The sequence below is a fragment of the Vicugna pacos genome, chromosome 1, assembly GCF_048564905.1.
Source record: "Vicugna pacos chromosome 1, VicPac4, whole genome shotgun sequence".
In the NCBI taxonomy this organism is placed as follows: Eukaryota; Metazoa; Chordata; class Mammalia; order Artiodactyla; family Camelidae; genus Vicugna; species Vicugna pacos.
Window position 1 is genome coordinate 26253026 of NC_132987.1, and position 72089 is coordinate 26325114.

Consider the following 72089-nt stretch of genomic DNA (forward strand, 5'->3'; position numbering starts at 1 on the left):
GTTGGATACAAGAGAAAGGGGTGTGTCAAAGATGACTCCGCAGCTTGAGACCTGAGCAACTGGAAGAACAAAGTTGTCATTGACTGAATGAGCCAAAGAGCAGGCTGAGCAAGTTTGGGAGGGGAGAGGAGGTGGTCAGTTTCCAACATCCCAAGTTTGGAGACACTTATTAGAAATCCAAGTGGAGATGCCAGTTAGGCTGTTGGACACACAAATACAAAGGGCAGAGAAGAGGTCTGGGATGGAGTGTATGAGAGGTGTCTGTGTATAGATGGTATTGAAAGGCATGAAACATTATGGGAATGAGTGTAGGCAGGAAAGAGGCCCAAGGACAAGGTCCTGGGCAGCCCAGTGGATAGAGTTCAGGAACCTGAGGGGGTGCCAGCAAAGAAGACTGAGAAGTGGCCCATGAGTTAGAAGAAAAACCAGGAGCTTCTCCTGGAAGTTGAGTTTCTAGTTGAGGAAGACGTGATCAACCGAGTGAAAGGCTGCCTATAGGGCAAGTCATATGGGAGGACTGAGAAATGGCTGTCAGATTTAGCACTCTGGAGGTCACAATGACCTTGACACAGGAAGCTTTGGTGATGGGATAGACTCGAGTCCATGGAATGGGTTCATAAGAGAATGAGAAAAGAGGAATTGGAGACAGAGAGAAGAGGTAACCCTTTCGGAGAGTTTAGCTGGACGGAAAGTGGGAGTCAAGGGGAACTTAATTTAATGGGAAAAACTTTATCACATTTATATACTAATGGGAATGTTCTTGTTGAGGGGTGGGAGGAGGGGGGGTGGGAGGAGGGGAAGTGGGACTGGACAATATAAGGGAGAGGGGAGACTTGCTGGAGTAATGCTCTTGAGTAAACGGGAAGTGGTGGGCGCATGTGCACAGATGGAGGATCTGGCCTTTGAATGCGCAGCTCAGTCTGAGTAACAGAAGGAAGACGGAGCCTACGGGATTGGAGGTGTGGGAACTTCTGATTACTTCTGTTTTCTCCGTGAAACAGGAAGCAGGTTATCAGCTGAGAATGAAGATGGGGAGAGGGTGTTACAGGTTTGGAGAGAAAGGAGATGGTAGGGAACAGTTGCCTAGGATGGTGAAAGGTCTAGAGAAATGTGACAGAAGCTGGCAGGCACTAAGAGCCCACTTGATGTCATAAATTTATAGCGAGACTAGGCACAAGTCTAGACTCATTAAGTGCTTTTCCCAGTGCAGGTCTCTTGTAGAGATTTGGGCAGAGGGTGTTAAGAAAGCTGGAATCAACCAGGACTGGGATTTTGTCAAACAAATATCATAACGAAAAAGAGGCAAAGGAATCAAAAACATATAATGATGAACAGTGGACCTTAATCCAAGTAAGGAGGGAAGTAAACATCTGACAGAATGTGAGGGAGAGTTTAAAAAAAAAAAAAAGGAGGGAGGTTGGATTTGTAGCTTGTGTGTCCCAGTGTGGTTGCAGAGGGGAGGGCATAGCTCAGTGGTAGAGCACCTGCCCAGTGTGCACAAGGTCCTGGGTTCAATCCCCAGCACCTCCACAAAACAAATAAACCTAATTACTGTCCCCCCAAAAGAACAGCAAAGACAACGGAAAAACAATGTGGTTGAAGAATTGTTGGTTTGAGGTAGCAGAAAGAGAAAGAGATGGAAAGATGGAAGGTAGGGGATGAGAAGCAGGATGCTGGAATTTGAGATTAAGGTGTCTCAGTAAGTGGTGAAGACAAAGTCTAGAGGTGTGTTCTGGGCTGAATTGTGTTCCCTTGTCATTTCATATGTTGATGTCCTGTAACTTCAGAATGTGACTACATTTGGAGATACAGGCTTAGTTAAAATAATTTTGGTAGAGTGAGCCCTAAAACTGTCTGATTGGTGTCCTTACAAGAAAAAGAAATGTGAACACACAGAGAGGTACCAGGTGTCTCAGAGAAAAGACCATGTGAGGACCCAGCAGGAAGACAGCCACGTGTGAGCCCAGGAGAGAGGTCTCGGGAGGAACCAAGCCTGCCCATGTCTTGATCTTGGACTTCCAGCTTCTATTACTGTGAGAAGATACATTTCTATCGCTTGTCACCTCTTTTGTCATGGCAGCCCTAGCAGACGAATACAAGGTGTGGCCATGGGAGTCAGTGGCCGAAGCAGGGCGGAGGCAGGAGGATTGGAAGAAAGCCACGGGGAGGGTGGGGTACTGGAACGGTCACTTACAGTGAATATTAAAATCAACAGTTATAAAAACGGTAGCTTTGGAGAGAATGACTGCCCTTAGAGAGCCAGGAGCTAAAATCTTCAAGTAACAAAAGGAAGTAACTTGATGGGGATGAACTGAGGGTGGGAGAGGTTCCATCACAAAATCATCCGGCATCAAAATTTACAGTCTCCTGAGGCAATATTCACCCAGCCCCTCTCCCATTAACTTTTAAGCAGAGATGTTTGAAAACTGAAAATGTTTGACTTGGCTTTCAGTTTTTCTCACCTTGAGACTTTTGTCCTAGAGATTCTAGCAGGCACTGAAATGACGTCAAGGAGAAAGGAGAACAGGATAATCTCTGAGGACGGCAATTGGCTTGCAAATTCCCTTTTGCCATGTAAGGTAACATGTGCTTTATGAGACATACTTGCAAGGTTCTAAGAGGGTTTAGTTGAAGTTTTTCTTGCCAATATTTTGTACCTTGGAGAGGAATGACCAAGAATACCTTTCATTAAAATGTAAAGAGAGTAGCTTTGCTGAGCATTTCCCATCTTGTACCAGTGCCATGGCTTCCAAGAATTTTCAGCATTTTAAATGCTGTCATTGCCAATCAGTGCCCCTCCTTAAAATAGTCATGGATAAATTGACATCTGTTAAGTATCTTTGTTCCAGGCACTGTGCTGGAAGCTTTCATATACAGTAAAAATAAACAGAAAATGAATTCTCACTACACTAAGGCGAAGGCATTATTAACTCCGTTTTGCGTGTTAAAAAAAAATGGATCTGAGAAACATATAAAAGCTTGCCCAGGAACTAGAAGTTAAGCCCAAGATTTGACATAGTCTTTGGACTCTTCAACCATGTTCACCCTGGCCTGATACACTTCTATGCGTTAAACTCTCTTCTTCATTGCAAATAGGTTTCACGTTTGGACATTTGGATTCCTCAGTAGTGGCTGCCTATATTGCTGTTTTGAAGACACACTGGTTTTTGTGGGAGAAATATACAGGCCAGATAGGTTAGTTAGACAGAATGCTGATGTCAGCTGGGCAGACGGGGTCAGGGAAGGGCCACATGCCTGGCTAGTATTGCCCAGTCTTAGTCAAGCCCCCAAAAGATGTCTCTAATGATGCTTTCATGTCCCAGTTAGTCATGAAGACTTGGTGGGGAGGGTGGGGGGGGACCAATCATCATGTGGAAGATAGTTCAGTAAGGGTGACAGAAGTGAATGAAGAGGACATGGCTGACTTTTAAAATCTGTTAAGATTCTGGAAAGGAGAGTGAAGCAATTTCCTTGTGTTTGGTTATTGCATTAATGAGAGCGTCTAATGAAGTCTCCCTGGACAATTAAAACAATTACTTAATTTCACTCCTAAGAAAACTCTTTCTGAACCAGCCTCCTAGAAAACATATGTGTACTCATTAAAAAAAAAAATAGGAGGCACTTGTCTCCAGTAAACTCCCCATTTTCTTGCCAAGGAATTCTTACTAAATCAGGATTTTCTGGCTGGTCCTCCGGGAACCGGGAAGAGTCACTGGGCTGCTCTGCTGATTGGCTGCTCTTGGCCTTGGCTTCCTGTTCTCTACAGCAGAGCTGAGGAAATCCGCAGGATGCCTGCCACCAAGGGACAAGGTGACTCAGGAGGAAACACTCCACCTAAAATAGTTTTGGTGTGCAGCCTCTGAGTCACTCTGGAATCAGAATTAGTATATGATCCTGGAATTAACCCCACAGGTGGTGGGAAGTGGAGAAGAAGGAAGTATCTGATAGAAGTTTATCGAGGAGAAAAGTTTGCCACAAAGATACAAGCTTAACTGCAGAAAAGGCTAATATTCAGAGAGAAATTTCATCCTGGGAGTTCAGAGTGATTTTCCCTGCTGACCACGGTCACAAAGTGCTGTGCTGGTCCTGGTCCAATCTAGGGACCCACTGGGAGTGGATAGAGCCTTAAAAACACATCAGGAAAGTAGCAGAACAGCTGTGCAAACAAAAGTGGGCTGTTGGGATGCAGGAGACTTGACGTTTGTGTTTATAATTATTTCTCTAGAATTATCTGGTCCAAAATGTCTACAGTGCTGCTAGATTCTAGGTTGATCTCCAACTAATTAAACACCTAGCATGTTGCCTAGATGGGAAGGCGTGTGCAGTTCATACCCAAAGCTCCCTGAGCAACGTTCTGTATTGAGAATGGCCTCTCAGACCCTTGCCTTACCTGCCCTTTACCCTCTTCCCCCTGGCTCCCAGCCCTCCAGAGTCCATTTATTTATTCTTTACAATGACGGACCTAGAAGTCATATTCTGTCATTTATTCTTTTTTTTTAAATTGAAGTATAGTCAGTTTACCATGTTGTGTCAATTTCTGGTGTACAGCATAACAGTTCAGTCATACATATACCTACATGTATTCGTTTTCATATTCTTTTTCATTATAGGTTACTATAAGATACTGAATATAGTTCCCTGTGCTATACAGTAGAAACTTGTTTATCTGTCATTTATTCTTTAAATGTGTATTGAGCAATGACCGCCTAGCAGGGAGACTACCGAGGCGAGGAACACCCATTCCTTGCCCGCTAGACGCTCTGCTCAGTCTGGAAGGGGAAATAGAAAGTTCAACAAAAGGTCTGTAATACAAAATGTTGAATTTCCAATAGATTTAAGCACAGGCTTCTGGAAAGTGCAGAAAGCTACAGGAACCTTGAACAGAGCTAGGGGTTCACAGGAGAGTCTTTGGAAGGTTAGGGACAGAACTGTGTCATCTGGCTTAACAGAAGAAGGTAGCTGGGCAAACTGAGACTCAGTCATAGACCAATGTGCACTGGTAGATAAATGCAGTGTATAAAGCTTGATTGGATCTTGACAGGGAAAACAAAACTGTGAGAAAAACCTTGGAGACAACTGGAAAAACAGCAATATAAATAGTGGTAGATGATATTAGAAAGTTGTTTTAAATTTATTTTGGGTGTAGTAGTGGTGTTGTTATGAAGGAGATCGTTCTAATTGTTAGGAGAGAGATACACCTGCAACTTGCTGAGCGAATGGTTTAGCAAAAGAAGAAGGAGGACGCGGAAGAGGAAGAGAAGAATGGACATACGATAAATAGACAAATGAAGCAAATGTAACAAAATGTTAACAATTGTTGAACTGACTGAGGATGTTCATTGCACTAGTTTTTCAACTTTCCTGAATTTTTGAAAGTTTTCAAAAAAAATAGTCGAAGAAAAAAAAAGTACCTTGGTAGCCAGTTGCATAATGCCAACACTATCCAAAATTCAGACAGTGCTTGCGTCTTGGGAATACAAAGTAGAAAACAAATGCTCCACAGCATTGGACTGCACGGAAGCCCCGAGTCAGGTCACAGTGGGTGTTGTTAGGAGGGTATCTGATAAAGCTCAGAGCTCGAAGATGTATGTCAGATTGAGGAGTCTGGGCTTTATCCTGAGGAAGTCAGAGCCACTAAGAGTGGAAGGAATTTTAGAGGCTCATTCTGGTTTCAGTTCGAAGGACGGATCAGAGTTAGGAAGGTATGGAACTAAGAGTTCATTCCAGAGACAAAAGCAGTAATTCCATCAGAAATAAAGAAGGCCAAAGGCTGGAGAGGATGCAGAGCAACAGAAAATCTCATTTGTTGCTGTAAAATGGTGCAGCCACTCTAGAAAACAATTTGGCAGTGTCTTACAATATTAAATATACGCATACCATACAACTCAACAACCCCACTTGGGTATTTACTCAAGAAAACTGAAAATGTAAGGGCTCACAAAGACCTGTATAGGCATGTTTAGAGCAGCTTTTTCATAATCACCAGAACTTGGAAGCATCGACTGCTAAATAGATAAATAATCTGGACATTCAGGAATGGAATGCAACAAAAATGGAGTGAACTACTGATAGATACTACAGAAACATGGATGAATCTCAAAAGAGTTAAGTGGAAGAAGCCAGACTACACAGATTACACACTGTATAATTCCATTGATATGACATTCTGAAAAACATAAAGCTGTTGGTATAGAAATAAGATCTGTAGTTACCAGGGGGCCGGGGTCAGGGGAGAAGTTGACTACAAAAGGGCACATAGAACTTTCTGGGGTGATGGAAACACTTTAGATAGCATTTTTATTGAGGTGGAGTTTGCATAGTTATACACATTCATCAAAACCGTATACCTAGAAAGTGTGAATTTCACTATGTAGAAATTGTATTTCAATATACTTCACTTTAAAAAAGGAAAAGAAAATGAATAATAGGACTTGAGGACTGACTGAATAGAGAACAGGGGAAGGAAAAGCAAAATATTGTTCAATGGTCAAGAAAACAGACATACTAATAAACGAAGTGGTACCTGATACAGCCAGTTAACTGCTGCAAGAATGTGAGGCCAAATCCAGTTACGTCGAGGAGTAATTCAGAATGTATGAAAACATTTTCATCCATTTTTATGTTATTGCTTTAGTGGCCATTTTGGCACAATTATGAGGAAAATGTTGTTAACTTTAAAAGCATATAATGGATTCTCAAGAAGAAATGTATGTTCTGGGAACACAGAAAATTTCTGTGTGTGAATATATGCATGCCCATGCGTGTCTCAAAGCATCTGATGCTACTCTGCCTTGGATATGTTTTTTCACTGGTTTTACATGTTCTTTAAACCATCAAAATGTATGCAAAATGCTTTCTTAGTTCTAACTAATAAAAATACTAAATATTAATTTTTTAATGGAGAATGCCTATAATATGGTGGCAGAAGTGGGCATGGAGACAGTTTGTTGAGAATTTAAAAAGACAGTCTTGGGGTGAGGATAGCTCAGTGGTAGAGCACATGCTTAGTTTATACGAGGTCCTAGGTTCAATCCCTAGTACCTCCATTAAAAGAAAAATTTAAATAAAGAAGGTAGAGTCTTTTCCAGGAAGTGATCTTTCAGATAAGATACGCTTGCACATGGGCATATGAACCTATCAAGTAAGAATACTGCTGCACTATTTATAGAGAGAAAAGACTGGAAGTAATCTTACTCCCTATTAATAGGAAACTGGTTAAATAAATTATGGCATAGTTATGTAATGGAATAATATGCAACCGTTAAAAATGAGATAAATCTATACATGCTGATATGCAATGATGGCTGAGTTAGAAAAACACTGGACATAATATTACTATTTACATAACATATAGTATATATACTTATATATGTACACATATTATATAGGCATAGAATATCTCAGGAAGCCTATGACAAAGAGCTGTCAGGAGCCATTCAGGAGGCAGAAATTACACAATAATTTGAATCAGCAAGATTTAATATGGAGAATGATTCATTCTTTACTAAGTGGGAGTAAGAGAATTCTGAAGACTACCCCAGGGCTGCCGACACTGGGTTGACTTGGCTGGTTTGAGAAACAGCAGGGCTGACTGTAGGGCCGTAAGAATCTGAGGCTTCACTCTTGAAAAGTGTGGAGGCAGCAGACTGAAAACTGCCCGGTGCTCTGGCTTGACTTGCCCGTATTGTCCCAGCAATACTTCTGTGGATTTGTCACCTCAGGCAAGGGGATCAAAAGCAAAAATAAACAAATGGGACCTCATTAAATTTAAAAGCTTTTGCACAGTGAAGGAAACCACCAACAAAATGAAAAGACAACCTACTGAATGAGAGAAAATATTAGCAAATGGTATGTCTGTAAGGGGTTAATATCCAAATATATAAACAGCTCATACAACTCAGTATCAAAAAGTCAAATAACTTGATTAAAAAATAGGCAGAAGACCTGACTAGACATTTTTCCAGAGAAGACATACAGACGGACAACAGGCACATGAAAAGGTGTTAAACATCACTAATTATCTGAGAAATGCAAATCAAAACCACAATGAGATATCTGGCATAATGGCTATCATAAAGAAGACCACACACAAATAAATGTTGGTGGGGCTGTGGAGAAAGGGGAACTCAGCTCACTATTGGTGGGAATGTAAATTGGTGTAGCCACCATGGAAAACAGTATAGAAGTTCCTCAAAAAATTAAAAATAGAACCATCATTTGATCCAGTGATTCCATTCCTGGGTATACATCTGAAGAAAACAAAAACACTAATTTGAAAAGATGTATGCACCTCGATGTTCATAGGAGCATTATATACAATAGCCAAGGTAAGAAAGCAACCTAAATGTCCATCAAAAGACAGATGGATAAAGAAGATGTGGTATATACACAATGGAGTATTACTCAACTATTAAAAAAAAAAGAAATTTTATTATTTGCAACAACCTGGATAGACCTGAAGGGTATTATGCTTAGTGAAGTAAGTCAGAGAAAGGCAAATACTGTATGTTTTCACTTATGTGGAATCTAAAAAATAAAGCAAATGAATGAATATAATGAATCAGAAACAGACACAGGTATAGAGAACAAACTAGTGGTTAACAATGGGAGAGGGGCAAGATAGGGGATGGGGATTAAGAAGTACAAATTACTATGTGTAAAATAAACAAGATACAAGGATGTAATGTACAGCACAGGGGATATACCAATATTTTATAATAACTTAAATGGAGTCTAATCTAGCAAAAAGTGAATTTTTGTACACCTGAAACTAACATAACATTGTATATCAACTACAATAAAAAATAATGATAATAATAAAAAAGAATGCACTAGGGCTGAGAAAGGGTATCCAAGAAAGGAATGAACTGAGGAGAGTGAGCTGCTCAAAGCTGGACACAGACGTCCTTGGAGAGGGAAAGCCCCTCTGATGGTGTAGTATTTTGCTGGGTGGCCTCAGATCAGAGCTGGCCCGCAATTGACAACTAGGAGTCGCAAGCCAGCACTAAGAAGCTGGAAATTCCTGTACTGAAGAATCGGTAGACTGAGGCTGGTGGGAAAGAAATCACTTGCTGGGGTGTGCTGATGAATTCAGCAGGAAACTGCCTGGAGCCGAGTACTGCTGAACTTGATGCTGGCTGGGCCATGATTGGACTCACTGGAAAGCTGGCAAGAAGCTGCATCACACAAGTGTCTCTGAGCAGGTCCTGGGAAAACCAGCTGGGGCACCCACGAAACTTGCTGGGGCGAGCTCCGTCACTGGGTCTCCCACACATCAGCCCAGAACAAGAACAGAAAGCCCCCTAGAACAGGAAAGAGAAGCCCATTTCTCCTCCGGAGTCCCTCCAGTGTCCTCTACTGGCAAAGCTTAACATTGATCGTGTCAGCCAGCAAAGGAAAAATGTTTCATTATCATAAGCAGAGAAATGAAGGGAGTGGGGAGATTTGGGGCTGCAAAACATTACATTCATAAATGCCATGGCTGGCAACAATTGTGTCTGGGGAGAAAAATTGATTGATCAGGCTCAGATGTGAAAGAGAAATTGACTTTTCACTGTACATCTTTGTACCCTTTGATTTAAGGGAGAGGCTTTGAAAAAAATTGTAATGCATTATACTGAGTTTCATACTGTGAAATAATAATGCTGTTGATGATAACAGTATGCCAGTCATTATTCCAAGTGCTTTGACTGTATCAAATCACCTAATCTTTCCCCAACCTGTTACTCTTATTAGACCTAACATTTTATATAAGAAGACACTGAGGCACAGAGAGACAGTAATTTGCCCAAGATTAGTTGGTGAATGGTCGAGCCATACCTGATCCTCTGGATGCAGAATCTGTGCTCTTAACCACCAATTCCCACATCTATAGAGGTTTCCTTCGACATAAAACATAATGAACGATGTTGTAGTATTTCTGGTGTTCAGCATGGTGAATTCAGATAAAAACTAAACAAAACCAAATAGACAAACAAACAAACAAAAAACCCGACAATGAACGAGGTGCTAGTCCTTAATGCTGCTCATCAGCTATGTCCCAGTCTCTGACTCCCCTTACGGGTGGGTTGGGTCTTGTGGCTAATGAGCTGTGTGTGTCATTTCCAGTCAAGCTCTGCATTATTTTGTGAGAGACCCTCCTTAACTCTCTTTCTTCTCTTGCACAGACTCTGTGTTGATTGTGATGATTAGAAGGCAAGAGCAAGAAATAAACCTTTGATTTTCTAAGCCCTTGATAATTTGATGCTGCTTCTTACCAAAGCAAAATCTAGCTTACTTTTACTGATATAAATCATATGTTTCTGATTAGAGTTAAATAGCAAAACATGTGTTTTATAAAATACTAGGTAAGATGTATTACTTATTCTAATTTTTTTAAACGGAGGTACTGGGAATTGAACCCAGGACCTCATGCATTCTAAGCAAGCCCTCTACCATTTGAGCTATATCCTCCCTAAACTTTTTTATCTTGGAAATTTTTGAACTTAAAAAAATGGAAAATATTAGAATTATACAATGATCAGTGTTTATCCTTCAACTAGATTCATCAATTACTCATATTTTGCTCCTTTTGTTTTATTTCTCGTAAGTTTTTTTCTCTCAGTCATTTAAAAGAAAGTTGCAGATGTCATGAAACTTACTGGAAAAACTTCCATGAGCATCTTCTAAGACCTTCTGCATGACCACCCTGAAAATCTTAGTTCTTAACAGCATTACAATATTTACTTTTCTGCTTTATTCTACAATATACATAAAATAGCTTCCAAATTACAATTCTAACATTACCACCAATCATAAATCTATGAGGTAGAGTTCAGATTTTTTGCAGTCCTTTTTTCCTGTGGAATAAAAGGACACCAAGGATTGTAATCGGGGTACTGTGTTTAGTACAGAACGGAGTAATTCAAGTAACTCTGAACACAGTTCTCTACATCCTTTGAAGTAATATATTCTAATGGCTAAAGAGGCTGCAAAAAAATCTTGATAATACTTTGTACAGAGATTCATTTGCTTCTGTTTATAGTTGATTTTAGGGTTTGCTTTTTAAAACTTTTTATTACATTTTTAATGGATCACTTCTATTTGGTTCCAAAGTCAGAGCAATATAAAAAGCTGTACTCAGGACTGCCAGTCTCGTCCTTTCCCCTGCTCTCTTCCCACCAGCTCCATAAGCAGATGTTTTCATTAATCTCTGCTTTATTCTTCCTGTGTTCCTTTTTTTTTTTTGCAAAAACAGGCAAATACATATTCTTATGTTCCTTTTTTTTTTTTACTTGGCAGTATACTATGTGCACCTCATTATTTTTTTCACTTAATAATATATCCTGGACATCACTCCGTATCAGTTTGTAGAAATCTTTCAGTTTTTCTTCGTTGTGACTACATGAAACTCCGTCATGTAGCTGTACCACGGTTTGATTTATTAGTGGCTGCTTGGATTTTTCCCAGCATCTTACTGTTATTATAAATGATACTGTAACGAAGAAGATCGCCCAAGTATTCTTTCATGTTTGCGGAGGTACCTTCACGGTAGTTTCCTAGAAGTGCTTTTCCTGGGTGAATACGTAAGTACTGGTGTTAGATATTGCCCAGTTCCCTTCACCAGGGGTTGTATCATTTTGCAATATTACTGGCACTGTCTGACTCTGCTTGTTTCTCCACAGCCTTGCCGACAGAGTGTGTTGCCAAGCTTTTGAATTATTGTCAATCTTGTGAGTGAGAAATGATATCTCTGTATAGTTTTAATTTGCATTTATCTTGTGATGAGTAAATTTCAACATCTTTTTACATACTTAAGAGTCATCTGTGGTACACCTGAAACTAACACAATATTGTAAACCAATTATCTTTCAAAAAAAAAAGAGGCATTTATGTAACTCTTTCTGTGAATTGTCGGTGTATGTTTTAGTTGATTTTTTCTATCAGGTTTTGGATTTTATTCCTTTTGATTTTTAAGCACTCTTTATATATTAAAGAGATTAGTCCTTTGTCTGCAATGTAAGTTGCAAATATTTTCCACTGATTTGTCATTTGCCTTTTTGATTTTGCTTATGATGCAAAAAAAAATCTTTATTTTTTTGTAGTCAAATTTATCCAGATTTTCTATTGCTGCTTTGGGATCTTGTTTGATAGCTTTGAGACATTCTTTCCAAACCATTCTGTTTTCTTTGAGTACTTATGCCTTACCTTTTTTACATTTACATTACTGATCCATTTGGAATTTATTCTGGTCTCTGGTATGAGATAGGGATCTAATTTTATCATTTTCAAAATGACTACCCAGTTGTCCTACACTATTTCTGAAAAAGTTAATATTTTCCCTTATGACTATCTTAATCATTTACTAAATTGCCATATATACTTGGGTTTATTTTGGAAAGTCTAGTCCATTCCATTGGTCTGCATGTATCTATTCACGCTATATATTTTTTGTTGAAGTATAACTGATTTTCAATATGAATGGATAGAAAACAAATGGTTACCAAAGGGGAAGGAGGGAGGGACAAATTAGGGCTATAGGATTAACAAGTAAAAGCTAGTCAAGCTATATTTTTAAAAATCATATTCAAGTGTTATGCTACATTCCTCTTGAAAAATATATATTTTTTAATGCAGTGGCCATGGGACTTGGTGACTAAGTGAATGTGGAAGTTGAAATAGAGGAAAGTGTCCAGCTAACTCCCAGACCTCTTTCCTATTTGCCTTGGGTAGACAGTAAAACTGTTTGCCATTGGATGCCAGGGAGAGGGTACAAAGGAGAGAGTTGCAATCCAGAGAGTTAGAGAAATATGGTGAATTTTATCTGGTCTAAACCCACAACTCTGTATTAAATGGATCAACTTGATGTGAATGTGACAAAACTATATCAATGACCTAATTGGTCTACAAAATTTTGACTCGTTATCATTATTTCAATAAAACTCAGTTTATAGAGCAGTTCTGCTCAGCATTACACTTTGCCAGTATTATCTGATTAACACCTCCCTTGGGGTTGGCATTCTCACCAATTAACAGACAGGGAACTTGGGGCTTAGTGACATGCCCGTGATGACACAGCTGCTAAGGGGTAGAACCCACTTAGCAGAGCAGCACTGCCTCCTATGTGAATGACTGATTTCACTGGCTGGTTCTAGGTTTGGATGTTAGTGTCTGTCTATGCCTCTCAAAACCAGTGGTGGCAGCTGAGACTAGCTCAGAGCTCCCTCCTCTCTGCTCTTACAGAGTCCTGTGATTTTCTCTAGCCAGGCAGGCTCCTGGCAGGAGAGGCTGTGTTCTGTTCTATGCCAGTCAACTGTGCATGCCCAGAGCAATGCCGGACGCGTAGGGTATCACACACTCCCTATCATTTGACTGTATGACACTCTAATCCCCATGTGCTACATCCACTTGTCTAGTTTACACAGTTGAATTCTAATAAATCTATAAATGCTTTAAGAAATCAATCCTGTGGGGTTCAGCTACAAATATAATGAAGTATTTCATCAACTAGATAGAAGTCTATAGTGAGTAGCATGAATAATTTTCCCAGGAGATTCTTAAAATGTTAAACAGTACCATATAAAAGTGTAGACACTTGCACTAAAGTGACCTCAGAGGAAAATGTAATGACCCTGGAGGAGTCCCATTAGAAAGTCAAAAATTGGGTCCTCCCACACTTCCCCCTTCCTTCTTTTCAGAAAACAAGTTGGCACATCGTGCAGTGAAAGGGGAGATGAAGCAAAGCTTGTGCTCAGTGGCCTGGAGTGCAATGCCCAGGGGCTCCAGCAAAACCTTCACAAGTCAAACTGACGTGGTTATAGATTTCCAGAAATGTAAGTAAAGTCAATTTATAACATTTATTTTAGAATGCATGTAATGGAGTATGAATTGCTCCAACAACTCAAAGGTCCAATACTGAAAAAAATCGCTGTAGCCCCAAATGGCGTAGAAATGAGACGGTCCGTGTCTCCCTTTTGAAGTGCATCCTCTCAAATCGTTCAAGTTTGGGTGTAGATTGGCCAGGCATCCTCCACCCCAGGGGAGAGGCAGTGGGTCCAGTGCTGTCTTTACTTCTCTTGGCCACACGGTGTCACTGTTGAAGACCATTTGATTCACTTTAAACTGCTTCCTCTCAGTGAGGAGCCGGCAGGATGCCAGTTCCTGAAGGGGCCACAGGGGGCTCTACATGGAGGACAGTGCCCTCCCTTGGCCCTCAGTTCTGCCAGGGGCCCCAACGTGGCTGCCCTTTCAGCCAAGCTCTGTTTTTGTACACCCAGAGCTGGCTCCTGGCCTGGAATCGGAATGGATCCCACTGTCCATGGAACGCCCTCCCATCCTTCCTCTCCAGTGATGGCCAAGGGGCAAGGTGGTAGCAGACTTCACCATCCAGCCCCCTGCCCCCCAACTTCCCAAACGTAAAGGGTCCCTTTAAATCGCCTTTCCCTAGGCAATCTGGGCTACTCACCCTTTACTTATCTTATGTGGTTTAAACAATATGTATCCTCCTAATGGAACACTGCCCCCAGGAACCCACAGAACTGTTTCCCATCCTGGTCTGTAAGGAAAAGTACCTTGTACTTTTCTCAACTAAAGAAGTGTAAAAATACAAGAGAAGATTATCTCCTTCTCTAGGGCTAAAATAAAATAATACGAAATATATTTCCATTCTATCATTTTTTAATTTGTCAACGAAAATATAGATCTGTAATATAATAGCTTTGTAATAGTAAATGTATCCAACCCCTTGGAGGTGTTTATTCCTTCCATGTCTCCCCACTCCCAGCTCTGTCCCTGTTTTTACCACACTGTGCTTAAATATGGTCTGGTCTAATGCCATGTTTATTGAGAAGGGAGTGAACTTGATCAAGTCAGGGGCAAACCTGGGACTGAGGCCCTGGCCTCTAGTCCAGAGCTCTCTCTGCAACACAACCCTGCCTCTCCATTGCTGGAGAAGTCTCCCAGACTGGGAAGGCCAAGGAATGTCCTAGAGGCTGGACGGCAGATGGAGATGAGTCATGGTGGGTGCTCAAGGCAGACTTCCCCCAGCATCTGCTCTAGTTGCCCGTATCCCTGCACTGAACGCACATGTCTTTTTCCAGGGATCAGTGAGTTCAAACTACAGCTGGTCTTTGGAGCAGCCTGAGTCCGCTCTTTGCCTTCCACATCTCCCTTTCTATCCCAGGCACAAAGCACCCCCAACGTGGGATCCCCATCAAAACTCCTGATAGCAAACAAGTCATTGTCTCAGCCGCCTGGAGTCCCTTTTTTCTTTCCTTGGGGAGCTACCCTCTAGAATTCCATGTGATCTTCATGTAATCCTGGCCTGTCCCAACCACCCCTAGCCGTCCGCTGTGTAAACAAACACACGACCAGTGCCCAGTGTGGAAGCCACAAAGAACAAAGAGCCCTATCTGAAGTCTTAAGATTTTCAATTCAGAAGACCCAGATTCGAGTAAAACTGGAAACGTGTTCTGAGGAAGAGAAAAAGCCAAGGACTTATGAAGACAAAAGCCACTCCAGCTTTCCCAATGCTACTTGCTGAAGAGACTGTAAGGATTAAATTTTATAATAAATTATATAGAGTCGTTCTCTTGCTTACATACCTGTCACAGAGCAGATGCCAAGGCCTAGCTCTTCGCTCTCCTGTCCAGCTGCCCCTTACTAGTTTATACCCATAGGAATTAAGTAATTTCAAGGATCCTGAATAAAACAGAAAGCTGAAATTATGGGGAAAAAAAAGACAAAAGCCACAAGGTGGTTTAAGTTGCCCAGTGAGAATCGTGGCAGACTGACGCAAGTCAGGAAATATTTGTCCTGAAGGAATCACAGCTAACTCTAGGGCAGGATTCGGTGAGGAGATAGGCCGTCACACGTTCGTTTAGAGTAAGGGTCCGATAAAGTATCTGGAGTAGGACGACGGGTGGTCCAAAGGTTAGTTCCCATCCCGGCTGGGCCATGCACAAGGCAGGCTTCCTCAGTGGCCCCCTTGGCTCCGTTTTAGAGAGTTCTCTTAGTAACAGTGACTCCATTTTTATTTTCCTTCCACACCAGGCAGTCAAACTGTCTTAACCCCAGGGCCACAGCTAGTTGGTCCTGTGACCCAAGCAAGGCAGTTATGGCTCTTCCTTGGAGTTTTGTTTGTGGACACTGGGAGAGATGACTCTTTCCCCTGGGGTCACCAAGCTGAAAGGATAAATCATTTAAGTGAGGAATTCATTGACATTGTGTATTCCGCCCACACACTGGCCCCTTGGAGGAAGGTCACCTGCAATAAGAGAAATGAGGCCGACATGCCAGGTGATGCAGAGATAGGAGATGGGAGGGACAAAGACAATAGAATGTGTAGCCAGCACTGGGCAAGGCCCAGTGGCCCTTGAACTTGCTGGTATCTGAGTCAAGTTTCTGTCACATTTAACATATTACCCCTTTCAGATTTTTCCTCTGTGTGGTATAGTAAGAAATATATTTGGCCTTTGTCTCTGAGTTCTGGCACAGAGCTCCCCAAACCCTTGGAATTTCCTGAGTAATAGGAGTGTCTTTTATTATTCATAATGAACCCCTTTGGTCACACCGGAGTTTGTGCTGATGCTGTGACTCGGGGTGGGGCCCCGAGATAGCCTCAGGAGGGGGCTGGTCACCGGAAGGACCAAGAGATTAGAAGGTCAGAAGATTTAGCCCTACCCACTGACCTCCAGGAAGTGGAAGGAAGGCTGGAGGATAAGCTTTATAAAAATTCTTGAACAATACAATTTGATAAGCTCCAGGCTGGTGAGCACATCAAGGTGCTGGGAAGGTGGTCTGCCCGGGGAGGGGGTGGACGCTCTGTGCCCGCCCCCCCCGACCTTGCCTTGTGCACCTGTCCCATCTGGCTGTTCCTGAGTTACGTCTTAATAATGAACTGGCAAGCATGAAATGTTTCCCTGAGTTCTATGAGCCATTCCAGCAAATTATCAAGTCTAAGAAGAGGGTGGTGGTGAGAACCCCCAATTCATGGCCGTTTGGTCAGATGTACAAGTGGCTCAGGACTAGCAACAGGCATCTGAAGTGGGGGCAGTCTTGGGGACCAAACCCTTAAATCGTGGGATCTGACACTAACGCCAGGTGGTTAGTACCAGAACTGCATTTAATTGTTTGACACCCGGTTGGCGTCCAGAGAATTGGAAAACTGATGGTTGATGCTGGAAAACACTCCCTATTTTGTCAAAATACATGTATGCTGGTTTTCACGTGCAGCTCTACTTTTGTGAAGAGAGCTGCACAGCTACTCTGTGCTGGGGCCAGGGCTGTGAGTGTGTCAAACTCCCGGCCATCCTGTGTGCACTGTCTGTCTCCCTGAAGCCCACACCCCTTCAAATGGGCAACACCCGCACCCCAGAAGCCCTCCACGTGCCCTTCCCTGCTCAGCCCATGTCTCCTTCTCGCTTCCCTAAAAGTAACCGTTGTCCTGACTTAGTAGTAATCCTTACTTTTCTTTACAGTTTTACCACCCAAGTGCATCCCCAAACACTGTAATTTAGTTTTGCCTTTTTGGGGTGAGGGAGGAGTGGGGTATTGGGGAAAGAATATGTCTTACACCAAAGAAGAAATCCTTACAGTGGGCAGTGGTTCCCAAGCTTTTCAGGGCAGTGGTTCTTAAGCTTGTATAAGCATCAGAATCTCCTGGTGGGTTCGTTCAAACACAGTGGGCTCGTGGGCTCCAGTCCTCTATGGGCTGGTTCACGAGATCTGGAGTGAGGACTGAGAATCTGCATTTCAAACGTGTCCCCAAGTGATGCTGATGACACTGAGCCAGGACGCAGTTTGAGGACTGCAATCTTAGAGTCCGAGGGGCTATAATCCAGGGCTGCCCTAAACTTATCTTAGAACAACCAGGCTTCTTATTTCCAATAAGACCTTGGAAATCAGGATTTGATGGCTCCAGAATTTTGAAATGCACCTGCTTATTCTTTTTAACATGCTGGCCGATGACAATTTGCTTAGCCAGTCCCCTTGTGCCACCAAAAGAGCCCACTTCTGAAATAACTGTGTGCTCTTTCTGTGTTTAGAGCTCCCATCCGGAGCCAAACCACTGCTGTACAAAGGTCAGAGAACTAGGGTGGCCAAGTTCTCTTGGGTGACTAGCCTCGAGAATTCGGATGCATTTCTTTCAAAAGCAAGGCTAGTGAAATCCTACGACTCTCCATTCTACGCACAGAAGCCGAAGGAAAGAACCTGACCTCCAGCCACACCAAACAGTCAGGCTCAAAGTGTTCTTTTCATTCCATTGGCCACTCCAGCTCCACTGCTGCATAAACTGAAGCTATGAGTTTGATGGTTGTACAAACCTAAGGGCAGACTCAATCTCTTCCAACAAAATTCATAGGAGGTAAAAAGGAAAACTGACATTTCTTCTTACTTTCTGTTGATCACTCAGTGTGCTGGGTATTGTGGCAGCCAGTCTCCAGGATGGCTCTCAGTGATCCCTGCCTCCTACGTTGTCCCCTCCCATCTCATACCAGGGTTGGTCAGTGTGACTAATAGAATATGGCAGAAGAGATGATATGTAACTTCCAAGCTTCCAAGATTAGGTATAAAAGCCTGCAGCTTCCATCTTTCCATCTCTGTCTCTGTCTCTAATCTCTCTCTCTTTGATGAGTCCAGAAGAAGCCAGCTGCCTTGTTGTAAGCAGCTCAGAGAAGAGGGCCACACTGCAAGGGACTGAGATTTCCTGCTGAGAGTCACTGAGTGATCTCAGATTTGGATCTTCCATCCCCCAAGTCAAGCTTCAGATGACAGCAGACCCAGATGACACTTTGCCTCATGAGCAATCCTGAGCTAGAACCTGAGCTAAACCATTACTGGATTCCTGGCCCCCGGAACCATGAAGAAAAAAAAATGTTTATGGCTTTAAGCTGCTAGGTTTAGGGGTAATCTGCTACACAGCAGTTAATAATAAATACAGGTGCTCTACCAATGATACCCCATGTGAGTTTCTAACAACCTGAGGGACTGTTCTTGTCACATTTCACTTGCCATCAATGTCAAGATACCCCGTTTATTCTATGAACCACTAAGAAAGGAAAGAAACACTGTTCAACCATGACAAGTCTTCACCTGTGAGATGTGTTCCAATATCATGTATGTTACAGTGTAACAGAAACACGCAACCTAGAATTGATAAAACACGTTATCTGCCTTTTAAGTCAGGCATTTCTTCTTGTGCACTGGAGGAATGAAAGTCTTCTCTTTCATCCCCATTATTTAGCTTTGTGTGGAGTAGCTACTTAGCACATGCCAGTTGAAAGGTTTTGTTTTGGCTAGGGAGGTCCACATGACTTCTAGGGCAAAGCTGGACTCAGCACAGATCTTGTTTTTAATTCTAGATCTATATGGGAAAATGTGAGAAGACGTAAGTTCTCCTAATTCTCACGTTAGTCAAAGGAAGGCTCCTTTCTGGATTCTTAATCAGCACGGTCCTGTACATTTCCTCTTGGTGATGTGCAAATGTACTGCATATGTGGCCCTTTAAAATCAGCCCAAGGCGGCTCCCAGTTCCTTAGAGGAGCTGACCTGAGTGTCCGTGCCAGCATTCTTGTGTGCGTTATCCAAGCCAGACATTATCACTCCCACTGGGCATATGAGAGAAGAGAAGCTAAGAGACATTAAGAAACTTGCTTAAGGTAACAACACTAGAAAGTGATGAAGGCTGGGGCTGGGATTCTGCTAAGCTGTTCTTACTGCTACCCCTCCCACATCACTGCACCTTCTCCAGAGAACAGTGGTGTGGCCTCTCTCCTGGCCTTAGATGATAGTCACAGTGAAGCAAAAAAGGCAACCAACTCTCAAGAGTATTCAGTGGCCTCTAAATATGCCTTTTACATGAATAGCTGATGTCTTTTATCATGGGAACACAGAATGTTTCATAAACATTAGCTCATTTGTCCTCACAGCACCAGACATTTTCAAACAAATGAGTTAATGTTTGCAGAAAGTCCTTGAGATTTGAAGACTATAGGCACAGTATGAAGGTACAGCATTGTTCCAAAGCTGAAACAGCTGTCACTGGGTCACAGCCTTGGAGAACTCTTCTATGAAAACGTCAGACCTTCCAAGTCGTGGAGATGGAGGCAGAAGCAAGCGTAGGCAGATCCAACAAAGACATCTCTGGTTTGGAGAGGAAGTAAATCTATGAAGCAGAGATGCTAAAGGGGAATCCATTGGCAACTCTGACGAATGACTGATGATTGCCTGATAAGTTGAGTGGAGAAGGCTCATTAGGAAAGAGTTCTGGGAGTGATTACTAATGTCTGCCATGAGCACAAGACTGGAGAGTTTAAAGCACATGTTCCAGGAATTTCCCTTATTGCTACAGATCTGTAATTCTTAATCTGGGCCACATATTGGAATCATCTGAAAGGATTTTAAAAAATACTAGTGCCCAGGCCTCAGCCTACACTGACTGAATCAGATTTCAGGGAGTGAGGCCTGGAAGTCTATATATTTTTTTGAGTGCTAGTGATTCTAATTGGCATCCAGGTCCAAGATCTACTACTGTGAGATTGTCACTTTCTAGGGCAGTGGTTCTTGGCCTTAACTGTATTGGGATTACATGGGTTGTATTAAAAAGTTATTGATGTCTAGGTTGCAACCCTGTGTGTCCTGATTTAACTGATCTGGGGGATAGCCTAGCCATTGGGAATTTCAAAAGCTATCAGGCAATTTTTTTTTTTTTTTACAGACAGAGCAGTTTTAGGTTCAATTTTAGCAAGTTTAAACAGAAAGTACAAAGGGTTCATTTCCCATACCCCTCTGCCCCCAAGCAGACACAGCCTCCCCCAGTATCAACACCCCCCACCGGAGTGTGCGTTTGTTACAGTGAGGAACCGACAATGAGGCGACGAAATCATTCAAAGTCCATTGTTTACACCAGGTTCACCCCTTGGTGTTGTACATTCTGTGGGTTTACATAACTGTATAATGACGGGAATCCACCACTATATAGTGACATACAGAGTAGTTTCACTGCCCTAAAAATCTTCTAATGCCCTCAGTCTATTCATCCCTCTCCCCCCTCAATCTTTTTACTGTCTTCATAGCTTTACTTTCTCTAAAATGTTATATATTTGGACTCACAGTAAATTTAGCCTTTCCAGACTTTCCTTTCCTTTCTTTCACTTAATAATATGCATGTGAGTTTCTTCCATTTCTTTTCATGGCTCGATACCCCATTTCTTTTGAGCACTGAACAATATTCCATTGTTAGGTGTACCACAGTTTATACATATCCACCACCTACCGAAGGATGTCTTAGTTGCTTCCAGGTTTTGGCAGTTACAAATAAATCTACTATAGACATCTGTGTGTAGGTTTTTGTGAAAATGTAAGTTTTCAACTCATTTGGGTATATACGAAGGAGCGTAATTGCTGGATTGTATACTAAGAGCATGTTTAGTTTTCTAAGAAACTACTACACTGTCTTCCAAAGTTGCATTCCCACCGCTATGACTGAGAGCTCCTGTTGCTCCACACCCTCACCACTGTTTGGTGCTGTCACCGTTTTGGATTTCGGCCATTCTAATTGGTTGGTAGTGGTATCCTATGGTTTAACTTGCAGTTCCCTCATGACATCAGATGTTGGGCATCTTTTCCCGTGCTTATTTGTCATCTGTGCATCTTATTTACTGAGGTGGATGGTCAGGTCTTTTGCCCATTTTTAAATCAGACTGTTTTCTTGCTTTGGGATTTGAGAGTTCTTTATATGTTTTGGATAATTGTCCTTTTTCAGATGTGTCTTTTGCAAATGTTTTCTCCCAGTCTGTGACTTGTCTTCTCATACTCTTGACAGTGACTTTCACACAGCAGAAAATTTCAATTTTAATGAAGTCTAGCTCATAAATTATTTCTCTCCTAGGTTATGCCTTTGGTGTTGTACTTAAAAACTCATTGCCATACCCAAGGTCATCTCGATTTTCCCCTATGTTATCTTCTAGGAGTTTTATAGTTTTGCTCTTTACATTTAGGTCTGTGATCCACTTTAAGTTAATTTTTGTGAAGAGTGTTAAGTCTATGTCAGCAGTTCATGACTTGGGTGAGGAAGAGGAAGGTGAGGCAACAATTAATGAGACTGATAATGTAACTCCTCTTCTATCTTTCTATTCATAGATCAAATATTAATATATGGAACACATAACTTTATAGTTTGCAACAAAGTTGCATTCCCACTGCTATGGTTAAATTAGCATATATGATCAAATTTAACCATCCCAATCATGATAGGCAGGTAGAGATAATATTATCATCTCCACTTTATAGGTTAGAAAACTGAGGCTCAGAGAGAAAAAGTGACTTGTCCAAGATCAACAGCCATAACCCAAATCCTGGATTCCTGAGTGAAACTCAGCATCCTTTTTATTGTTCTTCAGCTACGCAAATTTCTATGGTTCTTCACTTACTCAAATGTGCTTATCAAATAAAGATCCACCAGTAATAAATTCCCTATGGCATTAAAGAGGGAATGATTTCTAAAGAGTAAGAGAAGGGATCTTCAAAAAGGCAAGTGGAGAGAACTACTTGCCTGGTCTATGGAAATCGTTGTTTTATCTTCAGAAGCAGAGCTGATGGGAGAGTTTGAGGTGTGGAGCCATGAAAAGTGTGGTGCGCAGGGAGGGTCCAGGGAGCCTCTGCATCCCTGCCCATTCTGTCTCTCTACAGCCTGAGCCCCATTCTCCCATCTGGCATATCTCCACGAACCATCAAGCCCTGGTGTCCTCACCTGCGTAGGGAGCCCTGATGATGTGGACATGAATATTTCTCTCGTTATACAGGATGAGACTCACCATTGCCTCTAGTGTGATGCTCCCCTGGGCCAAGGAAACACCCAGTGGTTCACAGGTTACCTGACTCACAGGGCTCCCTGACCCTCTAGCCATGGACGCTGAAGACTGAGTCACCCAGCTTGCCTTTGCAGAAACTATTTACTAATATGTCACTTCATTTCTGTCCCTTCCCGACCTCAAGCTTTGCCTGCGGCACACCCACAGCATATCTTTACCCACTAAACCTCTACACCCATGCGTGAGAGGAAATATTGGCTGATGCAGATGGAAGTTGCTTCTCAACCTTTGCAGGGGTTTGTAGGTTACGTATACCACTGCCCACACTCACATACAAGCGCACCCTGTGATAAACTCAGAAATGGAGTTGGAGGGATGAAATGTCTCATAATTGGGTTGTTTACATCTCTGAAATTCTGTTGTCTCTCCCACTCAGAGAGGTCTCCGACTTGGAGACCAAAGCAGCTACAATAAAATTTTTTTTCTCCAAAATTATGACATTGGAAATCAGGGCTTCCCCCATAACCTAGGGAGCTGGATTGCTTAAAGGGCCCATGATGTTCTTGTATGGGAGCAAGGTCCGCAAGGGCGGTAGCCCTGCACACCTATCCCAGAGCAGAAGAAATGGACAGAGAACATACCAGCATTCCTGCCCGCTGAACAGGCAGCAGCTAACTATATTGAGAATTTTCTTTTCATCCTAAGCTCCTGGTTTTCATCGAAGGACTCCTCTGACCTCAACCCTCTCTTGTCATTTAACAAGTCGATCATATTTCCAACTCTGTGCTTTTCATCTGCTGTTCACTTTCTTTCCAAAGCTGCAGCTCCAAGATCTGCAATCTGGGAAGTTTTGAGTTAAACAAGTTTTTACAACAAGACTTGGAAACTGTTAATGTGTGTAATGAATTGTCAGGAAAATCTATGTGTGCTGTTTCTCAGACTTCTCCAAGGACGTCTCACAGGACAGCTGTTTCAGTTTAGAAGATGCTGATGAAGTCTCAGACAGGCTGCTGTCTCTTCCTCTAGTTTCTAGGTTGAATTGTGTCGCCTGCAAAAAAGATAAGCTGACGTCTGAATACCTAGCTCCTCAGAATGTGACCCTATTTGGAAATACAGACTTTATAGAGGTAATCAAGTTAAAAAATGGAATCATTAGGGCAGGCCCCAATGCAATACAACTGGTGTCCTTATAAAAAAGGGAAATTTGGACTCAGACGTGCACAGGACGATGTGAAAAGACACAGGGAGAAGAAGGCCTTGCACAAACCCGGAAGTGCCTGAGGCTACCAGAAGCCAGGTGAAAGGCCCAGAGCAGCCCTTCAGAGGGAGCAGGACCCTGCTGACCCCTTGATATCAAACTTCTGGCCTCCAGAACTGTGAGACAGTAGTTTCTGCTGTGGTAAGCTGCCCAGTTCGTGGTGCTTGGTTGCGGCAGCCCTAGTAAACTGATGCACCCCCAATGTCCATTTTTTCAGCTGCGTGGTAGGCAAGTCAGAGTCACTTTTTTCTCTCCGTTTCTTAACAAATTTTTCAAACATTTTCCTAATAAGCTTAAAAATAACAAAAATACCCATTCTTCTCTTTTTCCATTGTAATAGAAGTATCCATTTTTAGCTAGGCAAATGGCCAGCTAAGCTAAAGTTCAGCAAACTCTTTCTTTAAAGGACCAGCTAGTAAATATTTAAGGCTTTGTGGGACAGATATGTTCACTGTCCCAACTGCTCAGTTCTGCCATTGTACCTGAAAAGCACCCATAGACAGTATGTAAGCAAGTGAGTGTGGCTGTGTTCCCATGACTCTAGTCACAAAAACAGACAGCAGAGCAGACTGGCCCATGAGCCATAGCTTGCTGACCCCTGATTACGAGCACCTGCTACATGCCAGGCTCTACTCCAGGAGCTGGGGATGCAGAGTGAGCAGCACAGTCAAGGCTCTGCCTCTTGGAGTTTGGAAAATCTTGTTGTCAGCTGTGTCTTCAGCACCCTGTGCAGTGCAGGGCACACAACGTGCAGTCCAGAAATATTGAACAGTGAGTGATTGACAATCCCCTGGCGGGGTTGCTAGGCCAATGAGATGCTAACTAAAGCACAACAAAAGAATCTCCATTGGTAGTTTGAATCCTTAACAAGGTAAAACCAAACAAACCTACATTAATAGGTTCTTATATGCACCAAAAACCACGTACAAGAATGATCATAGCAACCTGTTTCCTGGAAACAACCTAAATATGCATTCATAGAACTATGGGTAAACACACTGTGGTACATTCAGACAATGGAACACTATACAGCAAATGAAATCAGCAAACTACTGCCATATGAGACAACACACATGACTCTCAAAAACATTGCAAACTGAAACCATCCCCCTCAGCTTGGACACAGAGGACTGAAACCATAAACCACTCCAAGGCTCACTGTCTGTCGTGATGTGATCATTCCACAGTCTTTGCTATCATAGCTTTACTACTCCAGGATGCTGTTGCCCAGGAAAATAACTTTATTGTTCATTATCAGAACTTCTGGAAAGACATCTCTTCAATAGAAACATCAACAGTTTACATCTTGAGAGTCTGTGCACCTCTCACCTCAAAATCCTTGCTTTGCTGTTCCCATCAATCCTAAAAGATATCATAATCCTTATTAATCCTGTTGAAGCCTTCCCATCAAAAGACTCACCTTAAACCAGAATCAAAATCTCAAATTCAACTTTTTCCCTCCCTCTCCGACACGCTACCAAAGCTCCTTCACGGTGGTGTTCTCCCAAAATGGCAGGAAGCAATGCACCCAGCTTTGTCTTACAAACAGATTATTCCGGTAGTATTTCTGGAGCCAGCATTCAATAGCTTAATGTTTAGTGAGAAAAACCAGACACAAAAGAGAACATGCTTTATGAATCAATTTATATTAAGTTCAGGAAAAGGCAAAACTAATGTGTGCGAAGGGAAATCAGAACTGTAGTTACTCTGGGGGAGTGTAGTGGTAGTGGGGTGCCTGTTGCCTGCAAGGGGACCTGAGAGAGGTTTCTGGGTGCTGGACATGTCCTGGCTTTTGATCTCCATGGTGATGACATGTGTATAAACATATGTAAAACTTACTGAGTTATACATTTTTCTGTGCATTTTACTGCCTGTAAGAAAAGTGGTTTTTAAAAGATTTTTAAATGTTCAAAAATGTAATAGGTGTCAGAGATCATGGGGAGAGCTGACTGTAGTTTTAGAACAACTGTATTAGTCAACGGGTTTCCTTAAACAACATGGAGTTGGGTATTCAGAGAGAGCCCAACCTGGTGGCCTTGGTTTTGGTTTCAAACCATCCTAGGCTTTGTCTACATCTGAGACATGACGGGTCATTGCAATTGGCCCTGAACCCTGCACATGAATCAGTGATTATTTGTACACATGTAACAAAGAGGGTTGTGGTGAGAATTAGCAGGTGGAATACTTCACACAGAATCTTCCACTCCCAGGATGCAACTTGTGAATATAAACATCTTGAAGTAGCCCCTCTTGGGGAACTAGAGTGTTTCTCCTTTAAAGACCTGGTGTGTGGAATAGGGCATAGGGGGGTTCACCACCTCTTTCTCTATTTTAAGGATTTAGCTACATCAGTCAAGATTACATCCAGAGTTTTGTGTCTATAAAACTGGGAGAAAGGGCGGTGTAGATGGTTTCCATTCTCATTGTTTGACATTCACCCGTATTGTCTCATTTGCATTAGTCGTTCTTTTAAAATGCTATGTAGTACAGAAGTGTGTGTGTTTGTGTGGTGAGTGTGTGTGTGTGTGTGAGAGAGGGGGGGTGGGGAAAGAGAGGAAGAAAGAGAGATTGATTGATCATTTCCAGAAATTAACATGAAGTCTAGCTCCAGAAAAGCCTAGTAGACTTCTGTCACTGCAGAGTCATCAAAATAAGTATCTAAATTGACAAATATGCACACACAAAAATATTTCACGTGAAAAGGGAAGGAGGAACAGTTTGTACCCGCCGAGGGTGGGTGACTCCATTTCTCTCCTTGTTAAGACACGTTGGACCATTTTCACAAACCAGGCTGGGCCAACCCCTGTAAACCCACTCTGTTGTTAAGCCTTCTCTCCACTCAGAAAAGTAAAATGAGAAAAATTCAGGCTTTGCTACAAAATGCCCTGATAAAGGGCCAGTGCTCAAAGTAAAGATATTTCATTACTATCAGTTTTTAAGTGAAAAAAACAGATACGTATCTGATGTTTATAAAAATACCATTTAGTTGTTAGACTAAGTAGATACTATGTCCCTACATTTCCCAAACACAGAGCGGGAATTACGGCCTCTCCATAGTATTTTTAGCCTGTGGTTCCTGCCTGTCTCACCTGGCCCATCCCTCTGCCTAATTGCAGACACAATTATTCTCCAGTGTTTACCATAGAAGGACTCCTCTGTTCACCCACAAGAACAATGGTTTTCTCATACACTTGGGGAGTTTCCTTTAGACTGCGGGCTGCTCCCTGAATGATTTTAGGACTGAATCTTTCTTTTCTCGTTTTTGTTTTCTCTCCAAAAGTCATCTGTGTTTATTGGAGACACTTCAGTGAGTATAGATAAGCAAAATCTATCAAAACAAAAATCACCCAGAATCTCATCCAAATTACTTTTTAGCATATATATACATATGTTATGAATATAAATACGTGTAATTTTTTATTGCGCTGACTACATTTTATCAAACCAGTTCCTCGTTGTCTGACATTTAGGCTGTTGTCATTTCATTTGGTATAAACAATGTTCCCAAAATTACCCCTGGAAACTGAACATACTTGATGATTCTCTTAAAATATTTTTCTAAAAGTAAAAATACTGGGTCAAAAGGATGGGCAGACTTTATAGATTGTTGCTTTTCTGAAAAATTGCACCAAATCCCAGGCTTGGAAACACAATCCAGGAGACCTCACACACATACAAAAACCAAACTGTAGTGAAGATACCATTCCATCAGTTTCCTTAGATCTCAATTCAAGAGCTTGCTTTACTGTAAGGGGTGATTGCAAAATTTGGTAATTACTGTAAAAATGACACTCAGAGGGAATTATCTAACCTTGAGGCCATGTGTGCTATTCAGGTGATTCAGATTCTACAGGAATTTTTGTTTTTATGTTGCCAGGTGATAATGAGCTGTCTGGGTACAACCCCCGAGGAAATTCCCGGCCAAATTGAAGGGGTTAGAATATTGCAGACCGAGGGTGTGAGCCATGAATAGAAATAAACCAGGACAGAAGGGAATTCGTGTCAGCTATTTCCTCCGGACAGTGGCAATGTCTACTGCTAAGAAATTTACAAACTAGGGGAGACTTAGAGTCCCTCAAATTTGGACTCTGGAAAGGGGACGATTGAGGGTCACAGGGGACTGTCAAATGGGACTCTCACTGTTCGGCGGGTGAAGAGTCTGAGTTCCAGCGCTGGTGGGGACAACACCCCAGCACCGGGGCAGGGGCAGCCGAGGAGTGGAGGGGCCAGGGGAGAAGTGGGTTTTTGTGTTAGACTGACCCGGGTTCAATGATAGCTTTTTTACTTGCTAAAGAGGTAGCCTCGGGCTTAACCTTAACCTCTGTGGGACTACTTCACCTCTCTGATCTTTGACTCTGTTAAGTGGAGACAAGTGCCTCCTTCTAGGTCTATTGAAATTTTTCAGCATAGAAACTTGAGTATGGTAATTGACACAGAGATGAACTCAATAGTTATTACTACTATCATGGATAATAATTATTATCACCTTCTCTTCTGAGGATAACTTTAGGGGAAAAAAGTGCTTATGACCGGTCATTATGCCTCTTCTTTGGATCCTCTGTTGCAAGGGTTCTTAACCTGATGTCCCAGAGCTCCTAAGAGGCCCATGGATAGATATCTGGAGGGTGGGGGGTTAAATTGGATGGGAAAAAAAATTTGCCATTGTTTTTATTAACCTCTAATGAAAATTTAGTGTTTCCTTTTTTTATGACAGCATGCAGCAAATCACAGCAGTGTGAGCAATACCGACCATACTTTGGTCAACAATACAAAATTACTTATCTTTTCATATCACAATAAAATTGTTGCACATACCTCAAAATACTTCAATTGGAATCATATTTCAAAAGCACAGTAGTTCTTAGATCCTCGACTCATCAGCCCACTGCTGGAGCACATGTGATCACTGTTTTCCTGTCTGCAGATGTTGGCGTGGTGGAACTGGCCACCAAGACAACTATATTATAATTAAATATTCAGATATATTGGTTCACTTTGTCATCCTATGCCCTTTGTTTTATGCATTTTAAACAATATTCTTCACTGGAGTTCGTAAGCTTTGATGGAGGCACAAGAAAGATGAGAACTCTTCAATTAGGAGACCTCACTCTCAGGAGGGGCTCTGCTAACTCATAGGTAGGGGAGCTTTTGGGGGGGTGCGGGGGAGTAATTAGGTTTATTTACTTATTTACTTAAATGGCGGTACTAGGGATTGAACCCAAGACCCCATGCATGCTAGGCATGTGCTCTACCTGAGCTATACCTCTCCCTAGGGAACTTCTTTGTGAACTCACTTGTCTATTGTGCTGGCCAAAAGCAGACAATTTCTTAGACAATCCCCGGTCAGGGGATCTAGACAATCTAGGTCAGGGGATCCTGTCACTTGAGAGGGGCTCCCTCTGTACAACAGATGTAAAACATCAAGAGAGAAAATGTCTGTGACCTTCCCCAGGAGCCGGATGTCTGGAGCACCCAGTGGAAAGGAAAGTTGCCCAACTAGAGTGATGGCCCCAAGGGATGGTAGAGCAAAGTCAGTGCATGGCCAGCTGAGGAGGGCAAACAAGGAGAGGATGCAGAAGAGAAAGTGGAATAAAGAAGCCAGAAGAACAAAGCCCTTAGCAATAGGGGCTGTACAACCTGCAGACTGAAAAAAAAAAAAAAAAAAAGCACGGAGAAAAAAGGAGGAACTTGAAACAAAGGACAATGAAACTAAACAACACAATGGTAGTGAATACTTTATTTTGTTGTATTTAAAACAAGCAAATTTGGAGGGAGTATTTCCTCATGGTCCCCCTCCCCTTCGCCCCCATTTTCCCATGATGCTGATCAACTGCTTTATTCCATTTCCCATCTTTCTTCTTGTCCAGTTATCCAGGCCTTTCCCTTTTTAAATACATGATCCTTAGTCTTGTCTTTGAAGGACAAAGAGCTTCCCATGTGTTAGGAAAATGTAGAGTCTGGCAGTCCCTGTAACAACTCGCCGTATTGCATGTTCTGACTCGTTCGTTTGGCTTCGAGCATTCGCAATCCGTCCTCCGACTCTGGGGAAGTATCTGTCTCTTTCAGAACACGAAACAGTTCAAAAGGCCCCTTGCTAGAGATTTGCAGGCATATGACTGGGAAACACCATATAAACAGTGAGAAAATAAATCTTTTCAGGTGGTCAGATTTTTCTCCTCCATGGTCTTACGAAAAGCAACTAGAAATCTTTCATTTAATAAACACATGCACATATAAATATATACAATAGCCATTGGAATGTGGTATTTATCCTTGTAATGTTTCTCAAAAACATTACTTCAGACCAGAGTTTATCTCAGATAGTCTGAGAACTGTCACTCAGTAGACTACCTCCAGACTGTGTTTTATTTTCTAATTCCTAAAAAAGTTTGATTGCTACGTTCGAACACTGACAACACGTGAGGATGCCAGTCTTTATACACACTTATAAAAGTAGAACATGTGGCGTATAATACACTAGTACAAAGTTTTACAAATTAATACAAGTAAAATATATAAATTACAGTGACATCAGGGAAGATTGTGGTTGTGTCTTGGAGTGGTTCTCTCAGCAGTCGTATTGCTGTAATGAAAATGAAATATGCATCAGGTTCTGTGCAGGCTTAACAAACAACAATGACATTTCAGTGCTTTACATTCCTGTTTTTAGCAAGCATAAAGCAGACTGGTCTCAGCTTCAGCAGCGGTTTGGGGAACAACACTGGGAGCTTAGACGATGCTCACAAAATGTTACCTAATCATACCAGACCATTGTCCTTCCCAAGTGAAAGCTGCAGAAAGGGTTCATGGAAACCACAGCTTACAATGCTTGGTTGGCTTTGAATATACTCGGCGTGGGTTTTTAATCTCAGGGTTTTAAGAGCTAATGCCATGGGAGTTTTATAATGGAGCCGGCTCAGCATTTGAATGAAATGCTTCCAAGTTACAGATTTGACTCAGGTACACTGAAAAGCTTGCTCTTTGAAACAGTCTTTTGTCTTACAAACAAATGTAACAGATCTGCCCTGCAGTGTCTGGGAAGAAGCCATCCCTACTGAGACTCACATGGGAAACCCAGTGGGACTACTGGTCCTCACCCCCACCCCCCGCCCCTGAACTCAGAGGAGAGTATCATTCTGCCAAACCACTACAGCAATTTTGGGCATTGACACATTATGCCTGTCCCCAAAATGCACAAGCACTGAAGTCCATCTAATTTAAACTCTGCCTTGTAGGAAATTCAAGGCTAAAAATAGATTATTTTACAGTAATCCCAGGAGCACTCTCCTCTGCCTCTCCCCAGCCATACTGCCTGGAAACAACTCCATATTGAAGGTTTCCCACTCTTGTTTTCTTGGAAATTTGGCAGGCCCCCAAGGCAATTATTAATCTTGCTGTGCTGGCCTGATAAGGAAAACTGGATTTTTATTTTAACTTTCCCTCAAAAATGATAGAAAGTTTCCATTTATTTACAGCTGAGTTTTTCACGGTAGCAATGGGCTTTTAGTTTTCATTAGATTCTGCCTGATTTTCAAAGAAAGTTCAGAAACCTTGAGCCAGTGGAGTAAATGGTCAGGAAAATACAAATTAAATAAGGATTGTTTCCCTAATCCTCTTTTATAGAATAAGACATAAAACAAAGCCCTTGAAATTGGACCCAAACTGGACTTCCATCAGTTCAGTGATATATGTATTTTAGGGGAATATAGGAACAAGAACTTTCCCGGCTGCTAACAAATGCATATTTCTCTTCGAAATCATATCCCCAGGAAACAAGTGCTTCCTGGTTTTCTTTCACAGTGAAAGGCTTTGAACGAACTGCTATTCAAAGGCTGCTAGTGATTCTCTAAGCTTAACTGTTGGGACATTATTGTGACTCCTTATCAGGAAGGAACCGCAGAAAACCCAACAGAACAGCATGTGTTGTTGTGCACAGGTTAAGAGCAGGTGCTGTGGCATTAAATGACCCAGGGTTTGAAGCCTGTTGCTTCCTGATGAAATGATTTTAGAAGCATTGCTTCATCTCTGCGTCACAGGCTCATCTGACACCGAGGCTGAGCGCAATGCCTAGTGCAATGGATGTTGCCTGTTATTTGTGTGTATCATTTAGCGGCACAAGAACAAGCAAAGAGAAGGCACTTCTTTCGCGTCTCTGCAGCCAGAGCAGGGGTAGTAAAAGGGGTACTAGGTTAGGTCCTGAAGGGGCACTTTGTCTCTGGGTGAATGACATTTTCTTATATACAGAGAGCAACTGCAAAGAACCAAGATAACCCAGTGATTGTCACACTCAAGGAAGCTTACTACTGAGAGCAAAACAGAATGCTGTAAATATTTTGCTGCGAAGATGATGTAGGAATAAACGCTGGTAGGTTGGGGGGATTTTGCCCTTTTTCTCTATGATGAGCACAATGATGCCTGGTGGTAACTGAATACCCGAGGGCCAGGCTTTGACATTTCCCACAGCTTCTTACCTGTTGGCGAGAGCAGCAATAGCCACATATGCCTCCAAGCAGTCCATTTATTACTTGAATGAGACACAAGATAAATTCAATTCCACCAAGTGCCAAGAGGATAGAAAACAGAGAGACATTCCATTCCACCACGTGCTTGGGTTCCTTGCACTGGGACCATGTGGAGCTATCCAGAAGGTAGCTGGGGATAAAAAGAGAAACTTTGACACACGGTCACATCCACGGGGGTCTCATAAGCCTACTTTTTGTACAGTGTTTTGTCATTCAGAAAAAATGAAATATATTCACTCAGTGACTTAGATTCTTCTACACCAAGTCATTCCACAAAATGAAGAATTCAGCCCAGCTCTCGTTGCAATGAAAAACATAAAATTCCACAAAGATTATCGAGCACTCAGTGTGAGTTAGACCTGGTGCCAAGGCTGGGGATATAATGGCATGGACTCTGTCCTGGAAGAACAGAGCTTAAGAGAAGAACTAGCAGGCAATGTCAATTTGACAAGTTCACTGATCAGGTAAACCCAGTGTCAAAGGGCCGCGGAGGAAGGACACCTTCCTTAGGCCAGAGAGAACAGCTGCATATGTGTGTCTATTCCACAGGTCTGAACTCCATAAAGGCAGGAACCAGACCTACTCATCATTGTATATCCAACCCCTAGACCAGTATTCGCTAAGTAACACATTTTAAAAGTAATTAAATAACAATCCATTGTCACTTTGTGAAATGTTGGCAAACCATACTGGGTCACTATTTGAATATATTATATGTATTCATTCTTAATGAGATAGGGTTCAATCAGCTGGGAAAATCTAGGCTTGACTTAATTCCACAAAGAGGTCTGCTGTAATTCTTTCCTTATCACTTCTTCCTGCCACAACTGATTAAAGGGACTGGGAATTAGAGGCCTAACTTTGGAATGGTTCACTGAGCCAGTCAGAAATTTAATTCATTGATTTAAAAAAATTAAAAGTCTGTGTTTCTGGTCCTGTATTTCTACATATAAGTGGAACAAAAATCCATAATTTCAAGGAACAGTGGGAAAAATTCAAGGAAAAATTCTTTGGCCCCAGTTGGCTATTGAGGAAAAAAATCACTGGCTTGTTATTCCCATATTGAAATCTCTGGACAAGTGGAAATGAGGAATGACATAGACGCTTCTTGCAGAAGCTGGAGTGGGTCACGGGAGGGAAGGGCTCACAGTCAGCTCTAAAAAGCATTTAGTGATACTCTCACCTCTCCACGGATTTCAGCTGCGTTAATCTTAACTTTTTTAAAGGTGGGTTTATGCAGTAGTTTGCATGTTTGTGCATACATGAATAATCAGTTTCAACTGGTACATTCAGTGTGTTCTGAACAAAGTATGAAAAGTATGTTCTGAAAAATCACGATCAATAGCAATTGTGAACACCAAAATTTCAAACTCCTGTAAGTGTTGATTTTCCTTCAGAGTGACCATTGAGCTGTCCTCATTGTGAACTAGTAGTTAACTCTGACAGTTAACAATGGCAATGCTCACCGTGTGTCAGCTTCTGCGACAAATACTTTACATAGAGTATCTTATTAATCCTCCTGACAACTGCCATTGGTTTTATTTTACAGATGGAATAACAGAGGTGCAGAAAGCTCAGTTCACTTTTTCTTGGTTACTGAGAGAGTAAATGCAGAGCTGGGGTTGAACACGGGTCTAATTCCATGTCCATGATGTCATGACCTCACTATGTGCTAAATAATTCATGGTGGGACAAACATTCTTGAGAATATAAGAGCAATTCAAATTCATTATTCGTATTATCTTCACTCATGAATCTCATGACTAAACTGTCCATAATCCAAAACAGGATGTCATTCGTTTATGATTATGTACATCGGTTTTTATCACTACTTCTGTTCTTTTCTCAGTAATAGGTAAGACATGAGTGCCAACATAAAGCAATGGAGCCACGTAAATTTCCTGATGTTAAAAGTCATAAATAAGATCTATCTTACACAGCCTGGTCATTTTAAATAAAGGGTGTGCTATGCATAGTTATTATGCTATATGTGCATATGTTTGGGGGTTGGGGGTAGTAGGATTTACCTGAGCTTTGGTTAAATTCATATAGTTTTCATCCATATTATACACAGATCCCCTAATACTTTCTTAGAAAGTAGTAAAATCAGCCAATTGTGCTGGCATAGTATACACACCATATAAGCACAACCTTTACAGCCAGGCTGCCTGGGTTCAAATCCTGACTGCCATGTCTTAGCAAGGGGAGTCTTTGAATAAGTTATTTCATCTCTCTGTGCCTCTGTTTCCTCATCTGTAAAATGGGAGCAACAGTGGAAGTCATCTCATAGGATTATCATGAGGACTGAGTGGGTGAATCCACTAAAAAGCTTCTCCAGGTCAGGGACAGAGCCTCCATCCTGCCACACCCAGTGCCTAGATTGTGCCTGAGTCCCTGAGAATAATAAAACTGGTTGAGTGGATAGATGAATGGATGATTGATACTTTTTCGTTTGATGGGTTTAGCACTATACACACGTGGTGGATAAGAATGTGCCGCCGGATGGGGGACCATCACTTACTGCCCCTCCGTGTTGGCAAAGGTGTAGTTCCACTGGCCGGTGTTATCAAGGCACACTGGTCCTTCCGCTAAGCCCAGCGCTGCCACGATGACGCAGTAGCCAGATCCTGTGATTCCAACGAGAGCAGCCAGGATAGAAGACAGCATCTACGGAAAGGAGAAACCCCGGGAGTGAGGCGCGCTGCGTCCACGGCTGCGCCGCGGGAACCCCCTCCCCACCCCGCACCCCCGCGCCCCGGAGCCGGAGGACCTACCGAGCACCTCTTGCCGCAGTTTTCGTGGCCGCTGCAGCCGCAACAGTCATCCTGCTCCAGGCCGATGAAGACGAATGCCGGCAGGAATATCTGGTTAGAAAACAGGCAAGCTGAAGTCACTGTCTTTCCCCAGGCCCAAAAGGGTCAGTCAGGCTAAGCATTTTGGGGTAAAATACTTTTCTTTGTGACACGGCTGAGTGTCTTTGGATTAGGTGGACCAAGAACCTCAAAGAATGTAAAACCCTGAGGAGGAAAAACAACCTCTCAGTGTAATATCCGCTTGTTTTCATGTAATGTTTCACATTACGTAGGGTCAGGGCGCAGTGCGAGAAGTAAAATAATCCCCTGTGAATGTGTTTATCCCGTAAGCGTTCACAACGTAGTTTCAGAAACAAACTCTGGTTCGAAACTATTAAGGCCTGTCTTTAAATCTGTTTGTTTGTTTTTGTTTGTTTTCCCTTGTAAAGCACAGAAGATAACAACAAATCTTTAACAGAATAACTGAAACTTTTTTCATAAGCAGGAGAGATGAAAGCTGTGTATACTCAATGTGATCTGCTTCTTTGAAAATACCACCGCACAGTTGTAGCTTCACAATAAAACTCTTAAGGTAAGTTTGAAATACTTAGAGTTCAAGATCAAAAGAAGTTTAAACCAACACAAAGTTGTATTAAAGATGAATCATTATGTTAGCATGGATAGCAATGCTCAAATTCAAAGTTGAGTTGCCATGCCAGAAGTAGTATATTAAGTTTAAATACCCTTTATCTGACTAAGAAAAATACTCTTTACGGTATTAGCAATTCTTTCAAAATTCTCAATCCCAGCGTTTCTAAGTGGCAAACTCAAGTTTGTCCACATTCTTTCCATGCTGTGGTTAAGGCTAATACCTTCAGCTCCCAGGTTGGCAGGCAAATTCCTCTCACTTCACTTATAAGCAAACTTTGGGGAAAAAACCCCAATACATTCCACTATTAGCTTTAGACACTGATTTGCTGTGAACTGAAGGATTTTTCCTAAATGCCACACCCCAGTCTTACATAAAGGAGAAAATTTATAGTTCTTTCTAAATAGCCATGCACTCACAATTCATTATTTTGCCCTGTCACAGACACTTGAGAATAAACAGCAAAGAATTTAGATCCAAAATTCCATTGATTTAGACAGAGAACCAGCCGACCCCTCCGAGCTCCCCAGAGCCCAGAGCAAATGTTCAATGAGTGCCAGCTCCAGTGCCAGAAACTCTCTGGTTTCTCAAATCTGATTTAAAAGCTATTTTCTGTTTCAAGCTGTAAAGTAAGAGAGTTTAGCAAAAAGGGAGTTCACTTTTCCTTGAAAGGGGATTTTGTAAAACATCTAATCAAATGAATACACTATACGTAAATCTCAACTTGCATATAATCTGCTTTCAAAAGAAGAATGAACAAAAATCCTGGATTTGGAAATATGCTTTAGAGAAACTTTTCTATGAAAACAGCTTGTTTAACAGGAGAGCATTTCTTTTTTAAGGTTGAAATCATTCTGAACGACTTACCAGCACGCCCCCTCCTATGATGCCAGAGAAGAACCACACAAAGCGGCTGAGATGGTCTCCCGATGCGTACTTTGTTTCCCCATTGGGAAAGTAAAGCAGAATATTAGCTACAATGCAGAGGACGGCGAGCCACACCAGGGAGTGTCCGATGCATCGCGCGCATTTCCCGTAGCACATGGTGGTGGAGTTCAGCTTTTCACCCCTTCACTCTGATGGCCCAGATCAGATGAGAGCGTGCCCGTCTGTAAAGAAAGCAAAAGCAATTCTCAGTTCATCCCTGCAGCCTCTTAAATACTCTGAGTTCTTAGTCACCGGGTGGATGAGGTCCTTGGCTTTCATTGGTCCCGACTGCAGGCTCCGGGTGGGGTTGGGGAGAGCTGGGGGAGTGTCCCGCCCGTCACATGAAATCCTTGGGACAAGCGAAACCAGGGGCAGGACGTGAGAAACAGCCTCAGTCATAGGCAAGAAGGAAAATGATTAATCCTCAACAAGGAATTCAGTGTGTAACTCCTTCATGGGATGGAAAAACAAAATCAACAGGAAAGCCTAATACAACTTCCCAGTAAGTGCCAAGCGTCCGCAGGGTGACAGCCCTTGTTGAGGCTTTTGAAAGACAGTAGGCTGTGATTTTACTCCTCGTAGCTGTCTGGACGGCAGCCAGTCTGAGGGCTCTGTGTTCACTTCCACCTCTGCGCTGATTTAATCCGAGACCTGGGGCAAGTCTCCTGAGCTCTGAGCTCGTTTCCTTGTCTATTAAAGGCAAGGTGTCCGAGCCATCTCACACAGATTTAAGGAGGCTGTGGAAAATGACCCAGCTGCCTTGTCTCCCCTGCTTTTAGTATGCTCTGCAGGACGGCACCTACTGTCCAGCCTTCCCGGACATCTGCCTCCGAAACAAATCTGGCACCAAAACAAAGGTGGCATTAGTCAACACAAAGGGCTCGGGCACCTTTTGATTCCTGAGGCTTGCTGTCAGGAGAAGTGATGCCAGGAAGGGCCAGAGGAGACCTAAAGCCTAGGGGAAGGATAAAGAGAAGCAAAAGAAAGAGAAAGAAAGGAACAGATGAGAAAGGAACTTGGCAAACAGAGTAGGGAAACAAGATGGAGAGAGCCCAGAATGACTGGGAGAAACACACGTGGCTGAGGAGGGCATGGGGCGGGAGGCAGTCCACCAGCCAGACCCCAAGATGAGCTGTCGTGGGCTCGAATGGAAAGGCAGAGAAAGGGTGCTAGATTAACTTTCTGACGTGGTTATCTTGCAGAAGGAGGGGTCGGATTCTGAATAAGCTTCGCCCTTGAATAACAGGTGACACAGACCAGCTGGGTCGAGGAAGGACAGGGTGGCCAGATGGGGCCAGGACTGGAGAGGCCCCCTACCCAGGATGGAACGGTGAGCACAGAATAGAGGCAAAAAGCCAAGACACAGAGTCATTAGTTTAGAAGAAGAAGGTGAGCCTGGCTGGTGAATCTAGAAGCTCAACCTGAGGCCAGATTCTAAAGGATTTGGACCAAATGTAGAGGACAGGATACGCAGCAACTTTTAGGGGCCAGCTGGGGTTGGTGACATGGGATCTGGAGTGGGAGGAGGACTCAAGAGGATGCATGGCCTCAGCCTATTAAGAGGGGTGTGTATCCAGAGGGGCTGGAGGAAAGAGATGGATGGAAAACTGAGTGTAGGCAGGGAGGCCTGGAACCACCTACATACTCAAGGGTAGGGAGGCAGGTCTTTACAAGAACATCACACTCCATCACCGCTGTGTGTTCAACAACCGGGCAAGTGTGCCCTCTGTCCTGGCTTCAAGTCTTATGGGAGACAGGATTCCACAGGTGTCAGGGCTTGGGGTGGGCCGTGCAGGTGAATGACAGGGTCCTTTGTTGAGGCGTCATCATTCTAAACCTCCACTCTGCGGATCTATCCCCCCTGAAACCAACAGGCAGGAGAGCGATCCTTTGGTGACTTTGCCTCTAAGTGCTTAAATCCCCTTCCTCCTTCTCTCCCTGACCTTTGCAGGGAGAAGAGAGTGAGGGGCTTGGCAAGAGAAAATCTGGGATAACAGCCCAACTCTGCTGTTATCAAACTTTGAGGATCAGGCAAACCAAGTACCTCCCTGGGACTCTGTCTCCTGCTCTCTGAGACAAGGGGTGGCCTCGATCAGTGGTTCTTAAGTTCCTGAGAGTCTTGTAAAGATATGGACCCTCTCCCAAGAAAGAGAAATATACAAATATGCAATTTGTACGCAGGTTTTCATTCCACTTCTGAGGGTTCATGGACTCTCTGAAGTTTGTTAGTGGATTCTCTTCCACATTTCTCAAGGTAGGGGCTGTCCAGAGATCGCTTAGCATCACAGAGCAGATTCCTGGTCCCTCACTCGACATAATGAGTACGAATTTCTGGGGGTGAGACCGATCATCTGCATTTTTCACAGACATTTCAAGTGAGTCATATGTTCACTTAGGTGTGGGGCTCACTGGCCTGGTCCACGGCTCAGGTAAGTATCATTTGTATCAGATGTTCTCCAAGGCCACTGTCACCGCCAATGGCTCCTCAGCTCTGGCCAGACATATAATGCACGCATGAACTGGGGGGGATGTGTTGCCATTCAGCGTAGGGCACTTTCAGGCTTGAGCTGCCAAAAGTTTCCTGTAATATGGAGTCCCTCCCCCTTGCCCACCCTCCTGTCATTCTATATGGCTCCCTCTGCTTCTCCAGCTCAGCTGATAACTTCAAGCAGGGTCTTCCTGGTTTGGGTTTTTGGTTTAAGACCAGAGATGGTTTTCTGGACAATTTCTTTAACCACTTGGCTCTGGTCCTAGCCAGACTTTTCCCTACAGAGGACCATGGCCTTTCTCATAGCTGTGAACTCAGTTTTCTGTACAGAGCTGCTATCTCCATGGATTTCACTCCACTCTCCAACTCCCACCCCTAGTGCTGCCCCCACCTCTACATTCCTGTCTTCCGTGTTTTGATCCTCATCTTCCTCAGGAGCTTCAAGCTGCAGGATTCTGCTCATCCATCCTCTCAAAGAGGTCCCCTCCGAGGACCCCATCTGACGATGCTGTGCCCGTTCCCCAGCTTCTCTTCATCACACTCCCCTGTTCTACTGTCATCCCAGAATTTATCATCCCTGAAATTATTGTGTATTCACTTGGTTCCTTTTCCATTGTCTGTCTCTGCTCCCCTCCCCTCTGACTATGGGACACTTTCTGCCGTGTCCATTATTTCCTCAGTGCCTGGGACAGTACCCGGTGTGTAACACGTGCTCTATAAATACTTGCTGAAAATTGAACGAATAAATAAATGAATCAATGGATTTTTAAGCCTACTGCTAACAGGCTGGTGGCCCAGTCCCTCCACTGTTAGTTGTCTTTGCCTGTCTGTGAGTTCACCATCTCCCTCCCTCAGAGCCTCTTACCTTTGGAGTCCAGGACACTGCTCCTTGGTCCTGCCAACTGCTGGCTGTTCGCTTTGGGGCAAGTAACTAACCATTCTGTACCTCATTTCCCATCATTCATTCATTCACCAATATATATTGAGCTCCTACTATGTTTTCTAAGTGCCTGGGACGCAGTAGAAAACAAAGAAAGATCTCTGTCCTTAAGGAGAGTCCATTCTATCAGAAGGAGTGAGACAAATAAAAAAGAACGCTAAGTAAGTAAAGCACATTGTGTGTTGGTGATAAGTGCAGGAAAGGGGAATGGGCGAGGAAGAGGGCCTCCTGAGACAGGATAATAAAAGAGAGCCGCATCACAGGGCTGTGATGTGTGAAGTGAGTCAACGTGTGTGAGGCATGAGGCACCTGGCAATTGCATTTAGCAATTGCGATGTAAATGTTACTTATTATGCTCATCAACCCAGTCTCCGAGGTAAGATGTCTCTGCTCCACTTATGATTCATTTTACCCATGTCCCTGGGATTCCATCAGTCCAATATACTCTGGATCCTTTTATTATCTTTTGTGACTAATGTTTAAATACTGGAGTTCCTACAGTTATTAAAAGCTCACTTTTATCTCCCTCATTCCCTCTGGAATCAGTCTCAATCTATGAATACCTTTGAAAAGAGTGTCCTTTTTTTTTCTGCACCACAGAAGTGCAGGTCCCTGAGCCCTGGAACCAGTTCTCAACCCCATGTTTGGGGTTTGCCGTCCCACTGCCCAGAGGGCCCTATTTTTCCTTCCTACCTTGGTCCATCTGCCTGGCTTTGCCCCCTTGGCTGAACTCATCACTTTTTCCATGACAGTTTCCATCATACCCCTGCCTGCCTCCAAGACCTGCTCATCATTCCCATTTTGTCCTTGAACACAACCCATCAGCGCCAATCAAACCACGACTCCCTAATGTGTCTCCATGTCAGCCTCCCCAACTCCACCGAGATCCGAGAGAGCAGCTTCTCTTTTCTCCTTTGAAGGCACAGCAGCGATCACAGTGTCAGGCATTTAATTGGCTCGCAATAAATGTGCGAAAAATTTTGTTCAAATAAATAGGGAAGTTCAATGGGTTTAGTTCTAAGACGATTTGTTTTTAAGCAAAGTCAAAATGTCTTATGAAAAGCTAGGCAAAATTGGCATTTACTATATTTAAATTTGGAGAATTTTGGTTTTAACCATCATTCACTTGAGCAGCTGTTACGTGCCGCTTATAATTAGCTCTCTTAACCATTTGGTGTGTGGAGTGTGACTTCAAGAATAATTCCAAAGAAAATTCCTTTTGATAATATATAGTGCTGTATGAGCCTAGGTTGTCATGTTGGAAGACACCTCAGCTGAGTGAGTGATTCAGTTCAACTCCCACCTCTTCACAGAATCTTTATGGCCATTTTATAGTTAAACCCACAGGGGTTAAAAACTCTTCTCAATGTCATTTAGCTAATGGGTAGTGGAAACGAGTTGCCTTTAAGAACTAATGCCAATAGTCTATGGTTCTATGTGGTTGTGCAATTCTAAGAGGAAGATTTGAACTCAGATCTCCTGCCTTCTTGTTTCTTTCACATGTATTTTGTCTCTCTTGTTGGGAAAGCGCCTGTTTCTCACTCATTTGACACTTGAAGAACATAATAATTCATACGTCGTAACCATCCTCATTAGTCTTTTTGATTGTAAATAACAGAAGCCAGTTCCAGCGGCCTTCACCCGAGGGACATTCATTATAAACTCCAAAGGTAGAGATGCAGATGGGACAACAGGAGCCATGAACAAGGGGAACCAAACTCTGTAGGAAATCCAGGATGTCCTCCTCACTCTCCATCTTAAATCTTTGACTCTTCCATCCATAACTTCACTCTTCTTAATGCAAACTCGTTTTCTCTCTTGCACAAAAGAGCATGGCTACTGGCAATATCCAAATTTATATTTTTCTCTGTTCGAAAGACCCACCCCAAACCCAGTTCTGAAGGAAGGGAGTTGTATTGGGCAAGACTGGGACACGTGCCCATGCCTCTGGGGCCTGAATAACATGGCTGCCGGGGCACCACGTAGCTGGAGGAACAGGCCTTCTCGGGAAAAGGTGAGCGCTGGACCAGGTGGAGAAGCCGGGAGCTATTCTTTATTTGAAACTATAATCAGGGCATCAACCACAGTAAGAGGAAGGCAGAGAGAGGGGGCGGTGGTAAGCCATCCTACCTGCAGCTTCCTGGCTTTCCCCTCACTTTAGATTGTAGCTCAGTTTATTCCTGGGTTAAACATAAGCTTCTCAGCAAACCCACAGTAAGATATCAGTTCATACCTGTCAGAATGGCTATCATCAAAAAGACCGCAAATAATAAATGTTGGTGAGGATGTGGAAAAAAGGAAACCCTTGTACACTGTTGTTGGGAATGTAAATTGGTGCAGCCTCTATGGAAAACAGTATGGAGATTCCTCAGAGAACTAAAAATGGAATTATCATATGATGCAGCAGTTCCACTCCTGGGTTTATATCTGAAGAAAATGAAAACATTAATTAGAAAAGATACATGCACCCTAGTGTTCATAGCAGCATTATTTACAATTGCCAAGACATGGAAGCAACCTAAGTATTCATCAACAGATGAGTGATAAAGATGTGGTGTATATATACAACAGAATATTACTCAGCCATAAAAATAATGAAATTCTGCCATTTGCAACTGTGTGGATGGACCTAGAGAGTATTCTACTTAGCGAAATAAGCAGACAGAAAAAGACAAATACTCTGTGTTATCACTTAAATGTGGAATCTAAAATATAAAACAAACAAATGGATGCACAAATAAAAAAACTAAGCTTCTTGGCCCAAGAGTAAACTAGAGTTCGTCTGTACACTCATCCATTTGCTCCTCAGTTCCCTCATCCCCACCTGATAGTTTTAGTTCAACATCTCACAGCTGTCACCTCCCCCCCTCATTAAGTCAGGGCATCTCCCCTGCCTCATTGCCATTTTTGGACAAGACACCTCCTGGGATGCCTGCTCTGTGTTCTGAAGCTCAGGTTGTGGGTCTGGGTGTCCCTTCTTTGGGGCTGGCTGCTCAGAAGGGCTGGCCTGCCCCTTTGCGGGACGGTTGAGCTGAGGGCGTCCAGAGCAGGCCTGTGACAACCAGCGCACAAACACTTCACGGGAGGAAGACTCTTGTTTTCTGGTTTGAGTATCTCTTCCTTGAGTTTTGTAGCAGAGCTTGGCATGTGAGATGGTAGAAGGCTTCAGAGACCATCTGATTTCAATGGACAGTGGTTTTTAAAACCACACACACCGATTCAGCCCAAGGGAAACAAGGGCTCTCTGAAGGAGGGGCCAGAAATCTGCATTTTAAGAAGGCTCCCCCAAGTGAGTGTAATGCATAACCGGAGATGAAATCCACTGATGCAGGTGGCCCAACTTTCTAGTTATTTTATAAATAAGGCCATTGAGGTTTGGAGGGATGAATTTCAGTTTAGAAGAAAGGCTGCAGATTAAGTTAAAACAAAAACAAACCCTAAAAAAATGAAAACTGATGAATTCATCTGATTGGTCAACCAGGTGGTTTGCTTTGTGGTTCTCCTTTACTTCCCCAGATCCCAGCTGCCTTTGGGGAGGATGACAAAAACTGTTAACCAGTTACTCTGCATCAGAGGAGGAGGGAGGGACAACTATATAGCGTATAGACAATTACATATCCTCCCACGTTGTAATTGGACTTTATAGCTGTCTGGTCATGAGCCATTTCCAGGTGAGAAAACTGAGGCTCATACAGGTCAAGTATGAAGATTAAAGTCACAGGGCTGGTGAGTGACACTCTGGACTCCTAGAGAGGTAGGTACCTCTGCCTCAGACATTGACACTTTTGGCTTTTTTCTACTACTTCACAACACCCTCTCCAGTGAAAAATGACCGGATTTAAAGACTTTTTATTTGGCGTTTGTGAATAACATAATTTCAAGACATTAGCCATTTGGGTTCTACTTTAATTAGAGAAATGATATTAAAGTTAACCTGATGGCAGGGGGTGGGGAGGGATAAGTTAGGAGTATGGGATTAACAGATACACACTACTATATATAAAATAGATAAACAGCAAGGATTTACTGCATAGCACAGGGAACTATATTCAAAATCTTGTAATAACCTATAATGGAAAAGAATTTAAAAAGAATATAGATATATAAATATATTTGTATAACTGAATCACTTTGCTGTACACCTGAAACTAACACAGTATTGTAAATCAATTATACTTCAATAAAAAAATTAATAAAAATTTAAAAATAAAGTTAACCTGGTGTTTTCAAGGGGGAAGACTTTGCACCAGTGTGGGTTGAATATTCGGAACCCTGGTGAACAGCACAAGACTTAGGCTCTGGCCAGTATTCAATAAACTTAGATCCGTTGTAGCAGAACAGAACTATCAACTGTCAGACATGTACAACATTAAAAATTTTAAAAAGAGAGTTACTTAGTAATTTATTTTTTCCTAGATTCAGTATAGGAGAGAAATAAGAAAGCCTATTTTCATTTCCTTTACCCTGGTCTAATGTGTAAAAGAATTTGCCCACCTGGCCTTGGAGCTTATATAAAAAACATGCTTCCCCCTTTTTTTTTCCGGAAAGGTTGGGGTGAACTCTCTTCCCTCCTTCTTTCCTGTCATTTAAAATTCAGCCCAGTGGGGCTTCTGTCAGCTGGCAGTCGATGTTCACACAAGGAAGTGAAGGTGTTTGGTTCAGAGCTGATTTTTAGACCCCTGGAGTCCTGGACGGGGGAGTGTGTGTGTGTGTGTGTGTGTGTGTGGTGTGTATGTGTGGTTGAGTTCTAAATAAAAAATCTTCCTGCTGTACATTTTCTAGTCGTTTCTACGACTTCAGCACTTTCAGAGACTTAGATTGAAGCATAAATAAGAGGCATTGTGAGCATTCACCAAGTAATTATTCCTAGTTGGTGAGTTAATACCGCACCTAGACCTCATGGCCTTGCGGCTCTCAGTTAAACTGGTTTTGTGGCTGTCAGTCAAACTCCGACATGGCACATTTCCCACTGATACTAAATGAGCTGAAAACTTGAGTTACTGTTGATTTTGCCTTAGGGAATTTTACCAAGAACAGCATTTACAGCGGTGGAGCAGTTGTGGGGGTGGTGTATGCATGTGTGTGTGTGTGTGTGTGAGAGAGACAGACAGACAGACAGACAGACAGATACTAAGGAAACATGACAGATCTGGCTTGGCTCCAAGGCTCGGTTCTGGCTGAGGTGGATGGTTGACCTTACCCTCTACCTCCCTGTTCATAGTTGGCACCTGGCACTGACGCAGGAGAACTGAAGGCCTAGCAAGCACTACCCAAGCATCTCGTCCAAACACCATGCCTCCGATTTCCTCCCCAGATAGGGAGTTGAGATTCTAATTAGCTGAATCATCCAGTGACAACTCCCTTCATTGTGTTAGGTTACAAAAACACGATCACGTACTATGGGAACGCTGCTGGGAAATTCATTCCATTTTCAAGTTAAACCGTTAGCCTGGCCTGTTTCAAATGACTAAAAGATTCTAGAGTCATGATTTTTCAACGATGCCTTAACAGTGATTTGGAAATCAGTTTTTCAGCCTTAAAAGGCGAGGAAAACTTGAGCCAGATTTGTAAAGGGACTGAAATACCAATTTGAAACATAAAAATCATCTAGAATATTTCTAATACATTTGTTTCAAGCCCAATAAGAGCCAGATAGGCTTCTTCGGTGAAGACCCTTCAGGAAAGCTGGCCCCACCTGTAGTTAAGTCAGGAATTCAGGGTAGAGATACCAGCTGTCAAGAAGACATCACTAACAGCAGGCTCGGGATGTGGAATCCCTGCCCTGCCGTGCATTTGCTTTGCAGGGGTAGGTCCTGGCTGCCCTCACTCCCTGTCATGAGAAAACAGGCGAGAATGATCACGGGACCTAGTTCTTCTTGACCTTCTCCTCCTCCGATTCCCTGACTGCCTTCTCAATGGTCTCGGTGTCTTCTGCGATGACTTGATGTGTTTAGGGATCAGAGTCTCCCAGACACAGAGTCACATCTAGGTTTGACACCAGGCTTGTGTGATTTCCTTTCTGACCGTTTCTTTCAATGAAGAAGGACGAACATGGACAGAAATGAGTGGAAAGCATTCTTTTTCCCTAGAATCACATGCATGACATTTCATAGGGAGGTCTTCCAGCTTCTCACAATGTATTCAGGATAATTTAAAAGTTACTGCAGGGAATTCTTAAAGAAAAATATTTCCACAAGAGGATGAAGATCCCTGACAAATTCACTTTTTATTTGCTTTTCTACAAAAAAGGTAGATGAAGGTTCCCCCTTGTTTTCAGAGCTTCTGATCAACACGAGGATCATTCATTCAACAATTACTGAGTAATTACTGCACGGCAGGCATGAGTCTGAGAACGTTACATGTACATCTCATTAAATTCTCACAAGAACCTGTTATAAATACCATAGTGTTGATACCATTGTAAGTAAAATACAGATACTGGCTTCTAAATACTACTCTCCAGTGAAAGGAACCAAGACCCTTTTGATGAAATGGCTGATTCTAGGGCTGAAGCAGCAAAACACAAGATGATTCTGGAGTATCTTGTGTCAGTGGTCAGTGTTCTATTATGTAATGGCCAGTCAGGTGTGGCCACAAGAGGAGACTCAGGAGAAGGTGGGGATTGTTATTATACTCACACTCCTAGAAACAGGATGCCACACTGGGCCTCATGGAAAGGACACCAGGGTGGTCAAGAGGCAGAAGGGGCAGGAGTGAGGGAGGGCCTAGGGCACTGTTAGTGGAGTTTCAAGGCCAGGCAAGCAAGGGCAGGGTCAATTTAGGATTGGCTAGTTTGAACAGTTTCAGCAAGCTCTACGTATAGGGATGGTCCCCAGTTGCCTGGCACCTGGCCTTGGGATGGTTAAGGCAGAGGAATATTGCCTCCTGGAGTCATGGGCCAGATATGGCACATCTGGCTCTGGATTAATTAGTTTGCCAGTCAGAGGGATGCTGGCCTTTGCTATCTGTAACAACCGGCTAGCCCCAGCAGGGGTAGCATCTCCCCAGCCAGGAAGGTTATTAAGATGTTGAAACATCTTATGATGGATCCTGTCAAAAGGGCCAGCTTTAAAGGGATGCATTTGTTTCTACTAATGTTCATTGTTTCAAATCAGGGACAATGAATAATAGTAATGGATTATGACTTGAATAAAATAGGAATTCACAAGTTCATGGAGATATTAATTAGTTAATTAATTAGTTAATTAATTAGTTAAAAGTTTGATGAGAATGCAATATTGACATTGTATCAAAAAATCTTCCTTCAAAGGCTTGGTATTTATAAAGGGGAAAAGAGTAACTGGAGAAGTCTGGTGGACACAACCTTAGTCAAGCGACCCAAGTTAACATGATAGATAGTAAGACTAATGGATATTGTGAACCACCTGGTAGGATACAAGGAGGACACAGCATTGCTGTGGTGGACTTGAACATGGCCCCATAATCCCCATCTCCTGGCATTCATGTTCTTGTGTAACTTCCTCATCATGAGTGTAGATGGGACCTGTGACTTCCTTCTAATTAACAGAATACGGCAAAGATGGTGGGGATGTCATCCTGCCACAATCTTATGTAAGCCTCCACCTGGCTCTTCTTGCTGATTTTGAAGGCATGAACTCTGTAACCAAAAAGAAGTAAATCCTACCAACAACCTAGGTGAGTTTGGAAGTAGATCCTTCCCCAGTAGAGCCACGAGGTGAGGACTCAGCCCTTGACTGCACCTTGATGCTAGCCTCACAGAGCACTCAGCTAAACTGAGTCCAAAGTCCTGACCCAGAGAAACTGTGAAGTAGTAAATAGTGTTGTCTTAAACTGCTAAACCTGTGGTAATTTTTTGTGCAGTATAGAAAATCAGTACTGCCACATCTATAATTTAGTTCCTGCCAAAGATGCCTGCAATCTTCAAATGTGTCAAGGTGATGAAAGTAAGGGAAGATTGAGAGAAGAGGCCAGATTGGAGAAGACTAAGGGCACATAGTAACTAAATGCAAGGGATGATCTTGGATTGGATCCCGGACCAGAGGGAAAGCCCTTGCTAGTAAGGACATTATTGGAACAATTGGCGAAATTTGAGTATGGACTGTGGATTGGATAATAGCACCTTATAAATACTGACTTTCTTGATTTTAAGCATTGTATGGTGATTGTGTAAGAAAATGATAAAGTGAGTATAGCAAAATGTTAACAATTGGGGTGAATCTGGATAAAGGCTGTATTTGGCATTATTCTTGGACTTTTCAGTAAACTTGAAATTATTTCAAAATAAAGAGAATTAAAAGTTTAGGGGGGAGGCTCACACAGGCACCTCTTTTCTGTGTGGCCTGCTGTTGTTTCTGGCAGCAGACCCTCATAAACTCCTTTTGTATTCCTATACTTAAAAAATTAAGGGGGAAAAGGAGAGGGAGGGATAAATTGGGAGTTTGGGATTGGCTGGTACAAATGACCATGTACAGAACAGGTAAACAACAAGGTCCTATTGTATAGCACAAAGAATGGCTTGTAGCAACCTGTAATAAAAAAATATGAAAAAGAATATGTATGTATGTATATGTGTACCTGAATCACTATGCTGTACACCAGAAACTAATACAACATTTTAATTGTAAATTAAAAAAAATAACATGCAAAAAATTAAAAAATAAACTTAGTTCATTAGAAATTTTAAAAAATTTTAATGTGAGATTTCACCTTCAAAATTGTACTGGAAATAATTTTTAAAAGCCCTATAGCCACTTTGGGAACTTCAAGGGACTTGGGGAAAAGATAGTCACTACCAGTATCACATACATATAAAGAGTGTGAATAATACAAAACCTTTTATCACTTTATACTGGCTGGGTGTGTTATCAGGAATCTGACGTAAAGACTTGCCCTTTGGGACTCATTCTTACACGTCATTCACTTAGGATCAATGGTCCCTGGGCTGGTGTGTAGTAAAGTTGGTGTGGTGACATGCAGTGGATTGCATGGGGCACTGCCCAGATCCCTTTCATGCCAGAGGCCCTGGTTCCCTCTGCTAAGAGTGTGCTGGGCGTGTGAGCCATACCCAGCCAAGGCCCTCCCAAGGAACTGCTCTCCGCCTAAGGAAAAGTCTCACCTCCTGAGGGCTACCCAGTCCTAATGACTGAGGAGAATAGACCCAGCCTCCTTGCTTCAGCTGGGACAACGCAGAAAGGCCACCTTCGCTCCAGGGCTCCTGTGAGCTCACCCGAGGTCCTGCAGGAACTGCATCTCGGTTCAGCTTCTCTGGGTGCCTCATACTGCTCACTCCACTCCCCTCACAGGTGATAATCCTGAAAGCACTTCCTAGGAAACCTTTCTCAAGGCCTTCGCCACCCCCAGTCTGTTTCCCGGATCAGCTGATCTTCAGCACGTGTGGTCTTCAAGCCCATCAACCTACCTCCTGACTGTGTGGGTGCGCAGCTGCCCCTTCCTACGGGATGCAGACAGGAACATTTCTGATTCATGACAAATGGGAATTTTTAAACGTCAGACACTTTTCTTAAACAATGTGGCAATAAACCTCACAGAAATGAGATATTTCTCGGCCTCCCGTGCCACAATGTCCTCTTTCAGGAAAAAAAAAAAAATTGATCTCTAGTGATTTTGTTTACTTTAAAATTTTTAAACATAAGACACGTAGGCAAAATAATATAAGGCCCCCGCAGATCCCTCTCACCCAGCTCCAACAATTATCCATGGCCAATCTTGCTGCATCAATAATTCAAATACTCCCGCTTTTCCATATTATTTGAATCATATTTCGGACATCACGTTACTTCACCTGTAAGTTTTTTAGTATGTATCTTAAAAGAGAGTGGCTCTTTAAAAAAACATAGCCACCATGGCATTGTGTAAGATATTATGCAATAAGAATTCCTCGACATCATCAAATGTTCAAATTCCAGTTGTCTTGTAAATGTTGTAAAAGTTATTTGCTTTGTTTATACAGTTTGTATGTTTGAATCAAGATCCAAATAAGATCTAACTGTTATGATGGGCTGAGCTGTCTCTGAAGGTTCCCCTCTTCCTCTTTTACTTCCTCTCTTTCAGTGTCTTTGTTGAAGATAACAGTAGAGTTCCTACAGTCTGGAAATCTGTATTGTTTACCATGCTCATCTGCATTTCCTGCAAATTGCTAGTTGGACCTGGAGGCTTCATCGGATGCAGGCTCTTTTTTTTTTCCTATTCTTTTTTTAGCCAGACAACTTTTTATGTGGGACTGTGTTCTTTCATTAGGAAACAACTAAGGTCTGGATGTTTCCTGTTTGGTGATGTCCACCGCTGTTGATATTAATGCCCAGATAAGTAACCACATATTATAAAATGATATATTCTATTGTTACATCTTCATTTATTAGCTGACCTACTTTTTAAAAGGAGAACTTGTCCATTAGTTAGTGACTCAATGACACAGTTTAAATGAGAAAGAATAAGTGATAGATTCTCTCTTGATTTACCAGTGTTCAAAATAATGAGCTGGTTCCTCACCATCCTCGCAGTATGACCAATGACTTTTTATTTTGTCTAATATCTTGATGAACTCCTGGAGCTCACCATGTACTTCAGGCCACTGCGTTACTATCTTTACTGATGCCCAAGACGCTCTCTCTCTGGTCAGTGGGAGCCTCTTCTAGTTGAACCCTGAGTCCTTTTGCCATGGCCTAGTCTCTGGTACCTTCCTTGCTGTCTGGTACAACAAGACATACCAGGCTCATCTTGTACATTTCCTGCCCTAGACCTGGAATCAGTTATTTCTCTAAGAAGCTCCAGTTCTATGCAGCTGGAAAAGGTATTTCAAAACCACAAGATGGGCTCAAGAAGGCATCCAGAGTAATTTTTTTTTAATTCCTATGTTGGGAGGAAGTTGGATAAAGAGATTCTTTTCCTGTTCTTATTATATCCCTCCGAATTATTTGAATTTTCATCATGTGTATTCATTCTTTTAATTTATTTATGGCATAAACATTGCATAAATACACAGTTGAAAAAAAAAGTAAAAATTCCTTCACACCCTTCGGTGCCATTTCCCTGAAGAGATAACTTCGGTTATCAATTTGTTATGAATTCTTTCAGACTTTGTCTTAGACAGCACTGTCACTCAAATAAGACTCCTGCCTTAAGGATTCCAGTTTCTTTTTTACTCTATTCAGATGATTCAAAGAGACAGTGAGCTGAGGTAAAAATACAATAGATAGCAATTTAAATCTTTATTGGGACCAACAACTAGGGCTTCTGTGCAGCCAGCTCCAGGGGCTGCTGTTTACATCAGTCTCCGTGATCAATGCCTCCTGGAATACGCAGCACACAGCAAACCTGCCGACAAACCAACAGGACAATCGGCAAAGGACAGAACATAGAGAAAATGGCTCTTGAATATATGAAAAAATGCTCAAGTTTGCTTTCAATAAGACAAATGCAAAATAAAACTACACCAAGATACTATTTCTCACCTCTCAGGTCGGCAAAGAATAAAATGCTTACTAACACACCCTCATTCAGTGCTGGTGGAATGACTATTTCTGGCTGTTTAACAACATGCATTCATTTACAGATTTATTAGCACTTGCTAATTCAAAACACTTCTAGGTCTTCACAAATATATACCAATATCCTTGAATGTTTAAGAAATGACAAATGTGTCATACAGAACTTCTTAACAATGTCACCACAGAAAAATTTAGGGAATTTATCAACTTAAATTGGAAAAAAAATGTGTTTTTGTTTCTACTAACTCTAACTGAAATTTATCATTTCCTTTAATTATGAAAGTAGCCAGGAAACCATAATAGTATCAGTCTGTGCCTTTGTTACCAGTAAAAATCAGATACTTTATGTCATATTATAGTTGTTGCAGATATTCTGAAATATTGTTTATGCTCATGCATACTTTGAAATTAGGGTAGCAGTTATTAGACCCACTGCTAGATCTTGTTATTTAATTCGTCAATAAGTAAACAGATACAGTTCTAAATAAAAATATTTTTGATAATTATGTTCCAATATAATTGGTTTCCTTTTTTGGTTTCCTTTTAATCCTAAAGATTTTATTTTCACACTTGAAAACAGAATGGTAAAAACAAATTTATAGGCTTCACCAGACTGTCAAAGTGGTATCTGGGCACAAAATAAATTATGAATAAGAGAATTCATAGCATCATGTATATAATGGCAAATGACTGGAAATAGACCCAAGAGTGAACTGGCTAAAAATATTTGTATATTGCTACTGTGGAATACTCAGCAACTGTTAAAAAAAAAAAAGATAGAAAGAAAGAATATCCCAGATATTGTAAAGAAAATAAAACAGCGTGTAGACTTTGTGTAATGTGCTACAATTACTTGTACAGCAAATGAGGTGAAGGGGAGAATATATAATACAAAGGTCTGTCGGCTTGGATGTGCATGAAGGACCTCTGGAAGATAGACACGCTCCTGGTAATACTGGTGGCCTCCAAGGATGAGGACTGGGTGGCTGGGGCCTGCAGTGTTAGGGAGACTTTTTCCTGATAAACCTCAGAGTACATTGAAACACTGGAACCTATGGATGTATAATCTACTCAAAAAATTAAATAAAGAAAATCTAACACTTAAAAACTCCTTGCTAGAGTCTGTCAATGGGACTGATACACAGCACGTGGCAGCACATCTTCAAGTCCAGCTCCCACCTTGTCTTTGGAACCCCAGCCTGTCCTGCAGTAAGCCTGGAAGGTTCTGTCATTTCAACCCCCTACTCAGTCCAAACCCCCAATAAAATTTTTCTAAGACTTCCTTTGGTTCTTGCCTTTCTTTCTGCCTTTCGCCTTTCATCTTCCAGAAGCAAAATTTATTCTACTCTATTGCAAAGCCAACACATTCCCACCTTATCTCTACTTTTGTTGAATCACAAACGCTCACAGACCTAGTTGGCACTGGTGGGATTATTCCTAAGGAGTGAAGTGAAGTACATGGATATCCACAAGTTAGTCTCTTTTTGTCTGCAATATTGTTTGTTCATGTTTTCATAATATATTTATTTTAAAATGAAGTTTTACTCATAGAACGGGGCAGATTTTTAGTTTTTGTACTTACGAATGGGGTCTAGTTGCTACTATTTTTAAGAGCACATAAATATTATGGGATTAGTTCCCTAAAATGTTTTTTTTTCCAAAACTCCTCTCATGAATTTCCTATTGTTTCCAAAAAGAAGCCAAGTTTCAGCATAATATACTGGTGACCACACTTGTCCAAGAAGTCTTTGGCATATAGGGTACATTTATACTATCAAAGTAAAATATTTTGAAGACATCAGTGCTGAGTTTTGAGTAGCAATGCTAGCATGAGTAACAATTGCCAAATTTATGCAAGTGACAAAGGAATTGTGTTTATAAATATTTGTTTGGAGCTTTATGATAACAAATGCCAACTCTTCTTGAGATTTGGATCAGCAGAGAGAAGGCTGTTTTATTTTTTGAAAAATATTTTGTTTAGAAGCAGACATGAGCTTCTTTGTAGGATAAACAAAAATATAGCAGGGTTTTGCCACAAAAACTAGAACAAATCATTTTAAATTAAAAGATAACCTTATTGTTTTTGTGGTGGGCTCTGGGAAAATATTTGAGGTCTCAACCAGAAACCACCAGCTTGTTTTTGAGTCAGAAATGTGTTTTCTTTGGAGTCATGAACAGGATGAAGAAAACTGGGACAAGGGCCAAGACCTCGTGCTTTGAACTTTTCCATCCTGCAAAGTAAAACAGTGGCTGGAACCGTGGGGACGTCCAGGGCTGCCGGTGGAGGCACAGGGTGGGGACGGGCTTTGGGAGGAGGGAGATAAAGCTTCCTGTTACTTCTGAAGACCTGTAACAAGGTGAGTTGTTAAGAAACAAACGTCAGTCTGACGGAGAAAGGCAAATACTGTATATTTTCACTTATATGTGGAATCTAAAAGATAAATAAATGCATATAACAGAACAGAAAACAGACTCACAGATATAGAGAACAAGTTAGTCGTTACCAAAGGGGAAGAGATAGGGAGAGGGGATTAAGAGGTATAAGCCACTATGTACAAAATAAGTAAGATACAAGGATGTACAGCACAGGAGATATGGCCAATATTTTACAATAACTTTCAATAGGTTATAATCTATAAAAATATTAAATCTATGTCATATGCCTGAAATTAACATATTATAAAACAGTTATACTTCAATAATAATAATATTAAAAAAAAAAAAAGAACAGCCAGTATTTCCAGTTTCTTCTCCCACCCATGACACCCAGCACAAAAATTTCCCCAGTTGTGTTCCAGAGGTGCATATGGAGGTTAGGGCTTTGAAGCTGGAGCCACACAAGCTGCCTAATCGAGGTGGAAGGTTAGTTCTCCTCAGGCTGGGAGTGGGCATGTGTGAAAGAACCAGGAAGGTTTTGGGAAGGACCTGGGACTCAGGCTCTCTTGCATGTGAGCGCCCAGCAGGAATTATTTCAAAATGCCCATTAGAGGCTCAACCCTTACCTCCAAGCTCACAGGAGACTCTGCAGCCCTGAGGGTCTCTGTGGGCCTGCGTGTGGTGGAGGAGCAGACCACCCTGTGGGGCATTTCTGGTCTGCCTGGAACATACGGTGCCTCAGAAAACTCATGAGCCACAGCAGGTGGGGTAGCTGAAAAGGACTCCAAGCCATGGCATCCCAAACATCTTCAAGGAAATCCCTGAATGAACCCCTGCAGGATAAGAGAGAACCCCCCAAGCAAAACAGAAGTTAAATTTTATGCCAGTCATGTGGGTGAAAGTACAGAAGCAACTTCTCCGACTTAGAGAAATGTAGCATTTATATGTCAGGGTAATTTTCACAGTTGCCATGTTGGAAATATTGATATACAGCCAGGTAAAAATCTCACCTCCCCGTAACTACCACAAACACACACTCACCTCCTCCCCCCTCACACACATTTTTATCAACATCTTGGAAGTGAGACTGCTTGGGATCAACTTGCCTCCCCACCCTTCCTTACACATTCTTCAGTCTTCAGGTTACCCCACACAGTCTTTTATTTGTTGGCCTTATTCACTTACTAATTTAATACTATGGAAAATCTTGAGGGCCTAGAATTTGCATCGCAAAGCTAATTTTGCATGTTTGGGGATTTTCACTGAAGATTTTGCTTAGAAAAAAGAAAGCTGTGAATAAACTCAAGTACAAATGAACGTAATTTCCTTCATAACTAAACGTCTGTTCGAGCACCTGATGTTGGACAGCTTAATCTAGGGAAGTCCCAGGATTCTATTGCTCAACCAAAAGATTTAGTCAGAAAACAAGCAATTTCTGGAATATACTACTTGCTTAAAGCTTTTTCTAGCTGGGGTCAGTGCTTGAGGCTCAAGTGGCCTAAACAAATTCCCCTTGGATTGGTGTTCCAGCTGTGTCTGCTCTGGAGGGGAGTGGGAGTGGGCTGTTCTCTGATTCACATTCTGAAATCACTTGGCTCATGGAGGGGGCCATCCCTGGGGAAATTGGTACCCCATGTTCATCCCAGTGGAGCAGAGAGAGCTGTATCTCTATCAAGGTACGGTTTCCACTTGTCTGATGGTAATGGATAACTCTCCAACGTACTGAGGAAACAAGAACTGATAGGCAGCCAAGCAATCACCCTGGCCACAGCCAGGCAGGTGGCTACCACAAACTAGAATCATTGCGGGGCAGGTATAGCTCAGTGGTAGAGCACATGCTTAGCACTCATGAGGTCTTGGGTTCAATCCCCAGTACCTCCTCCAAAATATAAATAAGTGAATAAACTCAATTACCACCCCTTCATTTAAAAAAAAAAAAAGAACTGGAATTATTGGACCAAAGGGAATGTCCATTCTTCATTTTCATAAATATTACCAACTTGCCTTCCAAATTGGCTTTACCAATTTGATCTCTCTTTCCGTGGATCTGTTTTTTTGATCATGCCGTCTCTAACCCCCTCCAAATCGAAAGATAGCAGCCTGAAACCAGAAGCAAATGAAAATGAATTTCATAAACTTAACATTTTCTTCCCACTGTGTCCAAGTTCACAACATATGCTTTTCAGCCTATTCTAATTTCTAGAATATTGAAACAGAAAATGTTTCTCAATGCAAATGCCAAATTTAGAATAAAAGAGAAACAAAAAAGTCTTGAGGGCCTAATATCTGCCTGTAACTCAAAAGTGTAATTCCAGTCCTGAGATGTTCACAGTCTAGAACACAATGTTGAGTAGAGAGTGGGAGGGCGGGGGGTTGGGAGGAGGGAAGCTAGAGCCATCAGGACCCTGCAAGGAGGACAGAGAACTTTGGTAGTACAGAGGGGCCGTTCACCCAACCTGGAATGAGAGTAAGCCAAGCTTCTTTAAGAAAATGAGGACTTGGCAGATCTTGAGATTGGAGGGAGTAAATGGGAACAGGAAAAACACTGCAGGGAGACGGATTAGCCAGGGCAGATGCGTGAGGACGTGAAAAATACGGTCTGCTCAATAAACCACAGTTTATTGTAAGAGTGCAAGCTGTAAGGGGAACAACTGCACGTTCTTCCTGCCCATTGCTGTTTCTAAATATTATGCTGTATTTACTTCCCTTGACAGTCTAACTAATTTCTCAAAGATTCTGCCCCGTGTGGATGGAGATGTGAAGAAATAGTCAACCAAGCAAGAGGATTTCTAGCAGCAAAGTGGAAGGCTGGGCTATCGGGAGAGTTTTATCAGACCAGTAATGTGGAAGTTCTGAATCCCTCTTGATATGTGTGAATAATCAAAACATATTAGTCAAACCTTGAGACCCTTTCCTTTCTGTATCTAGATTAAAAATGATAATATAATGGTTTTCTGAGAACAGCACGTATTAGCAGTTGTTACTGAAACAAATATCTTCCTTACGTGAACAGATTTAACATATAATTTAGTGCTTGTCAACTGAAAATAAAATTATTAGATTATTTCACTCGTAATTTGATTACCTGTGGTCAAAGGAGGTTAGTAAAGGGCATGGTTTTCCACATAAAGACAAATGCTATTTTCAGACTCAATGCAGGACGTCCTCCTCTTCAAGGTAAGGTCTTGTCCTTGGCTAATTCCTCCATGCAGACATCCTTCCTTTTCCACTTTACTCTCCATCTTAAGCCACCTCTCCTTCTGGGAAGTGTCCCATGAACCAAGCTTAGTGTGTTTTTTAGCAGCTTGTTCATTTTTCCAAGAAGAGAAAGGAGCATGGGGGGGGTGGGATTCAGCTCAGTGGTAGAGCACATGCTTAGCACGCATGAGGTCTGGGGTTCAGTCCCCAGCACCGCCATTAAAAATAAATAACTAAGCCTAATTACCGCCCTCCACACAGAAAAAAGCAAAACAGAACAGACAACCTTTGAAAAAATTAATCGATCTTTAAAAAAAGGAGCATCATTTTCTATGAAAGTTTATGGCATTTGTACTGTTTGTCGGTTCAATGGACCAAGTAGAGAAATGGAAGAGAGGATGATACTAAGGAATTATTGCCTGAACTTAATTCCTTCTTTAAAAAGTTTTGAAAATTCTGTTCCCTGGGGCTAATTTAAGATATTTAGTGAATGTTCCTTTAGAGCAAGTTTTTGAAACTTCTATTTGTACCGTGGACACCTGTGACAACATAGTGATACTTACACCCCTTCTAAGAGTAACATGTTTAAATGCATAAAATAGAGAACATGTGATTCCAATTAAAATAGATAATGATATAGAAATTCAGTTATCAAAACGGCTTTTAAAACTTCATGTCAATGTAACATGTGTGTTTATTATTAGCATATTAAATAATAAGATCCAGCCCCAAGTCTAGTAGATGTAATATTTTGAGGTAGTGATGAACATAAAGGATATTTTCAAGATACCTACAACAATTATAATTATAAATAAAAGGAAAATACCTTTTATTTCTCTTGGTGACAGACTCAAAGGAACAGTTAGTAATTACTCTGGTTTGGAATCTACATTTGTAATTGAAGGAAATGCTATAAGATCAGGAAAAGTTTTTAAAGGAATTTTTTACTTCATCCAAGCCCATAGGCTGCTGAATTCTGTCCCTGGATCCACATAAAAGACCTTTGTTTGACAGGGGCTGGGATCAATGTATTGACTCCATTTCTACTGTTATTATAGAGCTCACCCTAAGGAGAGCCATCCCTCCATGAGAAGGCAAGAGGTATCTTCATTTACAATCAGAAGATACGAGAAGGAAGAGGAAGGTCTACTATTGTGTTGTTCTTTTAGTTTGTGTATCTAAACTCTGTACTTAAACTCTTAAACACTGTAAACTCATTCCATGTCCCTTCCCTAATCCCTTACAATTTTAGAATTTATTTAAAACAAAAACAAAAACAAAAAAGCTTTAGCCCAGAGACAGCCCAGAAAAACAAAACAAACATGAGCCTGCCAGAGAATCCCGGTGCCCCAACTTCATCTCCTGCATGCCCTTGGCAAGTCCCTTAACTTTGATCCTTGGCTCACTTGCCATAAAGCAGGCACGATAATACCTCCCTAGCAGCATTACGGTGAAGTTTAAAGGTGGCAATTTGTGAAATTGTGAAATTTGTAAGCTATGAAGAGCAATGTGAACACTACAGAAATCCATTATGTATTTTCAGCAGACTGAGTCTCCTCCGTGTCTTTTTTTCACTGTGTGTACAGATCATGGGTCCAGAGAGAGGCAGAGTCAATGACGGCACATTAAGGAAGAAGAGTCCCTGGCTAGAGACTGGCACAGACATGAGAAAGGTGAAGGGCGTCCTCTGCACAGGGAGGGTCTTGGAGCTTCTTTCCCTGCACTTTGTGGCTGGATAAAACCGTCCTGCCCCACTAGCCCCCACAAGAAGAACACGAAACGTTTCCCAAGTTTGCTTTAACCATGAAAGTATTCATCTGTCCACCCACCAATAGTTGTGAATTGTAGAGCTATCAGGGAATACAATGGCTCTTCTGTTTTGAAGTAAATATTTAAACCTACAAATATTTGTGGGCATTTTGTTAAGTCTTTGTGCACCTTTCTCACTCTTCAGCCTACACTTTGGCAAGCACTGCTGACACAAAAACCATATTCCATTTTATGTGAATGGTTATTGTTTTAAGATTGATACGTACCTTTTAGAGAAACAGACTGATGTATTTTGGGCTAAAATGATATGAAATACAGATAAAGGGAGATTGACCATTTGTTAATATTTGTTGAAGTTGCATGATGAGTATATGGGGTTTTATTACACTATTTTTTCTACTGTCATATATGTTTGAATTGTTCCATTACAAGGATATTTAGAAGCTTTACCTGTACAAGAGGAAAAACAAAGGCATTCTATATTCATGTTAAATAAGCAGAAATGAATTAAAGTGTATTAGTGCAACCAAAATGTCCACCAACAGATGACTGGATAAAGAAGCTGTGGTATATTTATACAATGGAATACTACTCAGCCATAAAAAAGAATAAAATAATGCCATTTGCAGCAACATGGATGAACCTGGAAAATGTCATTCTAAGTAAAGTAAGCCAGAAAGAGAAACAAAAATACCACATAATATCACTTATATGTGTAATCTAAAAAAAAAAGACAAACTTATTTACAAAACAGAAACAGACTTACATAGAAAGCAAACTTATGGTTACCAGGTGGGGAAGAGGGTAGGAAGGGATAAATTGGGAGTTCGAGATTTACAGATACTAACTAATATATAAAAAATAGATAAACAACAAGTTTTATACTGTATAGCACAGGGAACCATATTCAATATCTTGTAGTAACTTATGGTGAAGAAGAATATGAGGACGAATGTATGAATGTTCCTATGTGACTGAAGCATTGTGCTGTACACCAGAAATTGACACAACATTGTAAACTGACTGTACTTCAATAAAAACATATTAAAAACAAATTTAAAAATGAGATAGGAATTAGTGAAAATTTAGACTCCATCACGTACATCAGGAGTGATGGTTGCTATGCACCCTCGCTTGTCCTAAAATTTCTTTTACCAATATTGATGTTATTATGTTACAGATCATAAGAATACACATTACATTAAGGAAGAAAACACATAACACATGGTATTTTTTTGTTCTGTCTGTGCCTTTTTCAGCTAGACTGATCTGACTGCCCATGGGGATATCCTCCAATTGTATCTGTTCAGATATTTGCTGGTCTTTTATAGTAAAAGACTAGAATAGCTGTTTATTCTAGTAACACAGAAAAGCAATCAACAAGGTGATCAATTCAAGGGCCTTGTGTCAAAAATATACAGTATATATTTAAAGTAAAATTAAAATTAACAATGGGGGGTGCTGTGTTATTTATCAAATGTTTTAGGGAGTCATAATATCTTAACGAAACATATATGGCAGCCTCAGTACTACAAAGATATCTTTCAACAGCAAATTACAAGTGAATCACCATTCGAGATAATGTATCTTCACGTAAATAATTTACCGCTTTATCTTATAGTCAAGCCATGGATCCATTATTAAAAGGATTATCTCATAAGAACATGAAACTGGAGATTACAGTTTATTAAGGCAACACTGTAAAATGGCAATAACCCATTTACAGATGATCCTAAAAATGAAATGTGAAATAGTTTTTAAAAATCCTCTTCTGGATGTTGTTTCATCTCTGTTCTCCTCAGTATCATTAAACTTTTATGTTAGGACAAATATATCACATTTAGGATTGATGGCTGAAGTCAAAATGAAATGTATTAGTTTCTGCATGCTATTTAAGTTATAAAAACTATTTCTTTTTTCTGCCATTTTTATAAATATCTCTATGAATATATATGTATGAATTTTATTCCGTATTTCCATAAAAACTGGTCTTCATGTTATATGGTTACACTATACAATAAAAACTAAAATATGAATATTGTGTTGGCTCTTTTTCTCCCATTTGGTGTCCAAACATACAACTTCTGTAGCAATAGTGACTTGCTACCACAAAGACCGGCTCCCTGTGTAATAGGTTCCTCTTCTGTAAGAACGAGGAAAAGTCTTTCTGTACCACCCAGGAAGATGATTCATTACGGAAGTCGACAAGCTGTCAGACAGTGTCCTTTATCCTGTTCAGGGTCTTACTGGGGCAAATTTGGTCCAGGGTAACTGACCAGGTTTCATTTCTTTTAAGAACATCTAAGGAGTCAGAAAGAAATCATAGCTTCTGTATCTTTATCAAAAGCTGATTTGATTCTGTTTTGGTTTTGATTGCTTTGGTCCAGCTTATCACATAAAAAGTGCCCAGAAAAACAAGTCAGTTTGCCATGATCTAAATATTTCAACCACGTGTGCATAGTGTTCACAGCTGTATTTGCTTGATTCCTGAGAGTGACATGTTGTTCAGTGCAAAAAAAAGTCAAGCAAAACCTCAAAAGGAATGTGGCAGAGATACTCCTTATTAATAATACCTCCATTTATGTAGACCTTTGTGGTTTTCAGAGCCCTTCCAAATTCAAAACCAAAACACTGAGAAAAGTGCTATATGATCGTTACATTTACTGATCAGATCTGTACTATTTCATTTGATGCTCAAAACAGTGTCATGCATGGGCTGGGCAAGTGTTGTCACCATTTTCCAACTTGGAAAACTAAGACTCAGAGAGCTCAAATGACTCACCAGCATCACAGAAAAAATGGCAAGTCTAGAAGCAAACCTATGTCTCCCGGATCCTGGCACTTTTTCCCTCCTGACATGCTGTACAGTTTCTAAGATAATTATGAATGATGATTGACCTTAAATTACTTGTCTATCTTTGGAAAGCATTTTTTCTCCCTGGATCCCCAGCTGCCTGGCACCAGGGCTCTACCTAGGCTCTCAGAATCATGATTAACAGGAGAGGAACAGGTGGCAGCTTGGCCATCTGCCATGCAGAAAGACTAGGTGGTTTCCTCCCAGTAAAGGGTTTCCAGGCTCAGCTTGTCAGGCATTCTAAAACAGAGAGAAAAACAAACCCACCTCTGAAGCAAACAGAAAAATAAACATTTAAGTCAGTATCTTGCGTTCCAAGTGAAAGCGTCATTCTAAAGATAATTCATTGTTATTTCTAGAAAGAGAGGATGAAATTTCAGCTCTGTGTACCAAAACTATGGCTTCATCCATTAGGGTCAGTGATGCAGAAGCAAGTGAAGACTATCGAAGGTCTGTAGTTCCTATATGACTAGGTAATGCTTAAATAAATACTTGGTTCCCAGCGTACAACTCAGTGTTTAGCTCAGTCCAAATAGACTGCTGCCAGCATTTTTGAGTCAACACTGATATCTAAAATAAACACAGGCTGACTAACACACACTGGTACTTTGAAAATAGATTGTGAAATAGTTCCTTGCCAAGAGACGTTCTCGGGCTCTTTCTCTGGGTAGCTGTTGATTATTCAAAAGAATGTAAAGCCCCCTAAATGTTTTTAAGAATTCATTCATTCAAAATTGTTTTGGTTTTTGTTTTTTAACACTTACTCTCGAGAACTGTGAAGGGTGTGAGATTTTGCCTTACTTTCAAGTTAACACGTTAGCTTTCCCAGTTTCATAGACGCTGGCAGACATCGTGAGACTCTTGGGTCAGACACAAAGGGCTTTATTACCTACGGCTATAGCAGTAGCCAGCGTCAGCATTTGAGTGAACTCTGAGCTTAGGGAAGCCGGGTCTTTTATACTGAACAGTAGACACGCCTGCTTATTGCTGTTGTGGGAGTCATTGCCTCACTCTTCTAAGACAGTTTGCTATACAACATCCTGGAAAAATACTCCTGAACAAAGGCAGTCAATGCCTCTACTTGAAAGATGTGGAGAAATGTGAGAAATCTATGGAGAATTGTCCCCTTGACACCTCTTCTCCACCAAACACCATGATAGATGCTAAAGACATGAAGATTGAAAGAAAGAACATGCTGTCTGGTTCTCGATGAATCTAATACTGCTAACAGATTCAACCATGACACTGAACTCTTAAATTCTGTCCATAGAAAATGTGGGAAATACAGCTTGTTCAGTAGCTCTCTCTAATTTGATTCCTATAGTCAAGAAAACTGGTGGGGGAGCCACATGGCAGAAATCCTATCTTCAATTCCCAGCTTGCTTGCTGGTAAAGTGTTAAAGCGATAAGTGCCAGCAAAATGGAACTAACACACTGCAACTGCATTAAAGTGCAATATTTCAGCATTTCCAAAGCTTCCAGTCTGTGGCACAATGATCCAAGTGACTTACAGGTAATGACTTACAGGTCACTGGCAGGGAAAACAGATAACAGTGTTTAAAGAAAGAAGTGGGAACTGATAGAAAAATATTATGAGGGAAATCTCTCTTAATTATACTGGTAGGACTTTGCTACAAAAGAAATAAGAGTCAAGCCACACCAAAATTCAGACCAAAATAGTTGGCTCGAGCAAATGGATCAGTGCCAGATGACCTTTAAAATATAATTTAGAGGTAAGTTTTTCAGTGCGGACTTGACTAATATCATCAGAATGTATTAGAAAGAGAAGTTTTAATATTCTGCTGAGAATGTACAGTCTGAGGCTCTGGAAAAAAAAAGACATTTTATCCAAATCATTTCAGCTTCAGTTGATTCTTTACAATAACACTTCTCATTAAGATGATCCAGCTTCCCTTATACTGACCTTGTTTTCCCTGAGCACCTTTCCAGACTAATTTCACCTTCCCCGGCAGACTTTGTCACAAGTGAGAGAAAATACTGACTGACCTGAACATAAATATTCTAGATCCCTTAATATCTCTATTTTTTTTTCCACTTCAAATTACTTAATTGGCAACCTGGTTTTCAATCAGGCTTTTGTAAGTTTGGTTAGGGCAAGCCAGTTCCATCAGACTCCGATTTCCCCTGACCACCATGAAAATAACCAACAGAGCTTTTGAAAATTTGAACGCACCATCAAGGATCACTCATGTTTGTCAGTGGGCTCGTCCTGGTGTCCCACTGCTGAATATACGTATTCTGGGAGACTCTGAGTGATTGATCAGCTGGCTTTCCCCTTGGACATCTTTTCCATGTAATAATGGTTCGACCTATCCTTTTCCTTTGGCTTTTCTGTAAAAGTAAAAAATTTAAGAATTTGTTGAAGTTCTATCCGTGGTCTTTAACATACAACACCATGTCCTACACCTGAGTACCGCCTATCAGCTAATCCCTTTTTCTCGGGCTACCCACAACAATGACCATCTCCAAATCGTTTTATATAGTTATGTCTGTAATTCTTTGATCTCAGAAGTACTTTTTCTAAGATTAAGTATATAGGAGTGTATATACATATATATATATGTATGTGTTTGTATGGTTATGATTTTTTGAGACACACTAAAATAATACTGGATAACAAAGGCCTAAATGTATAGAAACACATGTATGTTCAGATTATTAAAATCCATGTAATTATGATGGTGGGACTATTCCCAAATTAGTTTATCATTCCAAATTATTTGAATCATTTAACCCTTAAAAAATTGTACAGAATTTCCCAGGGTCTCAGGCACTTTTTTTTTTTTACAGTTATTTCCTCTAATGCACTTTGTACTATTTTTAATATCTATTGACTGTGTCTGAAACAGTTACTCTGTTATGTGTAATGTGGGTGTGAGGTGGGCTTCAGAGAGAAGGGTGTGAGAGGCCCTGGTGAGAGACATCCCCATGAGAATCTGCCCAGGAAACTCCTACACTCACCTGTGGCAAAATTTTCAGAGCAGAAGTTCCTTGCATCTGTAAGGAGGAAGACGGGAAAATATACTGGAGCCAAATCTGCTTCTCCATGCGTCGTTCTTGGGTCCCCAGTAGTCAGCAGATGCGTGTTGTTTCCCAGTTGTCAAACCCCATGTGACAGGAGAAGACAGACGGCAGGGCACCCAGAGGAACTGAAAATCCATAACCAGTCCATTTAAGCAGGGAGAGTTGTGGGCCCTTTACTGGGAGGAAGATAAGATGTGTGCTTGGAGGGAGGGGTCTGTATCTACCCCTGAATGGAGTTTCCCAAAGTTGCACATTTTTAAAAACAAATTTTTCAATACAAAAGTTGCACATCTTGAAATGTTGCCCATCTTTCAGGAACTGCTTTGATATGACATTGGCAAAGGTCATGATGAAAAGATAAAACAGGAGGGGATGTGAAAGCAGGAGCCCGAGACCGTGGAAAGGGTGACATCTCTGTGTGCTTCACGTGTTTGCTCCTGTAGCACCTGCCATCAGGCCCTTCCAGCCTGGCCCTGCCTCCGGGTTTGTACCCTGTCAGGTTAGATGCCGTTATGACCCTGAGCAGTAACTACAGCGAGGGATGAAAAACAAAATAAAACACAAAAATACCCAAATATTTACCTAAGTCAGAATCTTCACTGCCATTCCCTATCTTGACTCAGCTACTTGGTTTCTTTGCCTGTAAAATGGAATTTTAACACCAACCTCACAGAGGATCACGCAAATTAAATGAGATAGTTTGTTTCTTGGTTTGGATTCCCAGATGACACCTGAAACAGGGATTTGAATGTACATCGTTGATTTGGGAGGTGAAGGGAATATTCAAAGAAGAGGGGAGCTAAGCCAGAAAAGGAAGCAGTCGGTAGAAGCTGCACTAGAAAGCCAGCCGCCACTGTGCATTCTCGGGGCTTGCACTGTCTCTAGGAATCCTGTGAAAAAAGAAGAAAATAGTCAGTCAAAGGGGCTGTGTGACACAGGGTGAATCCTACAGAGATTCACAGCAAAGGAATTCTCTTTTATAAATTGCTAGTCAAGTGGAGGCTCGAGGTTTTGTCCCTTTGTCTTATGTACTTATGAGTTATCCAAAGAAGTAGGGCAAATCACATAAGCTAATATGTCAATTTGGATTGAGTGATAGCACACCCTAGATCTGTGTCAAGAAGGATTCTGAGGGTCCATGCACGCTCAGGAACAAAATAAAACATAGTGTATTATTGACATGAAGGGATGGAGCGGTACTTATGCTTTGTGTTTGTCCCCCACCCCCCACCTAGCTGTCATCCACACACTAATTATCTATTTACCCAGGCCCAACAGAACCTCATCCTGGTAATACCTTCCCTTACTGTGAAAACTTGAAACTAATAATCTAGATAGCTTTTAAAATATTATGGCTAGAATGTTATGATGAGTTTATAGTAAGAAAAAATTCATTAAAACCTCAGGACCACTTTTTTTTTTAACCTACAGATTGACAAATGTTACAAAGCATGGGTGAGCTTGTGGGGAAAGAGACCCTCGTGTATATTTTGGTAGGTGTATAACCTAGGATGTTCCTTAGGGAAAAAAAATACCAGAGTTAAAGTATGCATGCCCTTTGACTCCATTCTAGGAATTTAACCCACAAATATACTCACATGTGCACATCAATGTGTGTTGAAGTATGCCCATTTACAGAAATGCTAGTAATGGCAAATATTGGACTCAATCTAAATACTCATCGCTATGGGAAGAATTATATAAATCAAGCACATTCAGACAATGGAACACTAAGCAACTGTAAAGAGTAATGAAGATAGTGTATCTCTGTAGTGATATACGCAGAAAAATCTTCCTGGTGTGCTGTTAATAAGGCTGCAAAATGATGTGTTATGCTAACATTTGTGTAAAAAAGAGGAGATACATACACCCACAAAAATACATGCATATTTGTTCATGCACATTGTGTATTTAACTACAAAAAGGTATTAACAGAGGTTGCCTCTGGGGAAGGAAGCTGAAAGGTAGGGAGATATGAGGTAGGTTATATTTTTATTCTCGCTCTCAGCTGGTGCTTTTTCAATTTTTCAGACCACATTAATGTACATTTCTAAATGAAGAAAATTAACTGTCTGCTGATATTAATTGTTCCCTATCCTACCTTCTTTCCTTCACTGATCTTAATGAGGAAGGAAGGAAGGGTGAGGGGAGGCAGGGTAACGCCTACTTTCACCACCCAGAGAAGATCAGGGTTCACACTTTGGTGCATTGATATTACCATCCAGTCTTTTTCCTTTGCATTATATTTCTCTGCCTTTTTAATTTAAAAAATGATATGTTACACATATGCTTACATCTGTTGCTTTTTTTCACTTAACATATCAGTTTTTTTGTGTCATTAAATACTCTTCTATGACATGATGTTTAATGCTTTGTTCTACTCCACAGCATGGATAGACTGTAATTTATCCCATTAGTCCTTTCATGTTAGCTCTTTAGCCACGTGGAGTTACTGTTGAGAGCTGAAAACGTAAGGACTGTAAGAGTGAGGCCGGTTTTTGTGTGCGACCTGAGGTACTAGTTTCTCTCCCTTGTTCGTGGGCAGTTAGCAGAGTTCTCTCCGCTTTCTTACTACCTGAGGTAACTTCCTTAGCTGAAATCAGACACAGAATATTTAATTATAAAGACACCTTTTCATATGCAAAATAGATATACAAGATTATACTGTATAGCACAGGGAAATAATATACAAGATCTTGTGCTGGCTCACAGTGAAAAAAAAAGTGACAATGAATGTATGTATGTTCACGTATAGCTGAAAAATTGTGCTCTACACTGGAATTTGACACAACATTGTAAAATGACTATAACTCAATAAAAAAATGTTAAAAAAAAAGCACCTTTAATTACCAACAAGTAACTGAAAAAATGCAATCCATTAAAAATCCTCCACAACTTATTTGCTCATGATTATGATATTAATTGGAACTAAAAGTATTGGCATACTGGAAAACCAAACTGGAGGGATTATCTTTTTAAATGTTAAAATATGAGGAGATGTTCATTTTCTTTAACAGAAGGTATGATAGAGTAAAATTTTCCAGACACCAGAACATTTGCAGAGCAGAAATACAGGGGGAAATGGAGCATGTTTGTCAAAAAATGCAAATAAAGTTATTGGTGGTTTATAGCTTATGAAAACAACAAAACAAACTCTTGCACTTGACCAAGCCATTTCAACCATCTGTTCAAAAATCACAATTCCAGACAAAGGCAGATTTATAAAGGTAAAAAGCTGAAAGGAACTTGTTGGCTGAAATTCCCAGTTTCCTACCGTGTCTAAAACCTAAGAGCTTAGAGGGATGTTGGTGTCTACAACATCATCTCAGCAAGTGGACCTGAGCAGCTCAGAACTTGCCTTTTTTGTCTTTTTTTTTTTTTTTTTCAGATTTAGAGGGTCTAAGAAGTGCTCCTGTAATGAAAAGAATGATGCCCTTGGGACTATCTTGCTAAATGGATAGTTGAAATCATTATGAAAATAAAACATTTTTTTGAAACTTGACATTACAATCAACATTTTCATATATGCTAAATTTGACCCAGCTGTTTATAAATCTTTGGATATGTATATTGCACCTTAAACACAGTGTCAACATACGTTATTCATTTATTCAACAAACATTTATTCAGTTCTTGGCAGCAACCACCCTTTTCAGCTCTGAGGATATGAGGATGAAAAGGGCATGGGTCTTACTTTCTCAAGGTACCGACTGTCAGTAAAATAAATAAGCCTACAAATATATTAATTGCAACAAAAAACAGTAAGTTCTACGAAGGAAACAAACATGGGTGGGGATTGAGAAAAACCAAGAGAGACCTCCTCTAGGTGAACTTCCAGGGAGGAACTCTAAGGAAGTGAAGCTTAAGCTGAGATCATCCCCAGGAAGAGATGGAGCCAAGCTTGGGAGTGTGGGAGGAAGGGCACACCAAGCAGAGGGAGCAGCTTCCAAGGACTCTGAGGCCAGATGAGACTTGGCATATCTGAACGAAGACAAGCATGGCAGGGCGTGGTGATGTAGGAGGAGTGAACAAGATGAGCCTGAAGGGATGGGGGGAGGGGCCCTATATACAAGGCCTTGTGGACCAGATAGGAACCGGGAATTTTTTTCACAGTGAGAGGCCAAGCACATTGTTTGTGATAAAGCTTTATTAAAGGTCCTATTCCAGAAGTTAAATAAACTCTAAAGTCAGTGATTTTTTTTTTTTGATGTACAGTCGATTTAGAATATTGTGTCAATTTCTGGTGTACAGCATAGTGATTCAGGTATTCAAATATTTATATAGATATCTTCCTTTTCATATTCTTTTTCATTGTAGGCTATTACAAGGTACTGAATATAGTTCTCTGCACTATACAGTAGGCCTTTGTTGTTCATCTACTTAATACATAATAGTTAGTATCTGCAAATCTCAAACTCATTTTACTTTAAGAGTAAAGACATGAGAGACTTTATTTAATGACAACTCAGGAAGCATCCAGGGTCGTGTAGCCAAATCCAACGAGAAAAAAATTGGTCAGGGCCAGAATATATCTCAGTTTGCTCAGAGGAGTCCCAGTTGACCTCTATATTCTCAACATCTTTCAGTGTAGCACTGTCCCAGATGCTTCTTTTTTTTTAATGAAGTGCTTTTATTCATAGTTGTGTCAAAACAAGCCAGGATGCATTGGGTAGACAGCCACGTTACACTTCCGGCTTCTGCCATGGTCTCATTGAATAGTATGTGAGATGCCTGTGTGATGTTGTTTTCATTTTAACACACGGAAATCTGAAAGGAACCAGCAATACCCCACCTTTCTTCTCCCCGCTCTTTCCAGAAGCAATGTAGCTAATGCTTCCTTGCCTCCCCCAAGGGCCCTCGCTGATAAATGAGGTGCACTCAGTCATGGGCTGCTAGGAGCAAACAACTACTTCTGGTCTCAGGCCATGGTGAGAGAAATATTCCACGTGGCTGAACCTGCTGGCCACTTGGTGTAGCAGTTTGTGACACGTTCTGAAATGCACAGTCACCAAGCACCAGGTCAATGGAAAACATGTAGAGTCATGGGTTAGGTATACATAATATGTACAGGAAATAGAACACGAAAGTTCCTGCCATGGACCTCACTGTGTAGACTGAATGCTGTGGTGGCTTTGCTGTGTGTTGAATGAGGTAAGAACATGACTATTTATTTCATTGTTTGACAAGGCTTTTTATTTTTTCAATAAACCCTTTCAAGAGCACTGACCTCAGGAAATGAAAGTATGAGTTTGATGAAACCTTAAGGACAGAATTTCCATTTTTCAAAAAGTTAATCATGAAAGCGAAACTTGAACAAAATGCATACATTTATTATCCACCATGGGACCAACAGTAAAATGGCTAGCCACTTGAAAATGAGGAGATGGAAAAGTCATCAGAATCTACTTCAAAAGTTAATACTTCTTTTAAGAAGGTTGGGATTGAATACAAGAGTTGAGCCGGTGCAGCTTCAGAAGGTGTATTTGCACAACTGCTTTTGAAGCCTGTCTTTTGATGTAGCTCAAATGACCTTTTTCTATTTTAACTTTGTTCTTTTTTAATTCCACGCTTCCTCATGTACATACACTTACAAAGTGATAGCTGATAATATTTTGACTCCATTAACATAGGATCTTGCCAAACTATTAAATGAAGCCAATTTTATATCTATGTCATTTGAAGTCATGAAAATCCAGTCAACTCTAACAATAGTTGAAGGTGTCCAACAAATTTTTCATGCAATCAAAGTAAAACTTCGGAATTTTATTCTGTTGAAAGCAAAGCATCTGACATTGTTATGAATGTTATCAATAATTTAGTTGCAAAGTTCAACACTAAGGATTCAATTATTTGTTTTTGCAGCGATAATATGTTTACAAACTTTGGTGGTGGACAGAATTGTGGAAAAAAAGGGGGTGGGTATAGCTCAGTGTTAGGGCATATGCTTTGTATGCACGAGGTCCTGGGTTCAATCCCCAGGACCTCCATTAAGGGAAAAAAGAAAAAAAGATTGTGGGGAAAGTAATACTCTTACTAAATTAAAGCTATGGAGAAGAAATGTACTGGAACTGATGGCCATCACATGATTCATAATTGTGTTCAAACAAGCTGTGATGCTCTACTGATTGTCATAGACTCTGTGTTGTCAAAATTTAGAAATATTTTTACAAATATACCGATGAAATAACTGAACTACATAATTTTCATGGTGACACTGACTGTTCAAGTAAGAAAATAGTTGGGTATGGCGGGATATAAATTCGCTTTTTGCTGTCCAGCATTAATTAGAATTTAGAAACATTTGAGTCTTTCAAGAACAAATTTCTAGCTCCTATAATGACATTGAACATTTTTGTAAATATGTCCTTTAAATTTTTATTGCATTTTGGAAAATGTTGGAAATCTTTAAAGTATTCAATGAGTAGAGTTCCCCAAAATGTCAGCTTTTACTTTTTAGCAGATTTCAAGTATTGAAAATAAAGCTTGCAACCAGTTAGATATTGGAATTAAGCCATATAAAAGCAAAGGAGGAACTGAACAAAATAAACAAGGACAGTTTAAATGGTTTACAAGATTTAATTTTAAAATTCTGTAATTTTGTGACAAGAAGTTGTGCTTTCAACTATTTTGACTTACTTGAAGAAATGTTTGGTAAACGTTTTAACTGCCTAAATTTGTATTCTAGGCCATAATAGAATGAATTTGAAAAGCCTATGTTTTTACAGCATGCATATTTGTTGAAACACTCAAAAGAATCATAATATAGAGAATTTTTTTATGATTTTTTCCTTTTGAAAAGTATTTGTCAAACAAAGATGCAAAATTGATAGTCAAAGAGGCAAAAAAAGAGAGTATCTATGAAAATATGTGGATTTATTTATACATTTTAATGCAAAAAAACAAAATTAGAATTGAAACTTTTTTTCACTTTGCTCTGAGCTTATCAGGTACTATGTAGATGTTAAAAATTTTAATTGTTTAACTTAGAATA

General features: G+C 41.2%; 1 protein-coding gene across 1 annotated transcript; it reads right to left on the reverse strand.

Moving 5' to 3' along the window:
* Positions 1 to 29770: 29770 nt before the first annotated feature.
* On the reverse strand, positions 29771 to 37153 carry TM4SF1 (transmembrane 4 L six family member 1). The gene is made up of 5 exons (XM_006202792.4): positions 36879 to 37153; positions 35345 to 35434; positions 35092 to 35237; positions 32520 to 32700; positions 29771 to 30631 (listed from the first exon to the last, which is right to left on the reverse strand). The coding sequence occupies exons 1-5, from the start codon at positions 37053 to 37055 to the stop codon at positions 30617 to 30619; spliced, it is 609 nt and encodes a 202-aa protein (XP_006202854.1). The 5' UTR covers positions 37056 to 37153; the 3' UTR covers positions 29771 to 30616.
* Positions 37154 to 72089: the final 34936 nt, after the last annotated feature.

Excerpts from the sequence above, each read along its gene's own strand:
- TM4SF1 (XM_006202792.4), bottom strand. The coding sequence starts at position 37,055 with ATGTGCTACGGGAAATGCGCGCGATGCATCGGACACTCCCTGGTGTGG. Across the intron at positions 35,435-36,878 it reads TCATAGGAGGGGGCGTGCTG|ATATTCCTGCCGGCATTCGT; the intron begins GTAAGTCGTTCA and ends TTTTCTAACCAG. Across the intron at positions 35,238-35,344 it reads ACTGCGGCAAGAGGTGCTCG|ATGCTGTCTTCTATCCTGGC; the intron begins GTAGGTCCTCCG and ends TCCTTTCCGTAG.